At 34.8% G+C, this 72,089-nt stretch overlaps 2 protein-coding genes across 22 annotated transcripts; one reads left to right on the top strand and one right to left on the bottom strand.

Annotated features, from left to right (window-relative positions):
- Positions 1-24,431: 24,431 nt before the first annotated feature.
- LOC107888746 (cleavage and polyadenylation specificity factor subunit 1) lies at positions 24,432-43,546 on the bottom strand. 2 transcript variants are annotated; one of them, XM_016812936.2, is made up of 26 exons: positions 43,013-43,546; positions 42,296-42,442; positions 41,977-42,130; positions 41,233-41,368; positions 40,675-40,820; positions 39,961-40,056; positions 39,762-39,814; positions 38,861-38,992; positions 37,951-38,002; positions 37,725-37,844; positions 37,109-37,243; positions 36,488-36,616; positions 31,559-31,636; positions 31,221-31,361; positions 30,756-30,850; positions 30,008-30,204; positions 29,043-29,830; positions 28,480-28,560; positions 28,322-28,387; positions 28,154-28,231; positions 27,363-27,593; positions 26,819-26,950; positions 26,533-26,709; positions 26,114-26,299; positions 25,330-25,712; positions 24,432-24,898 (listed from the first exon to the last, which is right to left on the bottom strand). In XM_016812936.2, exons 1-26 carry the CDS (start codon positions 43,333-43,335, stop codon positions 24,784-24,786), a joined length of 4,371 nt encoding a protein of 1,456 aa, XP_016668425.2. In that variant the 5' UTR covers positions 43,336-43,546; the 3' UTR covers positions 24,432-24,783. The 2 variants fall into 2 exon arrangements, with proteins under 2 accessions (XP_016668425.2, XP_040933631.1); XM_041077697.1 differs by having other exon boundaries at positions 42,296-42,401; positions 43,013-43,521.
- A 1,510-nt stretch (positions 43,547-45,056) lies between these two features.
- On the top strand, positions 45,057-49,118 carry LOC107889942 (uncharacterized). 20 transcript variants are annotated; one of them, XR_005901754.1, is made up of 7 exons: positions 45,060-45,103; positions 45,201-45,264; positions 45,410-45,598; positions 45,897-45,969; positions 46,415-46,513; positions 46,612-46,676; positions 47,044-47,390. XR_005901754.1 is itself a non-coding variant. In XM_041077698.1 (3 exons), exon 3 carries the CDS (start codon positions 48,174-48,176, stop codon positions 48,957-48,959), a length of 786 nt encoding a protein of 261 aa, XP_040933632.1. In that variant the 5' UTR covers positions 45,061-45,103; positions 45,410-45,598; positions 45,897-48,173; the 3' UTR covers positions 48,960-49,118. The 20 variants fall into 20 exon arrangements, 1 of the variants encoding a protein (XP_040933632.1); XR_005901758.1 differs by adding an exon at positions 46,866-46,945 and having other exon boundaries at positions 45,897-46,748; XR_005901759.1 differs by adding an exon at positions 46,866-46,945 and having other exon boundaries at positions 45,897-46,676.
- Positions 49,119-72,089: the final 22,971 nt, after the last annotated feature.

Genomic DNA, 72,089 nt, shown 5'->3' on the forward strand with positions numbered 1-72,089 from the left:
ATGTATCCTGTAAGACCCCTAACCCGAATCTGATCACCGGATTAAGGCTAAAAGGTATTACCGAACTAAGCATTTAATTATCTCATTCACATTGTAAATAAAGATAAACAGAGATCGAGCTGAAATACCTACTGATATTTAAGTTATACGCCATTTTCGTATGGCCAAAATATTTACAATTTCAAAACATCGTTATCATCAGCCTAACCTATACATGCCATATCGAGCCCAAAATATAACTGTACCAAAAAGATCGATAGTGTGATGAACTGCTGACGATCCCCAAGTCGGTGGACAAAATCAACAATCTATAAAACAGAGAAATAAAGAACAGAGTAAGCTTTCAAAGCTTAGTAAGTTTTAAGCATCACAAACAATTAAAGACTTATCGATAATCGAAACATTCTTTTAAACAGACTTATTCTAAATTCAAATTGCTTCGAATACACATAAACATATACATAGATTTCTCAGCACATATTTTTCTTCTGCTTAAAGTTCATACGATGCTTTTAAATCAAATAATCTCATATATTAACAACATTTGACCGAATAGGTCATTGTTTTACTCGTAGATATAACAATCATTCACACTTAAGTATCATTCTTTAATACTAATAATTCATAAAATCATTGACTGAATGTACATGAGTACTTAAAGTAATTTTAACATATAATTCAATACAAATATACCATGACCGATTAAATCATTCTCATATTCGCAAATATAACCATTAATCATATTTATATATATTCTTCTTTGATGCTAATGATTCACTCCGAAATCAATTCACCGATGAGTAAGTAATACGTACCTGAACATCTTAAATGTACAATACTTACTTGACGATGGTTTACTGTGAACATTCAATATCGTAATCTTATTTAACTTACTGGCATTAAGCCTGTCAAGTCTTACAACTTGAAACCAATTACCAACACAAGCCTGCGGGAATTTAAACCCAGTATAATACCAGCTCGAAGCCTGCGGGACTTTAGCCCGGACATATTTCCAGCACGTAGCCTGCTGACCTTAAGTCCGGTTATAATTCCAGCACATAGCCTATGGACCTTAAGTCCGGATATAATTCTAGCACATAGCCTGCGGACCCTAAGTCCGGATGAACATCACTGAATGTCATGCATACTTATTCGCAAGAAAATTCAATTCACATAACATCTCACAATCATAATTCATTTATTCCATTCGAATAATAGCATAACATGGGCACCATTCATAACTTTTGGCTCAATAACATACATAAGAATATATGTCCATTTTACTTTCCAAGCTTAACTTCTAATGTCTATTCGGCTTTAGGCCTTAAATGTAACACCCCGAATTTGGGCTTAGAAGTATTGGGCCTTGAGTACGGGTCCGTAAGGAGGTTGTATATAGGTATTTAATTGTGCAATGAAATAACACAATTAAATGTCTGCTTTGGTGGTTAATGGCCCTGAGAAGTGTTAGAGAAATATTGGGTTCAAACATGGGCTTTAGCAACAACTTTGGTATTAAGAGAAAAAAAAACCTAGATGCTTGGATGAGGGTTTTTAAATTATTGTGTTAAATAAATGACACAAGGAAGCTTGTAGTCTAGTGGTTGTGGTGTCATTAAGGTTGTATGGGAGCCTGGGTTCAAGCATTGGCTCTTGTAATTTATTTTGTTTTTTTTAAGGGAACCTAAACTTTGGCCTTTAGACCTTATAATTAATTGGAGATAAATTATGACACAAAAAGCCTTGTGGCTTAGTGGCAAGTAGCGTGTGCAGCATCTGAGGGGAGGCATGAGTTCGAATCCCATGGAAAGCAAGGAGCATTTATTTTGCTAACAGGGGGCGACAAGAGTTGGTGTTGAATTTAAACTCTGATGTTAGAGGGATCCCACATCGGGAAGCTAACATAAGAGTGGTTGCGAAGCTGGCTTTAAATAGAGGGAACCATGAGGAGAGTAAAGGTACCTTTCTTGGCTAATCCCTTTCGCTGTATGGCGTGCTCGTTTGGGTTGGGCGTCGGCTAAGAGTGCTTGGAGCTTGGATTAACTCCAGTCGCCAATCAGGTGTGTCTTTCTCGCTACTCTAGCTGTAGGATGGCTACTTCGGGCCGCGATGGGCCGAAAGGGGTCATGTGGGCCTAATGGGCCTACGGGCCCAATTGGATAAGTTGTTTGATTGTGTAGTAAATATTAGACTAGGCTAGGTGAATCTCATATCTGTGGCTAGATTTGGGCTAAAAGGGCCACATGAGCGTGTGGGCCCATTTGGGCCGAGAATAGGCTTTAGGCCTATTCGTATTGTTATCCCTGTTTAGAATACTTTAGTTTACCAAATTACTAAAATGCCCTCAAATTGTAAAATTACCAAAGTACCCTCGATTTATAGAATACTGTTTTACCATCGATTTATAGAATTACCGTTTTACCCTCGATTTATAGAATTACTGTTTTACCCTCGATTTATAGAATTACTGTTTTACCCTCGATTTACAAAATTACTAAAATACCCTTGGTTTACAAAATTACCAAAAAAACCTCAATCAGTAAAATTACCAAAATACCCTAGTCTGTAAAATTGCTAAAATACCCCTGGTTTGTAAAATTACCAAAATACCACTGGTTTGTAAAATTATCGAAATACCCTCAATTTGTAAAATTACCAAAATACCCCTGATTTACAAAGTTACAGAAATACCCTTGACTTTCTAAAAATTATAGAAATACCATTGGTTTACAAAATTACTGAAATACCATTGGTTTGTAGATTTACCAAAACACCCTTGTCGGATGAAATGACTAAAATACCCCAATTAAGTAAAAAGACCGTAAAGCCCCTGTAGGGTAAAGAGACCGTAAAGCTCCTGTAGGGTAAAGTGACCGTAATACCCCTGTATGGTAAAATGACGAATATGCCCTTATGTTCTGTATGACTGATGTGCTTAGGATTTACATATATTGATATTGGATTAGTTAAGTTTGAGTGACAGTTGGTGGTTATCGTAGGCGATTGATTATGGAAACGTTTCAACTTCAACCCGTAACAGGTGTGTACTAACCCTCGTAATAGCTTAGATTAATATTTGCTGAGAAGCCGAAATCCTAAAATACTGGTATTTCGGGAACTTGTAATGTTGCATTTGGGTAGATGCGATAAATACGATAAGATCAGTGTTTGGATCGATGGAACAGGTAAGAACTCAATTTTGTGCACGATGGTAAGTTGGGCCTCAATGGGCTGAAATTGGGCCCAATGGGCTTTCGGACCCATTTGGGTCGAATTGATAGAAAATGGAATTTGGAAAAGTTACACGTTAACACGGTTAGTATTGTTGTAAAATTTGGGTTAAGTAGGCTAAATCAGCATTCGTAGGGCCCATTAGGGGTTTTGGGCCCAAAAGCCCGAATTTGATAAAGTGGGTTAAAGATCATTGTTTAAACACTCTAAAATATTGATAATTGTAATGAACATGGAAAACCCTGATATTTGGTAAAATTACGAAAACACCCTTATAATGTGAAAAATGATTGTTTTGCCCTTGTGGGCAAGTGATTGACTTGGACTGTGTGGTTGACGAATTGATTGTGAATATATGTTGGTGATATGAATGACTTGACTGTGATTGTTTATTCAAATATGGGCATGACATTCTGCATACATGACATGTTGCATTGGGTTCGGTTTTTATATGGATGGAGGAAGTGCAAAAGGGCTTATGCCCCAGTTTATTGAAAAGGGCTTATACCCCAGTTTACCGAAAAGGGCTTATGCCCCAGTTTATTGAAAAGGGCTTATGCCCCAGTTTGCCGAAAAGGGCTTATGCCCCAGTTTATTGAAAAGGGCTTTGCCCCAGTTTACCGAAAAGGGTTTTGCCCCAGTTATTAAAAGAGGCTAGGCCTCCAGATATATGATAAAGCAGCTATGCAGCCAGTGGTGTGTTGGTTGGGTGGGTTAAATCATTCCCCACATGGTGTGTTGGTTGGTATGGGTGGAGAGTAGCGGATGGTGGGTCGAGTAGTCTCCCCAAATGGGCTTGTATACATCCATTGACATTACATGTGATATTGAAATGGGCCTAAGGGCCATACCGTTTACAATAAAGGCTTCGGCCCAATGATATGATTTATGAAAAGGCTTCGGCCCAGTGATATGATTTATGAAAAGGCTTCAGCCCAGTAACCGTTAAATGAAAGGCTTCGGCCCAGTATATGTCAAGACTAAATAGGGCTTTGGCCCAGATTGTACTGATACTGTGTTTTCACTGTTTGTTTGTTATTGGGATTACACACTGAGTTTTCGTAAACTCACCCTGTTTCTAACTGTGCAGGTAATCCCTAAGCTTAGATGGTTTGGAGCTGCGAGGGACTCGGAGATGGCCACACTACTGTTTCTGTTTCTTTTAATTGCAATAAGTAGCCGATTTATTTCTTTATAAGTTTTATCTTATTAATATTATTGTTTGGTTTTGAGTTGTAATAAGGCTATTTTAATTATTTTTCTGGGATTATTTTATTTTTAATTACTTTAATCTGTTTGTTAATAAATGGGCTAGACATAGGACGTGTTTTCAAAATGATAATTGTTTTCAAAATAACACCACGCCACGATTATCCGATTTATCAAAGATTTCAACTTAAATAACAACTCGATTTAACCAAGTGTGGCAATGGTTGTGGGCATGTCTAGGATTGGATCCATTACAAGAGCTTGGTACTTATGCAGCCTTCATGGCTCACCTCCTCTGTTACGGATTCCTACCTGGTGCCCAGCTCCTATTCACTTTGTTAGCTTAACAAAAGTCAGTTTTTAAAGCACTAAAACAAAACATGGGTTTTTAACTTCAATATGGCACATCAGATTCGGCCATAACGTCTGGGCCGGGTTTGGGGTGTTACATTAAACATAAATTATTTGTCACTCAACTATATTCAAATAGAATCAATAGACCGCAGTACAGTTATCATACACATATCAAGACATTATCAATTACATACTAAATGTACCTATTCAAAACTTACCTAGGATATACTTGAACGGTTACGGAAAGGTTACTCAATTACTTTCTCTTTTCCCCTATCCAACTTCAACCCTCTTTGCTCTTGAGCTTAATTCAAAAAAAAATTTAAACTAATCATTATTCGACTATTCAAGCATTACTTCAAAATATATTATATATACATATTCGACTTTCACATATATAGATCATAGTAATCAAAATAAAATACATTATAGGTCATCTTTGAGCTTTCTATTTTCATCAATTTGAACCATTCCTTGGCCAAACATTTCATTCGGCATTAAGATACAAACAAGTTAACATTTTCTTTATACACACCCTCAAGACCACATGCATAATTCATTTATTTTAAAGTACATATCACACAATCGCTTAACTAAAGTTTCATTCATTCACAACATATAAACCCTATTAAGCTCATACCCTGTACATATCAAACTGAATTCAAGTGGAGAAATTATCACAACTAAGACACATTCCAAAAACCAACTTAACCATTTAGCCACATGATGGGGTAGTTACACTCACAATTGTAACCACCTTGCACACATTCGAGACACATAGTAATATACAAAATTGAACAAATAGAAAGGTCAAGTGCGCATGTCTTAATATAAATACCATAGTTCATACTAACTTAGTGACATACGTAAAAATCCATATAACTGAATGTACATGTATTTATGACAAATGTATATATTATGACTGCATTCTTAATATAAGCTTAATATAAACTTTACTATTTATATTCGGCCAACTCAATATATATATGCATCCATGATATACACTTACTCATATACCAAAGACATACTTAACCTTAATGAAACAAAACACATTGCTTAGTCATTTAAAACTAATCACAAACCACATACAACATTTGTCACTTAATAAACATATTTATTTAATCAATACACTTCCATTCATTATCATTTATCACTTTATATAATATTATCAAAATGGATTAATTATACTTTAATATACTATCATAGCCGAACATAATAATTTTACCTATGCATAAACATTACTCACATTCTAGCATTTTAATACAAAACATTTGTTCAAGTCATTAATCAAGTCCAAGTTCAGCTGTTACACATATTAGTACTAGCAATTTAAATTTTTACTAGTTCAAACTTCTCTCATCAACAATTATTCATCAAAACATAGAGACAATAATCTAACCCCTTCATTATCTACCATAGTCGAATGCTCAATTCATCACCCAAATTCAAAATTTTGTCATGGGCTAAGTAAGGAACTTGATAATTAATTTAAAATAACCTAAAATTTCAAAATCTAACGTAATTTACGAACCTTGTCTCAAGCTTAAGATGACCGAATGGTTTGCTCCTTTTTCTTTCTTTAAAATCGGCTAAGAAGAACAAAAATGAACACTTTGTTTTCTTCACCCCCTCTTTTTTTTTCTATTTTTAATTATCATTATTATAAAATATAAAGCCATTTAGTTGCCATTATACTAATAGTTAATACATATATTTTATATTAAATAACATCATGGCCGGCCACTATCTTAAAATGGATAATTTGACATGCAAGTCCATTCTTTTTATATCATGCGCTAATAGACCATTATAATTTAACCTATTACATTTTCAAAATGTCTCACATAAGTCCTATAATAAAAAATTCACATACAAATGATAAAATCACAACATGAAACTTTCACACATACACTTACACATATAATAAGCCTAGACTATAACGGTTAATTATTTTTGTGACTCGATTTTGTGGTCCCAAAACCACTTTCCGACTAGGGTCAAATTAGGGCTGTCACATATCCTATGCTATTTCTATGGTTCGTACGGGGCTTTCGGATGTCGTAACTTTGTCAATACTTTCTCAGATTCAATTATTCAGCTCTCATAGCAATTCAATACATTTCCACAACAATCAAACATATATTATTCAATTGAAATACTTTTATTTGCATATGAACTTATCTCGGAAATGAGAACGACTAAACGAGTCGATTATTCTACAACCTTTCACTTTCCCCGATCTAATTCCGATTTCTTTCGTTCTTGATCTATATAAATGTAGATTTCACTAATTTAATCACATTTATTCACACAAACACATAATTAGGGCATTAAACACTTTAACCCCTAAAATTTCACATCTTAACATTTTAGTCCCTATTTCATAAAATCACAAAATACACATAATTTCACATTTCTCATGCTTAGCCGAATTTTCATATAGTCTCTAGTAGCCCTTAACTTTCACTTATTTCACATTTTAACCCTTCAATTTCTCATTTTCATAAATTAGCCCATAATAATCAAATTCATCTAAAATCCCAATACAGAACATATTAACCCAACACATATCTTTCATTTTTCATCAATTAACAACACAAAACTCATGGATTCATCCATAGCATATCTCAAAATCATCATCAAATTCAAAAATTCAAGTATGGGCTAGCTAGAGTACTAAGCAACAATCACAAAAACATAGAAATCATCAAAAATGGATCAAAAATCACATACCAATTAGCCAAGATAAGTGTCAAATGTTTGAAGGCTTAGAAACCCTATTTTTCTTGCTTCAAATTTGGCTAGATGATGAACATATTAGTTAATTGTAACACTCTAAACCCGGCCTAAAAGTTAGGCTCGAATCTGACGTGCCACATTGAAGTGTATTTCGAAAACCATGTTTTCATTGAAAACTCTTCTTATTTGAAAACTTGAGTAAAATCCCAGTTACGTTAGTTTATTTTATAAAGTGGTACATTGAAAAGTTATTGATTCTATTCCTAAAATTTCTTTTAAGTTGCGGAAGCTAATTTTAAAAGTAACTGATTTACGAAAACATGATGTTAAAAACTAAGTTGCGAAACCATTTCGAGAATGTTGTGGAAATCTAGTGTTGTTTAACTATTATAAATCGAAGTAAATAAAACCCAAATTTTAAAATCCAGAAACTTTAAGAGGCCTTATTACAAAAGTTGAAAACCCAAAACGGAATCTAAAACATAAATAAAGTCCAAAGGTAGTCGTGTGGCCATCTCTGAGTCCCTCGCAGCACCGATCCTCCTAATGTTGGGGATTACCTGCACAATTAATAAACGGGGTGAGTTTATGAAAGCTGAGTGTGTAATCCCCTTACTAGAGTAACAGTCAATATATTGAAACAGAAATAGAAACAGTCTGGGCCAGAGCCCTTTAACAATAACAATACAATCCTGTTCAGGGCATACGTGGGCCAAAGCCCATTACAATATTATTTGGGTCACAGCCCATAACAGAATCAATTGGGCATAGCCCAAACCAATAACAAAACAAGTGGGCCTAAGCCCAATACAGTGACAGATCTCATAAACAGATATGCAACGGTATGAGGATGCATCCCACCTCAATCTAGCCAACACACCACCCGTACCAACCCTACACTTATGTGGGGATAAAATCGGCCCACCCAACCAACACACCAATGTTAGCACCGGTTGTGGCACTAGCCGATATCGCAACAAAGCTGGTAGTATATATGCGGCTCTAAGCCTTCAGTAGCGGTATTATAATTGGCACAAAGCCATCGGTAACTATATTATGTTTGGCACATAGCCATCAGCGGCAGTAATATAATCGGCACATAGCCTTGGGTAAATATGATCGAGACAGAGTCATCAATAAGTATGTTAGGCACAAAGCCACAGGTAAATACGTTTGGCACAAAGCCATAGTCAAGATGGCATAGAGCCATTTTTAGGTTGGCACAGAGCCATAATCAGATAAAGCGGCACCAAGCCGTCCATCGGTCCACAGTCATCTCGTGTGACCCGTGCGACCTTAACAGATCAATACTGGATCCACAGTCGTCTTGTGTGACCCGTGCGACCCTATCAGAACCGTACTTCCTCCATATTAATGTCCCAACCCCATACAATATGTTGTGTATGTCATGCTCAATCATCACACGTGTATGCAGAATGGCCATGCTCAGTAACAGTCATTTAAACATATATTAAAAGCGTATCAGTTTTACAACCATAATCAAGTCAGTTAAAACACAGTCATACAATCACAGTCAAATCAATCAAATTCATAGTCCAAGCTGGTCATTTACCCACAAGGGCAAACAGTCATTTTACCCTATAGGGGTATTTCGATAATTTTACACTACAAGGGTTGTAACGCCCCCACGCCCGAGACCATCGCCGGAGTCGAGTATGAGGTGTTACTAAGCTTAATTTAACATATTTAGAACTTTGGATTATTTATTTCTACATTCACAGCTTTTAAGCTACTTGCATCACAGTCACAAGAAAAATCATATCTCGAGTTACGAAACTCGAAATAAAGATCCGTAAATTTTCTCTAAATCTAGACTCATATACCTATCTACTAATTTTTTTCTAGAATTTTTGGTTGGGCCAATTAGTACAGTTTATTAGTTAAAGTTACCCCTGTTTCAGGACTTGACTGGTCTGACCTCTGTTTACTACGAACCACATTTCTCTCTGTAAAAAATCCATATGACTATGAGGTTTATTTCTCCTGAAACTATACTCAATAAGGATTCTGAGAATATAAAATACACTGCCTAATTATATCTTTAAAATTTATGGTGAATTTCTAAAGTTGGAACAGGGGATTCAGAAACTGCTATGACCCTGTTTCACTAAAATTCAAATATCTTGTAACATATAATTCCTTTACCTGTTTCATTTGTTTCATGTGAAACTAGACATAATAAGCTTAAATTCGATATGTATTTCATCACCAAGTTCAATTTCTATGATTTTTAGTAAATTTTTAAACTCGCATCAGTGTTGCTGCAGTATTCTGTTTATGGCAAATTTCATCCCTTTTATGAGTTTTTATGCACTAAGTATCTTAATAATTTTCCTTAACATCAAATATAATCTAAACTAACTATTTTCATAATTTATCATTATCAAGCATTTCCTCAACCATTCCATCACCATACCATATGATCATTTACACAAAAAAGGTATATTGCTATACATGCCATACTTAAATTTACAAGCCATTACCAAAAGTCTTCCGGATAGTGTGACTGAGCCTTCGACCTATCCCGACTCCTGAGCTGGCTTGTCCAAAACTACAATGAGTAAGAAGGAGGGAGTAAGCATAAATGCTTAGTAAGTTCATATGCAAATAATAAGTAACATAACAAACAGTCATACCAATCAACATTAGCATGTATCACTAAAACACATATCACATTTTTAATCATTTTTCATCATCTTATTACCTTATCGTGGTTGTATCAATACTCAACCCGAGGGTTAAATACATACCTGTCCAAATTATCCATTTCACATCACTTACCAATTCGTCTCTTTACATCTCGAATATTCCTCCATTTGAGTAGAACTTTACCCGTTGAACACATCAGAATATAATTCGGATACATGGATAACTTGCACATAAGTGCCATATATGCAATCAAGCAATCATGTAACCCGCCCATAAGCGAACTCGGACTCAACTCAACGAACTCGGGCGTTCGCATCCATAAGTGAACTCGGACTCAACTCAACGAGTTCGGATGCCTAGTTACATCTCACGAACTTGGACTCAACTCAACAAGTTCGTACATTCGCATCCATAAGTGAACTCGGACTCAACTCAACAAGTTCGGATGCTCAACCATCCTAGTGACATGTCACTTGTATCCTAATCTATTCCTAAGGTTCAAACGGGATTTTTCTCGAACACTTATCCTTGCCGTCTTCCATAGAATGCCGAAATCAATACTCGGTAACAATTATATTTAACAAGTAGCTCACATAATTTACATATTATTTGAAATTAACCACAAAGCATACATTTCATAATGAAATTCAGCATAACACATAATTAACATCAATAACTTAAAAATAACCATTATGCTACATTATTTACACATGAACTTACCTTGGTACCAAAATACAAAGATTTTGCAATTTAGTCCACAATCTTTTCTTTTCCTCGATTGAGGTCGATTCCACGTCTTTCTTGATCTAAAATAACACATTTAGCTTATTTAATACTCACATTATCAAATTAATCCTTAACTCAAATTTTGGCAAAATTACAATTTTACCCCTAAACTTTTGCATATTTACATTTTTGCCCCTAGGCTCGGGATTAAACTTTATTCCTTATTCTTATGTTTTACAACATGCTGATCACTTTTCTCTTCTATGGCAACATCAAATTCTCACTCTAACATGTACTTGTGACTATTAGGTATTTTACCGATTAAGCCATTTTACTCGTTTTTGCTTAAAATCGAGTAGTACAAGTTGTCTAACATAATTTAAAACTTCATATTCTATCATAAAACATCAAAATACACAAATTTCACCTATGGGTATTTTTCCAAATATAAACCCTAGGTTAAATTATTGCTAACATAAGCTTTATCGAGTTACCGGGATCTCAAAAACGTAAAAATCATTAAAAACGGGGCTTGGAATCACTTACTATGGAGCTTGGAAGCTTGAAACAAACCCTAGCTATGGAAAACCCTTGAAATTTCGGCCTAATGAAGAAGATGGACAAAAATTGGCTTTTAATTTTGTTTTTAATTCATTTTAATAACTAAATGACCAAAATGCCCTTACTACTAAACTTTCCAAAAATTCCTTCCATGTCCTAATTTTGTCCATGAACTTAAAATTGGTCAAATTGCTATTTAAGACCTCCTCATTAATATTCCAAAACAATTTCATACTAAAAACTTCTAGAATGCAAGTTTTGCAACTTATTCGATTTAGTCCCTACTTTCAATTTAAGCACTTTAGGCATAGAATTTCATCACGAAATTTTCACACAATCATGCAATCATATCATAAACCTCAAAATAATTATAAAATAATTATTTCTATCTCGGATTTATGTTCACGAAACCACTATTCCGATTAGGCCCTAATTTGGGATATTACAAGGGTATTTTAGTAATTTTACAAACCAAGGGTATTTCATTAATTTTACAATCCGGGGTATTTCGATAATTTTACAAACTGGGGTCTTAACGACCCAATAGAAGGTCCACCGTCACCTCGAGCGACTTAAGTAACCTAAATAGACATAACGGTGCAAGTGGGCCTAAGGCCCATTACTCGGCCCAAGTGGGCCTACACATTCGTGTGGCCCATTTAGCCCAAATTTAGATACGACTATGTGTACACCATAGCCCGGTTCATTAATATTCACTTACCGTAGATTTTATTCGTATGGGCCCACGAGCCTATTGGGCCCACACGGCCCATTTCAGCCTATCGAGGCCCAAAACAACCTAGGTCATGTGCGCGACATGAAAAATCTAGCTACTTCCCGTTTAACAGCGAAATTTACCCACGCAAGCCCACGGGCCCATTGGGCCCATACGACCTATTTTACCCAAAACTATTCACGGTTGTACGAACGACGTAGCCCAGTCCAAAACTTACCACATAACATACATTTTATTCGTGTGGGCCCACACAGCCCAGTCTGGCCCAACGTGGCCCAGAACAGCCTATGCCATGTACGCAACATGACAAGCCAAACCATATTCCACCTAACTGTTGATTTGACACAAGCGGGCCCCACGGGCCTATTCGGCCCATTTTGTGGCCCAAGTGGCCCACTACAGCCCAAGCCCACGAATTCGCTCATGGTGGCCTTCCTCGTCGTACGCCCATGTTCCGTGAGCTCGGTTCACCACACGCGCAATCAGACACTCATGTGACATCATATGCCATATTTTCGGCTTTTCGGCATTTTACTGATCTACAGTTATAGCAGAGTAAACAACACACATATTTTCGACTTTTCAGTCGATTATCAAAACAAGGCATATAGTTACACACATATTTACACCTATTACCGCTTACATAGTACGGATACACATTTGTTTGTGATAAGTGAGCAAATCCTACGACGCTAAACCTTGATTCAATCATAACCCCACGTTAGTCCTTTAATCGTTAGAATTAACACCCTTACATAGCACCTGATTCCAAAATGGTACTGACTGCCTACCTTGAATGGTAACTAATTCCTCTCTTTAACTACCGATCAAAGCCGCCTTCCAAAACTTGACAAAATCTGTATAGCATTACCACCTTGTTAACTAAGACCGTGAATGACAAAGATTAGAAACAAAAGAACAACAACTTACCATTACTTAGGAGTATGCGGCCTCCTAAGGTACACTCTAGGATTTGATTCCCACGAAAAATAGTCACACTCCTATCGGAAATGGTGGATGAAGATAGTGTTAAGAAGGAAACTTATATCGACAAAGAGAGAAAGAGGGAGAAGAGTAGTCGTGAACCCAAACAAAATCAACTACCTTACTCAAGTGTAGAGGGATTCGGCTCTAAACATAAAGACAATCGGCTAGCCAAGAAAAATTGAATGAGTGGTGAGGGAGAGGAGGCAAGTGCTATTCGGCTAAACCACAAAGAAGGAAAACGCAATTGAGAGAAGGAAGAAAAGAAGAGAAGAGACCAAAAGCTATTTGGTCATGCAAAACAAATGAGAGAGGGAAAGGGTGGAGAAGTTCGGTTCAGAAATGAAAGAAAAGAATAGTCACAAACACGTAAGAACAACCCCTATATTCGGCCTTTCAATTCTATACTAAAATGGCAAAGAGGTAGAAAGGTTGCACGAATGATAAACTTCCAGAATATGCACGGCAATACAGAGAAAAAAGGAAAAAAATTGAAAACAAAGAAAACCTGAAATGGCACAAAAGAATCCGGCACTCTGGGGAAAAAAAAGTCCTATGACCGAATTTGCACAATGGGGAGTTCAAATTTTAGCAACCAACCCTTCCCATTTCAAATTCCCTGATTTTCTCCTTGAATTAAGCCACCAACCGAGTTTCAATTACAAACAAACTCCTTCATCCAAATCTTCTTTCCTTGAAACACTCCCCTAAATCACTCAACCTTCAATTCAAATTTCCTTGAAACACTCATGAACAAGTCATCCACAGAGTCTCATTCCAACTCCACCTCCTTCCTTAGCCATCAGTAAAAATAATCTCTATTTGCACAAGCGAGGATTCGAACCTCAGACCACTAGCTCACTTGTAATGCCACTTCCACTAGACCATATTGCTCCTTGTGATATAAATTCATCAAAAATATTGTTGAAGCCTACCCACTAACATCAAGGCTCCTTTAACGGAAAAACATAAATTTTTGCTAAAGCCCAGGTTTGAACCTAAAACTTCTCTAATACTCCTAAACACTCCTAATCACTTAACCACTACAGCAGACAATCAATTGTGATATTTCTTCCACACATAAACTTTTATGTGCAGTCTCCTAGCGGCTCCCACCCACAAGCCCCAATACTTCTAGGCCCAAAAATTCGGGGCGTTACACTAATTTAATGTTTTGTTTTATTTAATGTACATTAATAAACCATTTACCAATTTAACCTTAACTATAACATTAATAATCCACCAACTCATGTCTAACTTTGTCCATGCATTAATCCAAGGGTCCATTTACAATATAAGGACCTCACATTTAATATATCAAAGCAATTTGGCACTTACTCATGTAGCACACAACTTTTGCATTTCCTGCGATTTAGTCCTTTTGTCAAATTGGACACTCAAACGATAAAATTAATTCATGGAATTTTCACACATATCATATAACATATTGTAAACACGAAAAATAATATTAAAATATTTTTTTGACTCAGATTTGTGGTCCCGAAACTACTATTCTGACTAGAGTCTAAACTGGGCTGTTACACTTTCGAACATGCCTTCTAACTTATCCAAAATCCTTTCACAATCTTACAGATATCTAGTTGCTTATATAATGTGTTGGTCACACTTGCCAACATATAACAATGATCTATCTCCTCAGACTCCTCCCAGCATTTTTTAGCCTTAGCTGAAGGGCACTTATTATCAAGAATTGTTCCCAGTTTCCCACAGCTCAGGACAATCATCAGGTTCCTTTTACATTCTTTTTAGTTATTTTTATTTAGTTTATTTTTAGTGAGTATGTTCAATAAGGGAGTAAGTGTCATTTTTGAATTGGAAAATAAAATATTCATTTATTAATATCTTTATATAGGCAAATGCTTGAAAAAGTTTCGCAAGATTACGATATGTATTAAGATGATGCATGCGTCTTATATTAAATCTTGAAAACATTTGTAAGTGATTGCAATGATAATTCCTACACCCATTGAATCAAATCATCGTGGGGTGGTCATGATCAACAAGTGAGAACAAAGATTTCCATCCAATTAGCACATGAACCTAATTCCTTAGGCCTTCACATGTACTAATAATCGTGTAACTTTTGGTCATCTCTCTAACTTAAGTAGAGCTCTGTGGAGAGTTACCTAACTAAAAGTCTTGAGTGTATAACCATTAACTCGACACCTATCGCATCATGCACAACAAATAAGTCACCGTGGGAAAATCTCATCGAGTGGCATGCTGTGAATGGTTTTTCTCTTTGAAGACAAAACTTCTTCCTATATTGTATGACAATACCTACTATAGAGGCCGGTCTAATTATCATAGGAATAGAAGAGAGTTCTACTTACTTTAAGGAAATCTCCTCGGTGAGATCCACATGACAATCTTATCATGGGGTAGTTAAATTGTCATGCCATCATAGAGACCATTGATGGAGGTTGTAGGTCTTGTTTAGGGACCTTTCCCCACTCAATATTTTAAAAACATGTAAGGATTTTAATGTTTAGTTACAATCATGAATGATTAATATATGCATGACAAGTACATGTGGTATTCTTTCCTAATCTATATGGTATGTTTTTTCTCATAAATGCATGAACATACATTTGCAGTCATATAAAATCATCATGCTTATCTCATGAATATAAAAGTATAAAAAATTTAAGTTACTCTAACCAACCAAAGTTTCCATGATTCCATCCTAGAAAAATAAAATTGCAAAATTACAAAAATTCACCCCAAACCATACTTTGGGTCTTCAATTTTGTCACCACAAACTTCTGTTATAGTATCGGTTCATGTTTCTATTATCATCATCTTTTTGTAGTCATTTTCATGTTTTTGTCGCCGCCGACCGCCGACCACCGACAACCTCTTGTTTTCGAACCACCGTCGATCATTTGCCAATTTGGTTGGGTCGAGCTTGTGTCATCTTGATTGGTCTGCATGCATCTTGGTTCTACAGGTTCCACCAGGAAAAATATTACGAAATTCCTATATATGTTTCCAACTCACATATTTTATTCTAAAATAATGAAATTAATCATACGTAGAGATGATAGTCCACGATCTAAAATATATATGCCTGAGATAATAATAAATTACAATTATTTCTAGAAATCACAACTTTGGAAAAATTACTTTATCATCCACAGCAATAAAATAATTGCATATATTCATTCATATGCATTCCCTGAAACATGCATACAATTACAAGAATGTCACATCTTATCAAAAATAATCATACATAAAGAAGAGAGAATTTTGGTCTCAGTTTACACTAAATTACATTTAATCTCTAGGAATCATAAATTTGGAAATTTTACTTTATCTTCCATAGCAATAAATTAATTACATACATTCATTCGCATACATTCCTCAAAACATGCATACAATTACAAGAATGTCACATCTTATCAAATATAATCATACATGAAGAATAGAGAATTTTGGTCTAAGTTTACACTAAATTACATTTATTTTCTAGGAATCACAAATTTAAAAAATTACTTTATCAGCTATAGCAATAAATTAATTACATACATTCATTCGCATACATTCCCCGAAACATGCATACAATTATAAGAATGTCACATCTTATCAAATATACTCATACATGAAGAAGAGAAAGAATTTTTGTCTCAATTTACACTATAAACATAGCACAATCTAGCTCTGATACCAATTGCTAGAAAATTTTGATTTGAAAATAGTTTTCTAGCACTGCGAAAAATAAGAATTTTGAAAACTAACTCAGTTTATGATATTTATAGCAATAAACCCTGGACCAAATTTGTACATGTGTTTTCGAATAAGCAGCTCCTTGTCGTTCTTGACTTTTGACAAAACGATCTTTTTCTGCTATTTTCATATCACGATCTGCTTCGAGTGTGGGCTCGAACAAATCGAATCAAATACAAAATCAGAAATATTTCCTTTACTCAGTGGGAAAGTAAAACTCTCTTAAATAGAAACCAGTAGAATTGTAATTCCCAGAAAATAGAATTTATTCTTAAAATAAATTTCCACTTCTTTCTATCGGAATTGCAATATTGAGAACTTCAAAGAAATTTATGTTTTTCTCTTTCTGTTGGTGTGATTTAAAGCCTACTAGTGTCATCTATTTATAATGAGAGTTGATAAAATCCTGGTTGAAGTGGTAGAATACAAATAATATTATTTTGATAGAAAAAATCTCCAACACCCTATTATTTAGATAGAGGGGCAACAACCCTAGATAGGAATACTAGGGTTTGTCATCTCATGTATACCATAAAAGGGGGGTTGGGCCTCTTCTTTACTAGGTCCAATTATATATGTTTCATGGATTTTAACCCAGCACTTTATAATTTATTTCAACCTAGTACATTTTTTTTATTTCTCAAATTAATTATTATTTTCTCAATTAATTTAAATAAATTAATTTATCAATTAAATAATTTTCTCAACCCAATTCTAATTCCGTTAAAATTGTGACAACTTTACGTAAAAGAATCTATGATAAAATATATTTAATTTTTCTACATTCAATTAGATTCACAATGGCCAATTAATTTAAATTTATTTTTGAACATCAATTATTTAATTAATAGTAAGAATAAGGATTTCCATCCAATTAGCACATGAACCTAACTCCTTAGGCATTCACACAAGTCATGTAACGTTTGGTCATCTTTCTAACTTAACTAGAGCTCCGTGGGGAGTTACTTAACTAGGAAATCTTGATTGTATAACCATCAACTCAACACATACCACTTCATGCACAACAAATAAGACATCGTGGGACAATCTCATCAAGTGGCATGCTGTGACTAGTTTTTCTCTTTGAAGACAAAACTTCTTGCTATATCATAGGACAATACCTACCACAAAGGTTGGTCCAATTATTATAGGAATAGAAGAGAGTTCTACTTACTTTAAGGAAATCTCCTCAGTGAAAATCCACATGACAGTCCTATCGTAGCGTGGTTAAATTATCATGACATCATAAAAGACCATTGATGGAAGTCGTAGGTCTTATTTAGGGACCTTCTCTCACTCAATATTTTAAAAACATGCAAGGTTTTTAATACCCGGTTTCAATCATGAACGATTAATATATGCATGAAAAGTACATGGGGCATTCTTTCCTAATCTATTTGGCATGCATATCTCATATATGCATGAGATAAGCATGAATATATAAGTATAAAAATTAAATTACTCTAACCAGCCAAAGTTTCCATGATTCCATCCTAGAAAAATAAAATTGTAAAATTACAAAAATTCACCCCCAAACCATACTTTGAGTCTTCAATTTTGTCACTACGAACTTCTGCAGCGGTATTGGTTCATGTTTCCATCATTGTCGTCTTTCTGCAACTCTTTTCGTGTTGTCATTGCCGCCAATCAGCATCGAACCACTGATAGCGTCCTGTTGTCAAACCATCGTCGTCACTTGCCGATTTGGTTGGGTCATGTTTGCGTCTTCTCGATCTACATGCATCTTGGTTCTCTAGGTTCCACCGGGAAAAATATTACAAAATTCCTATATTTATTTTTGACTCACATATTTTATTCTAAAATAATTAAAATTAATCCTACATGGAGATGATAGTCCACGATCTAAAATATACATACTCGAGAAAATAATAAATTGCATTTATTTTCTAGGAATCACAGCTTTGGAAAAATTACTTTATCATCCATAGCAATAAAATAATTACATACATTCATTCGCAAACATTCCCCTAAGCAAGCATAAAATTACAAGAATGTCACATCTTACCAAATAGAATCATACATGAAGAAAAGAGAGAATTATGGTCTCAATTTACACTATAAACATTACATAATCTAACTCTGATATCAATTGTTGGGAAAAAAAACTAGTTTAAAAATGGTTTTCTAGCATTGCGGAAAATAAAAATTTTGAAAACCGACCCAATTTGTGATATTTATAGCAATAAACCTTGGACTGAATTTTTACCTATATTTTCAGATAGGCGGATCCTTATCATTCTTGGCTTTTGACCAAATGATTTTTTCCACTATTCTCATATAACAATCTACTTTGAGTGTGAGCTCGAACAAATTGAATCAAATACAAAATCAGAAACATTTCCTTTACTTAGTGGGAAAGTAAAACTCTCTTAAATAGAAACTAGTAGAATTGTAATTCCCAGAATATATAATTTATTCTTAAAATAAATTTCCACTACTTTTTGTTGGAATAGCAATACTGAAAACTTCACAGAAACTTGTATTTTTTTCTTTCTACTGGTGTGATTTGAAGCCTATCAATGCCATCTATTTATAGTAAGAGTTGTAAAATCCTAGTTGAAATGGTAGAATACAAATAATATTATCTTTATAGAAAAATCCTCCAACTCCTTATTATTTAGGGAGAAAGGCAACAACCCTAGATAGGAATACTAGGGTTTGTCATCCCATGTATTCCATATAAGGGGAGTTGGGTCAATTATATGTACTTCTTAGACTTTAACGCAACACTTTATCATTTATTTCAACCTAGTACATATCTTTTTTCTATTTCTCAAATTAAATATTATTTGCTCAATTAATTTAAATAAATTAATTTCTTAATTAAATAATTTTCTCAACTCAATTCTAATTTCGTTAAAATCATGACAACTTTATCATAAAAGAATTTATGAGAAAATATATTTAATTTTTTTAATTCAATTGGATTCACAATGACCAAATAAATTTAAATTTATTTTTGAACTTAAATTATTTAATTAACTAATAATAATTCGAAAAATCATAAATTAATTCTCAGGTCATTTTCATACTTAGTGAGAAAACCACATTCATTTCCAAATGTAATCCATTTCTGTAACTTTATCATTTCTATCTATTTTTGTTTATTTGATTTATCTTGCAATTCATTTTTGGTTTCAACTAGCTAGCGAATGGACCAATTAGACATATGCAATTGAGGCTCAAATGATTTATAATTAAGTTCTGATTTTTCACCTATTAATTATAAATTCATCTAGTCACGAAGTCATTCCACTATAATATCATGACTGAGCTCTCTCTAACAGCATACCATTACGAAAATAACTTAATCAATGCTCATCCAATGACCTTATCATAAGTGCTTATGCACAAAATTTACATACCAATCTAAATATTTATGTACATACCAAATACTTACCTTATCTCATTATTGTTGTTCAGCCCTTAGTAAAAAATTTCTTATGTTCATTTATGCATTGATTTAACCTTTCTAACATATTCTTTTTTCAAACCAATCTAAATATTTATGTACATAGCCAAACCCAAAATAAATTTACAAAATTTCTTAATTCACTCTAAGTATTTATGTATAGAGTCATAATACAATTGATAACCAGATAAATGAACTACCACCTCAAAATCTCAATCATGATGCAATACTTTCAAACCATAAATCTCAAGCTTCTCAATCAAGTTTTGAACCTACACGCTTAAACAACTAACGTGTATGTTGGATAAGTTCAGTAAATGATACTTATCCTATCCCATGATTAATGTTAAGCCCTTAGTAAAATTTTCTTATGTTCATTTATGCATTGATTTAGCCTTTCTAACATATTCATTTTTCATTGCCAAATTATAAAGGTTCAACTTATACAATGAATCATTAGGTAATCACTCACATATAAGACTCTTATTGTGTGCTTAATCAAACATATGATTACTTTTAATTAGAGTTCACTTAACACTCACACATATGTGTAAGAGAAAAATTTTCCGTTATTTATAAATTGTAAAGTTATTTTTATAATATTTAAATATTTTTTAAAAAAATTATATTTTATTTTTAATTTATAATATAATTTTAATATTTTAATTTTACAATATCATTTTTATTTATAAAATTATTGAAGTAATTTAATTTATGACATTATTTATAATTTTTGGAGTAATTTATAATTTATAACGTAAATTATTGAATTATTTTATAATATCATTTTTAATTATTATTTATAAATTATAATTCAAATTATGATGTAAAACTTAATTAAAAATTTAAAGAAAATTTTAAAGTTGAAGCTGAATTAGGGAGGATGGGTAAACTCAAACTCTAAAATAAAAAATTGTTTAAAAATTTTATTTGAATTGGTTTAAGATTACATCGAAATTAAAAAATCCATTTTTATAAAATCGATTTTTCTTTTTATTTTTATCAGTTTTTCAACTAATTGAATGATTGAAGGATGAGAGATAAGAAAATATGAAAATCAAATTTCAGAAAATTTAATTTTCCTATACATTGCAAAAATGTGTACTAGTTTGGAAATTTTCTCCAGTTTAAAATAATTTATTTTGTTTTATATTCAAAAATTAATTTTTTTATTAAAAAAAATCTCTTTTTTTTTTCAGCACCAAGCATTTCAGGCATTAATTACATAAAACTTCCTACTACGAAAGGAAATAACCGTAGTATATATCCAAAATTTAGTCATGAAAGAAATTTTTAAAAAATAATTTTCATGAATAATTGGTCTCCACTACCACTAGATTGTTTGTATTATATAATAATAGTCAACTCATAATCAATTACATCCAATAAGTTTGGTTGTCTTTCACCGGCAACAAATGTTGTGAATTATAATCCCCACTTGTCATGGCGCTTACCTTAGCGACTATTTTCCTTTTCTTGTTCTTTTCTTTTTTCGCTTTTTGAGAGAAAATTAGCTTTAAAACAATTTGGTTACCACCACATATATTTTCTAGGGACATTCACATTTGACAATATGCCTTTCTTCCCACTTCAAAACCCAAATTAAAGCTATAAAGATAGGAAATCCGACCATAAGGACTTCAAATCTAGTTGGTGGTGGGTCTAAACCTATATACCCACTTTTTAGCGTTTAAATTTTATTATTAATCCATGTAGTACATATAAGTTGTGAATTTAGTCTTTATATTTTTATTTAGTCATTTTCAATCTTTATACTTTTAGAATTTTAAAATTTTAATTCTAAGTAAATAGTAGCTATTAAATTTATTAAGTTCTAGTATTTTTAAATTTTGATGTGGCAAATATATTATCACATGTGTAATGTCATGCTTATTATTTCCATATATTACTCACAAAAAAATACCAGTTAATAGATTGAATAACTATCGTTTGCATCAAGAATAAAATTTCGAAATTCGAAAAATATAGTGACTAAAAATGATCTAATTAGAGAACACGGACTAAATCTATAACTTTATACATAATATATGACTAATAGCATAATTTAACCAAATAAATTTTAACTGCAACCATTTAATTAAAATTAAGTTTAAAAATTTAAAAATTACAAAAAATTACAAAAAATTAAAATAAATTAATTCAAAAAATAAAAAAACTAAAATTCATCAAACTTTAATTTATACAAAGTACATTATGTAATAACATAAAAAATATGGAATCCTATCTAATGATCATGAGAATGGAGTGTTGGATATTTGACTCCCACCCAACCGAGGAGTCAGTCCGGGTCAGACCATGGCTATCTATTCTATTAATAGGACCCATTCCAAGACTTCTATTAATTAATTGAGCCGAGTCTTGTATATTGATTGGACCATATTATAGGTTTGCATTATTACTTGTCCTACAATATTGCTTTTGACTAATGCTATCGATGGAGAAATCAAACCAATAAACATATGTGAGACCCAGAAACCTCTTCTTTTATGATAATGGTTTATGCATTATGACGTAAATGGACCTTTTTTTTCTTTCTAAATGTTATGGAATTCAACTTTAAGAGATATATTTTTTATAAAAGGTAGAGTACGAATTATCCAGGATTAAATTCAAGATCAAATTTCAATTGAACTTGTGTTGTACTCAAGATTGTTTTTTGAATGCTTTGAATTAAGAAATAAGGAGAGAGAATGGTTTAATTTTGAGATATTGGATGTAAAATTATATTAAAATGATGTTAATAAACGTATCTAAAAGTCCTTGAAACCCTTTTACATAAATAAACATAATATTAATCTTTTAAATTAAATCCTATGAGAAGAATTCATTTGAATCATTGTATTTTTTAGTATGTTTTGTACTTGTCATACATGTAAATTTTTAAACCAATCTAATTTATCTATCATTTTGATCTACAATATATATATTAAAATTTATTAAACAGTAAAAAATTGTTATAAAATAAATAGTTAGAAATTTTAATTTATGTCAAATTTAACATGCATTATTTATATGAATAGAATATTAAATATAACAGTTAAATTGTTAAAATATTAATCGTACAAAAATATTTGAAAAAAATGTAAATTAAAAAAAATTATATTATGTAAATTGATTTCTCGCCTATAGATATTTCATTAAAATGTAAAAAAGAAATTCACATACAACAAAGTAGAAGGGCATATTGATTGCCTAGCCCTATTCAAAGCATCGGGTCGCCGATGGATATGAAATGAAGGAGCATTGTTCCACTTTAGCAGGACATTCCTTAAAAGAAAAATGCACTCATAGACCATACCCGTACACTTCAGAAACATCTGTTGACACTTAAAGAATAACATGATGAACCATGTCATGTGCACGTGTGTTGCATCATTGTACCAACACGTTATTCACCCACACACGTGTAACGATACAGTAAACCTAAATTCATTTTTTTATGGTCATGAAGTGATTGAATTATCTGCTTAACCCAACGGTAATGGAGGTTCAACACTAGTAAATCACTGGATTATGATATAGTGTAATGTGCTTAATCACCAGTGGCTTAAATTTAATTTATGAACGTACATACTAATAATGAGAAGATTGAAGTGGAAGTGCCAGGTTAGTTCATCTTACAGCCGGTATTGATTCTACTGGACAAAGGTAGGGTACAAGTTGGGTGCATGCTCATTATAAAACTGGGGACCGAGGTGGGGCTGTTGGATTATAATTGGGTTTTGACTTAAAACATCTAAATGAAAAAAACGATGTTTTACCCTATACATACACTTCTTTTTCAAAACTTCATCATAAATTGGTAGGCTGTCCATTCAGTATTTTACCCTTTTTTTTTCTGTCTTCATAATAACATTTACCTACATTCATAATTGTTGTTGTAACATAACTCTATTATGTCAAACAATAATAAGCCATTGCTGGAGCCACAGTTCGAAAATAAATTCAGATAGCTGATGACGTTCTACCAAACATGATTGAACAACTGGGCACAAGCAAAGTGCAAATTCACCTGGAATGTTAAAAGAAAACAGGTGCAGACATTCATTTAATCAGCTACACAAGTTCAAAAGCAATCAGCAGTTTACAGCCGCAGTGGCTTCTAACAAAAGATTACAGAAATTTACTGCGCTGCTATTATAGTCCTGTTTACTAGCTCCAAGATACAAGATTCTACACCATACAGATAAAACACAATCCACTATACGACATTTGTTTTCCTTTCTCAATATCATATGAACTAAAGACACCAAACCTGATCTGAATAAGCTTTTAAATGCTGTCACTCATCCTACAACAGGTATGCTCCTCATGAATTGTTCCATACAAATCAAATATTTTCCATAACCTACCTGCCTTGATATCTGCTGCTTTACAAGAAGCTTGTTCCCAAAGTAAGATCATTTAAATTAGACAAAATTTGGGAACGGGTTGTTCCAATCTGATGAGCAATTTCAAGTTGTTCCTCCAATGGAAGCATTTCATAACTGCAAAACAATTTCAAAATGTGCAGCCGTCATGATACTATACGGTTCCCATTGATCACATACACTAAATGACCTATTGATTTAAATAATTCTAGCCAACGGTATTATCAGCATTTCTCACCTCACAAATTTGCATGGGATATTAGTTTAAACAAAGAAAGCAAATGATATATTTTCACGAGGAAATTTTTCTCTTGGGCTTTAGTGGAGTAATACATTCTAATACATGGTCAGGCATGCCCACCAAAAACTTGAAAATGCAAATGTTATGCTTGGAGAAGAAGGAAAGTCATAATGTCATTAATTCTTATGTAACCATGAACCACGAGCAGTACAACATTGGGTAGAACTAAAAGAAATGCAAGTTCTGGCACTCAATTTGATATTATAAGATGAAAATTCTTTCAGAGACAAAAAAAGATGTTACTTACTGGCAAAGCAGTTCACAATCAACTATGCTATCAGGCCCAGGCCTATGAGCCTTTCCATTTGAACGAAAATGGCGAAAAGATCTTGGGTTTAAACCAGCTACATGTGGAACAGCATCAACAAGCTTTTTCTGTAAAGACTGCAACCTACGAAATGTAAGTTCATCAAGAGGAGCTATACAGCCAATGCTGCCATCCAGAGTACCAAATAACAAAGCAAATCGATTGGTTTTATCAGAGCCAGCAGTGGCACTAGTTCGACCAGAAGTAGAAAGCATCTGGAGCCGCAAGAACTTAGTTACATGGGCACCAACATGGAATTCAGCCCTTGAAAGAAGCTTCTGTCCCCTCCAACTTTCAGACATCTTTGGTGCATAATAAAATACCTGAATGGCAGACAGTAGCATCAAAATTGTCAAAATTGATAACAAACAATCAAACTAAATGAGAAATGAACATAGTTCAACAAATAGTTCAAACGGTGTAGATCCTAATGGCAAATGATGAAGCAAACTTCAGCTGGATGAATTAAGGCCTTTAGTGAAAGAAATAGAAGGGCAGTGTCTACAAGATGCCTATGAATGTTAAATTGTTAATAGCCGAGTATTCAAAATAACCACTTTCTTCTCAAGTTGTATCATCCATGATTTCTTTGTGTCCCTAGCTACGCCTATGTCTGGGGAATGGTACAGTAAAATTTCATGATACCAAATACATGTTATAAATGGAAAAAACACCATATACACAAATTTAAATACAAAATGGCAGAAAAGATGGATGCGATAACCTGAATATTCTTTTGATCATCAGAAACCATAAGACTTAAGGTACTTCCATCAATCAAAAATTCTGTTGCAAAACAATCAAGGGAGCCAAAATCCTTGGCCAATAGGCTAAGTTGAGCACCCTGTTCCCTCCAACTAAGGAAATATATGCTCTTGTGAACATCACCAAGTAGAATGAAATTCTTGACCTGCAGTTCATTGTAGGTATTTACCAAAAAATTCATTAAAATAATAAATAAATAAAATGCAAAAGGGCCACTAAGAACTATTTGCAGTCAACAGAGAGTTCAAAACATCATCTATAGAAGGTAAAATAAAATAGATCACATCATATCAGATGGAATAAAATAAAGTCAGACTGGTATTCAAGACCCTAGACCTAGAGCATGTCATTAAGATTGTCAAGGTAAGTAACACTTACAATATTTAAGCTCACAACATATAATGGTGGAGCATCATAAAATGCAATGCCATTCAACTCACTACCAGTCCAAATATGTAGAATAATTTTAGGACCAGAAGCTATCAAGAGATGACCTTGAAGGGAGGCTAAAGCAGATATAGCACCTTTTAGTTCCTTTGAATAGACCTCTGAAACCTATAAAATATAAAAATCAATTCATAAGTTGAAATCAGATATGAAGCAAATATAGAATAGATTTGGATTAAACATTTTGGACATGAACAATTAGAGAATCAGAAAATACCAGATTCTGATTATTATCAGTGCTCCTTCCAATAGAAAACAAAAGCACACGTCCTCGTGCTGCAACATCCTCTCCTTGAACGTAAGCAGTCCCAATAGCCAAAAGGGTTTCATTCTCTTTTGTGGTGGTATTCTGCAATAAAGCACTGTCTAAATACAGCTTTTTCCCCTAAACAGAAAAAAGAATGCCCATCCCCAGAAAGACATGACTATAACATAAATGATCCAATTCGAAAGTATCCAGGCCAGATTCCATCAAATATATTAATTACCATTCAACCCAATACTTACAGAGTTGCCCCCTCACATTTTGTAAAGATTAAATTAAGCTATGAAATGTGACCCAATACTTACAGAGTTGTCCCCTCATATTTTGTAAAGATTAAATTAAGCTATGAAGTGTGATACATCAAGCATGATCTCTATAAAAGACTAACACAAAGACATGCATTCTATCATCCTTCAAATCAGCCCTCTTCCAGAACCATGAAAGCACATAAGCCAAGACTAAAACAACCAGAACAACAAAAGAAAAAAGAACTTACAAACAAAGTGACCACTCTCACAGTTAGAGCATTTTCAGAACTCTGCATTGGAATAGTTGCCTTAGTTTCCCAAGGACCGCCAGATTTTTCAGGTTCCAAAATCCGAACCTCAAACTCCTCCACAGTATAAGTTCGGTGCAATTCATCAGAACTTAAATTAAGATTGTCCATCTGATGGCCAGCTTCTTGATCAACCAATGATGATAGCACTTGATTAACTGGCTTATGAACCTGCAATTATAGTGATCAGTACAGAACTTTGGGAAACAGTCCCAACCCCCTCCACCCTCCTAGATCCACCATACTTCTTGTAACTTACGCATAGGAATAAGGCAGCAACTTCATAGCAAAACTTGAATTATGTATGCAGTGGATGAGGCTATGCAAATTCTTCCCAACTAAAATTCCATTGAATGCAAGTATATCCTCTGATAAAATGCTTAATTATTGTAGCTACTTTAAGAAGAAATTGAGAAACCAACAGCTACCAATCTTCTAAAATGTTAATAAATCTAAACAATTCAGCAGGAATTAACTACAAACCAGCAGCCTAGCATTAACAACATGCATGCCTGTTTGCAGAATTCAATAGCAGAAAGTTTGTGAGAATGAATTGTTCTCAATATTTGAAGTTCATTTTCAAACCATTAGAAGCCAGAAAAGACAGCCAGCATGGGTCCCCAGCCATATGTAGGCTACATTACCTTGTAAAGGTTTATATAGCAACAGGCATTGTAGATATTAATATCATACCAAAAATAAATAGTAGAGAAAAGAAAGAATATGCTTACAGGAACTGAAACTATAAGTGGGTACAGATTCCTCTCAGCAAAGTAAGTAACTTGATGTGGAGTGCCCCTCAGTGGAATCTAACTCAGAGAGGAAGTTTCTATTAAGTACACGGACAAAAAAATAAATTATGTGAATAATTTCTACCGGTAAGATAGGTTAGAAATCACCTTTTGCACAGGCCAATAGTTGTCATAGTTCGATGTAGATGGCATTTGGCAGATCTTCAGAATACCCTAGGATTAAAGATACCAAAAAGAATTTTCTGTTTTAGCCATTATGCAAAAGTTTATTGTTTAAAAATATAAAGGCTGAAGTAAAATCTAACCTGTGATGTAACATATATGAACCCATGATTACAGTTTACATTATGAAGAACAGTGAAAGCTACAATAGATCCATCACATATCTGAAAAACAAAGAAACGATATGAGAAGAGCACACACATCCTTACATAATATGATGAAACAATTAAAGATGTAATTCTGTCAAAAGTTGACAGTATTCAATTAAAGATTTCATTCATTATTTATAGGCACCTACATAAAATATCTAGCAGAATCCTTCCTAAACTGGGCAAAATTTAAATGGCATTGAGACTTTATCCATAAAAACTAAATTTGAGAAAGAAGATTTAAGTCAATATAGCAAATGAGAAAAACATAGATTCTCAAATAGGCCGAGAGTTTCTAACTATAATGTTACAATGGTGCAGTAGACAAGAAGAAAATAATTATCATGTATACTCGGTCCAAATTTTATCAGTTATTTTATCAATTTGCAACTATTAAAATCACATTAAAGTTTGTGCAAAAATTTATAGAAAACTGTATCTAACTTTAGACCATTAAATTATTTATATCCTATTGCAGGAGAAACTTGATTTCAGACCTGTGGATGAATGCGAAGGCGTTGCCTAAACACCATAAACCAAGCTGGTCTTAACCCAGAGAGGAAAAACCCTTGATAACCACTAATGTTCTTAAAAATTGTAATCCTTTGGGATAATGTTCCATTTGATGTCTCCTCCCTTGTGTATGCATCCAAGGAAACACGAATAAATCTCAAATTCCTAAGCCTAGAAGCATTGACATTGCTCAAGCCAACAGAATTTTGTGCAGAAGCTGAACCTTCAACTTTTGAAGCATTATCTGGACCTTCAAACAGGTAAGCATGATAGCAAAGAATTGTTCCATCTGTTAATATACCAAAAATAAATGGGCGACTGTGATTTCCAGACCACCTCTGCATGGCCAACTCAACAACCTTCAAGTTGTGTACATTTTCCTTCCTGCTTTGTCCAGCCAATTCTTCAGAACTTTTGTTAATAGGTTTCTCAGAATCTTCAGAAGATTCCTCTGAATAGGCATCAACAAGGTGGGCTCTTCCAGATGCGAATTTTTCAACAGAGAAAACAGAATTGAAATTAGGCACATCAAATATTTCAAGAGCACCATTCTCATAGCAAATGACACAATATATATCCCCTTGATCATGTGGCCCTCCGTCAGCACTGTCAATGGACTCCCCAATGCCAGTGGAAAGCCATGCATCACTACTTGCTTTGCGGAGCCATGGCTCTGGACCTTTATCATGATACAATGAACAAGCAGATACCCTTTTCTTTGAGCCTTCAAAGGCAGCTGGACTGTTTATAGAAACAGTGCACATGGCAGGATCTGTAATTCAAAGTTAAACATAAAAACATTAAGAAATCCAGTAACAGAAGCAACAGGATGCCACATTGCTGCATGGTTTTGTAATACAGTAAAGACAAGTTATGAAGGTTCATGGAAAGTAAAGAGAGATGCAAGTTAACAAACACATGCATAAATATCATCTACGACAAACCATACCTCCAATAAGGAGCAAAATGTTTCCATCAGTCATTCTTAGCAACACATACGGATCCGCAATAGAAACAGACATAACCGTAGAATTATCAGAACCAGAGCTAGTTTCAGAGTTTGCCAATGGAATACTCAGTTCTTGAGTCATAAAAGAACCATCCAGAATTCGAGCACCACGTTCAAAAACCTGGATAACTCGACGCCTAGAAGAACATGATGAGAGAAGTATTTAGAATTTTGTATGTGAATGTAAGCACCTCTAAACATGAGAGTGCCAACAAATCCTGATCTTCAAAGTAACACATCCACAAGTCATACAAGCCCAATGATATTTAACTTGTAAATACTATAGTTAGAAGCATGGTATCTAATATTACATGGCTAAATGGACATCGAAAGCAAAAAAGAAACGAAATTTTCTAAGACAGGTTTCAAACTTGTCAAGCAAGAAAACTCTTCAAGTTATTCTAAGCAAGATATTGTTGAATAACAACAATGTCATTTCACCTGAGATTCGTAAAAACTCCCAAGAGTTTAGGTTCAAGTGAAAAAATAATTAGGATCAATAAACTGTATAGTGAGTATGCAAACCAGCTAAATGAAACTGTGGCATTGAAATGATAAAAGCAGACAGCGTTTACTGGTATAAATAAAAATAGAACACCAGAAAGGAAACTGTTCTTCTTGAAAATCTAACCACAAACCAAGACAAAATATTTTCACGAAAATATATAGAGCATGTTAGTGTTGTCACCTTCCAAACAAATTTCCTGCAGCAATTGTTCTACCTTGAACATAATAGTCTACACTTTCAGTCACTTCTGTCAAAAGATCAGCAGTTTCAAGAACCTGATCACCATAGTGAGTTAAGCAGTGGTCAACATAGAAAGTCAAATGTACAATTTGAAAGTTAGTAGTAGCCATTCTCTCCCTTTTTGTTAAGCAAAAACAGCAATTTCAAACATTGAGATTTGAAAGACATCTTTTATCTGAACCCATCTCTTTAAGCTTCTTACAAAATGTTACTTTATTAGCAAAACTAAAGTGAACCTGATAAAGAATTAAAGTGATAAATCATTTCTTATTCTCAGGTGTTCTGATGCTAATAAAAGAAATTGGAATAGACAGATAATTAATACATTATCTGTCATAGAGAAAGCAAGCAAAGAGAAAAGGCAATAAAACAAAAGGTCTTCTAAGGTTAGGCATGAGATTATACCATAGTTCGTGCCTCCAGACTTATAATCAAATATGCATGATATTCATCATCATCGTCAGCTAGTTTAGAAGAATCAGCATTGTGATCGCGAGTGCTCTTGTGGTAAACAGTCCAAATTCCTTTACAACCAGTTAGTTCAACCTGCAGATGCAAAAGTGTGCATGTAATGATGCATGCATAGAGTTTCACAGATGATGGTTCTAGCACTAAGAAGTGATGTTTACAACTGAAAATGCAATAGATTAACAGTAGCAACCAGAAAATGGTTTACATGGATTATATCAACATTTAAAAATTTTAACAGGTGAAATTCAGTCAAAGCTGGAGTAGGAATGAACCTCAGTAATCATTTCTGGACGAATCGACTGCCGAAGAACGCAGAGGGCACCATTCTTTCCATGGCCAGAACAGCATACCTGAAAGATTAGCCAAGAACAGACTTCAGGCACAACATAACTGCAAATCATTTGGAGGAAAAAATGCAAACAGAGGATAAGAAAATGAAATAACTGCTAAAATCCCTTCCTAAAAATCCCTCCGGTTTAGTCCTCCTCCCATGGGTGACGTCAATGAAACTCTGTCTGAAACTGAGACTTCACAAATAACTCAGAATGTCAATCAGGGAATCACTCAAGGTGAACTTAATTCCTCCCTTATAATCACCAATCATCGGCTAGATGGGAAAAACTTCTTGCAATGGTCTCAATCGGTCCTTATGGTGATTCGTGGTCGCGGCAAATTAGGATACATCAATGGAGAAATTCCACGACCAACCACAGCTGACCCGACCTATGCCACTTGGGAACTCAACAACTCGACTGTAATGGCTTGGCTAATTAATTAGATGGAAGACCATATAAGCCGCACCTATCTCTTTTTCAAATCTGCAAAAGACATGTGGGATGCAATCAAAGAAAACTACTCGGATCTTGGAAACGCCTCCCAAGTATTTGAGATCAAGCTTAAGTTAAAGGATATCCGACAAGGGACACTCGAAGTAACTCACTACTACAACAATCTGAAAACTTTGTGGCAGGAACTGGATATGTACTATGAGGCAGATTGGGGTGAAGGCTTGGAACACACCAAGTTTGACTCATCTCAACAATGAACGTCTTGATGAGTTTCTAGCAAGACGAAACCGTGAGTTAGATGAGGTCCGTGGCCGAATTCTGGGCAGATCACTTCTCCCAACCGTCGATGAAGCATTTGCAGAAGTTAGAAGAGAAGAAAAGCGCCGTCTTGTCATGATGGGAGACTCAAAGGAACCTAAACATGTGACAACTCTTGGCAACCGGTCTACTGAGACCTCTGCCCTCATCTCCAGAGGTCCACAGCCACAAAAACCACGTGCTGGAAATGATTCTGGATCAATTAGGCCATGGTGTAACCATTGCAACCGTGTTGGTCATACAAAGGAAAAGTGCTTCAAACTCCATGGCTATCCTGAAAAAAAACAGAAGGATAATAAGACTGCCCTGTTATCCTCCACTGCTGCAGATGATGTTCTCGATGTTCGCCTAACCAAAACCCAACTTGAGACTCTCCATAAAATACTTGGTACTTCCACTGCTCATGGATCTCTAGCCACCCAAGGTACTGCCCTCAATATTGCCTTTGAATCTAATAATCAATCCTCTTGGATACTCGATTCGGGTGCCTCCGATCACATGACAGTTAACTCCACATTGTTTCACACCTACACCCCTTGTCATGACAAGTCCCGAATCCGCATAGCTGATGGTTCTTACTCACCTATGGCTGGAGTAGGAGAAGTACAAATAACAGAGAATTTTTCTCTCGATAAAGTCCTACATGTCCCAAACTTGTCCTGTAATTTACTTTCAATCAGTAAACTTACTAAGGATGAAAAACTTCTTGCTAAATTTTCTGCAATTGGTTGTGTGATACAGGAACAAAAATCGGGGAGGATCATTGGCACTGCTAAAGTTGATGATGGACTATATGTTTGGAATAAAGACAGCACACAAGGAGGATTGGCTCTATCCACTTCAAAAGAGGACATGATTATGTTATAGCACCGTAGGTTAGGGCATCCAAACTTTTTGTATTTGAAGAAACATCTTCCGCTGTTATTTCGAAATAAAAGTATTAATTCCTTGAATTGTGAAATTTGCCAATTATCCAAACATACCCGTGTGCCATACCCATTAAAACCATATATCCAGTCCCAACCATTTTCATTAATCCACAGTGACCTATGGAGAGCCAACCGAGTGAAAAAAATTACAGGGGCTAGGTGGTTTATAACATTCATTGATGATCACACTAGGGTATGTTGGGTCTATCTCCTCAAAGAAAAATCTAAAACACCCAAAGTATTCCAAAATTTTCACGCAATGGTTCGAACCCAGTTCAACTCTACCATACACTCTCCACACTGACAATGGGAGAGAATACTTTAACTCTGTCCTAAGCCCATACCTTTCTAACCAAGGCATCATACACCAAAGCTCTTGTCCTGCCACTCCTCAACAAAACGGGATCTCCAAGAGAAAAAATCGACATCTCCTTGCTGTGGCTCGAGCCATAATGTTCACCATGAATGTTCCAAAATACTTTTGGGGAGAGGCTATCCTCACTGCCTGCTATCTCGTAAACCGAATGCCATCAAAGGTCTTCAATTTCCAAAGACCTCTAAATACCCTTCTAAAGTCCTTTCCTCTATTCCGTGCTCCTAATCTTCCAACCAAAATATTCAGTTGCAAAGTTTTTTTCCATAACCATCAACCAAATCAATCCAAACTTGATCCTCGAGCCCACACCAGCATCTTCATTGGATATTCCCCCACACAAAAAGGCTATAAGTGTTACCAACCTTGCGCCGAATGTTTGTCTCTCGGGATGTTACCTTCTTTGAAAATGAACCATACTTTGCAGCATCTCATCTTCAGAGGGAGACTTCCAATGAAGATGAGACCTTTAATACTCTCCTCATTATACATCACGATCCTACAACTACTATCACAAACAAGCCTAACAACCAAGGTGCTATGGTAATCCCAGATTTAGAGACTATTTCCCCTGTGCAGCAAGAAATTAGCCCGATCCTTCCCAATAACAATACCACCACCGAAGTACAACAGCCCCCTGATCAAGGAAAACAGCAAAAACAGGTTCCCGAAAGACAGGTTTACTCTCGACGAAATTGTTCTCCTAAAACTGATACAACAGTTCCAATTGCATCCCCAACCGAGGACTGTTCTGAAACAGAAGTCTCACCTCCGTCACCATCCATCTATCTTCCAATTGCAGTTCAAAAGGGCACAAGGAGCTGCACTCAACACCCTATCTCTCGGTTTGTATCCTATGGAAATTTATCTAAGTCTTACAAAGCTTTTGTGACTAATGTTAATTCTGTAAAAACTCCAAAAAATATAGAAGAGGCTCTTGAATCAGCTGAGTGGAGACAAGCTGTGATGGAAGAAATGAAAGCCCTCAAAAACAATGAAACATGGGAAGTCTCGGATCTACCAAAGGGAAAAAAACAGTAGGATGCAAATGGATCTTCACTACGAAATTTAAACCCGATGGCCATATTGACCGATACAAGGCTCGACTTATGGCTAAAGGCTTCACTCAAACTTATGGTCTTGACTATGACGAGACGTTTGCACCGGTTGCCAAGCTAAACACCATTCGAGTCCTCCTATCTCTTGCTGCCAACCTTGATTGGCACTTGACTCAATTGGATGTAAAAAATGCTTTCCTCAACAGAGAATTAAGTGAGGAAGTGTACATGGATTTCCCACCCGGGTTTGAAGAAAGCAAGGGCCAAGTGTGTAAGTTGAAAAATGGGCTGAAACAATCTCCACAGGCGTGGTTCAGCCGATTTGCAAAAGCTATGACCAGCAGAAATTACATTCAAGGGCAGGCAACCACACCATGTTCTACAAGCACTCAGAAAAGGGAAAATGCTGCATCCTCATCGTTTATGTGGACGATATAATATTAACAGGAGATGACTCAAGTGAAATTGTGAGGTTGAAAGAATTCCTTGGTACAAAGTTCGAGCTTAAAGACTTGGGGAATCTTAAATACTTTCTTGGTATAGAGGTAGCAAGGTCCCAAACAGGTATTTCCATCTCCCAAAGGAAATATGTTCTTGATCTACTGTCAGAAGTTGGTTTGATGGGCTGCAAACCAGCCCAAACTCCTATGGAATTTAACCTTAAATTGGGAACTGATGAGGATGGAGAAGAAATCGATAGGGGGAGATATCAACGACTAGTACGAAGACTCATCTACCTGTCTCACACCCGTCCAGACATAGCCTTCAGTGTAAGTGTTATCAGTCAGTACATGCATGCCCCGAGGGAGAAGCACCTGGAAGCTGCATATAGAATATTAAGGTATCTGAAAGGGACTCCTGGTAAAGGCCTGCATTTCAAGAAAACTGCCAACTAGAAAGTGAAAGTCTACACTGATACAGACTGGGCAGGTTTTGTTAACGATATACGCTCTACAAGTGGCTATTGTAGTTATGTTTGGGGTAACCTCGTGACGTGGAGAAGCAAAAAACAGTCTGTTGTAGCACGCAGCAATGCAGAGGCAGAGTATCGAGCACTATCTCATGGTATATGCGAAGGAGTTTGGATACAAAGACTTATGAGGGAACTAAAAGTGCCTTACACCAGGCCTATGAAGATGTACTGTGACAACCAGGCAGCTGTCAGCATAGCACATAATCCTGTGCATCACGATCGCACCAAACATGTGGAAATAGATTGCCACTTTATAAAAGAAAAAATATACTCAGGAGAAGTGTGCATCACCTAGCTACCTACTAGACAACAAGTTGCAAACGTATTAACTAAAAGTTTGAACAGAAACATGTTTGAAGAACTTATTGGCAAGCTGGGTTTGAAAAACATCTACACTCCAGCTTGAGGAGGAGTGTTGGAATTCCTAAGATTAAGGACAGAAAACTTACCTTATTACTAGGACTTTCCTTGTAAATAGAAACTAATCTTAGTCACTGATTCTTAGGAAGTTACTATTTTTTAGGATTGTTTTCCTTGTTTGTGTTAATTCCTCTCTTTATAGGTGTAAACTAATTAGCAAAATGAATAACAATCTTTTTCTAAGTCTCTTCAATAGCCAATACATAAATAGGCAAATTTTAGGTAGCCACACCTTCATAAAAGCGGTGCCAAATTCAAATCAGAACCCCAAACCCAAACCCCCATCCATATGCATTAGTCAAAACTGAGTAGATAATAAGTGTCTAACTCGCTAAAACTAACCAGTTCATAGTTACTTTGTTTGGCTATTCCCGTTGCATTTGCATCAGCATTAACCCTCAAGCCATATGAGAAGTCCTTCAAAGGGCCAACATTTATTAACGAGTCCCTCACTGCAAACAAGAAAGCTTTCTGCACACATGGAGAAAGAGAAACATAATAGGGTGTAAAAGTTGAGAAATAATAACCATATCCATTACAATAATGAGCCATGCAGAATATAATACATGAAATAAATGCAAATGATAACAGAAACATTCTTCTCTTGATGCTAATTGCAGTACAAATTTTACCTAGTAAGACACCATTAGTACAAATAATTTCCCAAACCTACTAAACAAAGAAATTGCAGAACTACAACTTTAACGCAGCAACTGTCAAAATTAGAAATCGTGAAAAGCACAGGAGCTGGTTCCAAAGGAATGAAGCAATTGTCCAGTTTATTTTAACTGCAAAACTACAAATCAGCCTAAGCTTTTTATTACTAGTTGATTATTTGGTTGCAAATCCCAAAAGAGTTTGATTTCCTTTGATTTCCGTCCCCCTTATTTTAAGAATTTCTTCCTAAGATGAAGCTTAAAAGCATCAACAAACGGCCCTGTATTAATTATAGAGGTACACCACCTGTGCTGATTCACTGTTATTTGGGGTTGAACCATACAAGGAAAGCTCTTCACTGCCGACTGCATCTTGCAAAGCATCAGAGGATGACCTTCGCAATCGCTTGGCCAAAGGCACATCACCTTCAATATCTCCAACCTAGAAGAATAGAGAACCAGAAAGAAATCTTTATGGCATTGCAACAGAAAACAATTTAATGAAGAGCAATTTTAGAATGAACTATGAAACTATGCCGAAATGACGCCAAGATATTCCTGGAATGTGAGATAACAGCCCTTCAGTGTGGGATTATCAACCAACTAATAGTGTCTAAAAGGTCAAGTGTGCATAGAAGATACTGAAAACAGCATGGGTATGTTGCACAATCCAGAAACAACACTACCTCAAAATTATTTAATTTAGTTTATAAATTACTGAATGATGCCATGATATTCCTGGAATATGAGATAACAGCCCTTCAGTGTTGGAATATCAACAAACTAATAGTGCCTAAAAAGTCAAGTGTGAATAGAAGATATTGAAAATAGCTTGGATGTTGCATAATCCAAAAACAATTATACCTCAAAATAATTTAATTTTAGCATACAAATTACAGAATAGAAGCTGATAACAAACACACCTCTTCCTTCAAGCCAGATGGCAAGGTTGATGCTCCCAATCCACTGCTGAATTGCACAAGTAAACTATCTCCTAATCGACTACCCAAAAAGACCAATGAATTCCCAATAGTTGTAATGTCCTAAATGAATTAAAGCAAAATTCCCAACATAACTAGTCAATGACAGGAAAAAAATGGAAATAAATATATTTCGGCATGAGCATGAAAATTTTAGCGATAAACTAACCGAAGTAAGTACTGAAGCCTTAGACTTGGAGAGGTCAAGTCTCTGCACAACCCTTCAAAGGAGAAAAGAAACAATTAAAAAACAAGATCTGTAGCAGCTTCACTAATTTCATGACTACAAAGTAAAAAAAAAAAAAAAACCTAAGCAAATCGAACTATGATGCTTGGACTCTCCATTTTTCTTGGGGTACCCATGTCTGACACATGGATATTGGGACATGACCCCCAAGGATCTTCCAAATACATGGAAAACCTTGGAAAAGTCTGACAATACCCATGTCGTATACATACACGTATCCAATAGTCACACCGAGTCTGAGTATACAACAAAGAATAACCTCAAGCACTCTTCAAGAATCATATGTTTTCTTAGCTTAATTGGTCAATGGCTTAGTAGAGAAAAATTATATTACTTATTAAACAAAACTAATTTTAATTTGTTAGTTTATTTATAAACTAATGATGTAAAGTAATGAAGGAATTTGAGTCATGAATAAAGATTTCAAAGAGGAAAACCCATCTTCTAGAACAAAATATAACAAATTAATAAAACTTAAGAAAGCAACTGTATCATATATCTGATATCAATAAGGGCGTGCTTGCAGCAGAACTTCTGCCTCAACCTAACTCTTCTGAATAATAGGACCTCATTACTGCCACTTATATGCAAATTTTATTTCCTATTTCAAGCAAAAGATCATAACATTTTGACTATCAGCCAACAGAATCCAATACTCGTTAAAATTATTCCCTTACCATCACCTTGATGAAGATTGCTATGCAATATCATTACTGTCTACCAATTCAATTATTTATGCCATCAGAACAAAAAAAGACTTGAGTTCTAGTTCTGCAGCTTAAAGGAAACCAACATAAAAGAGAAAAATGACAACCAAATGAAGAACACTTACCTCCCATCATAAACAAGGGTCAGCAATAGTAGTTCTCCAGTCTTTGCTGAAAGCAAAGCTACATCATTAAGTAACCAAGTTGCATTAGCAGCATCAAGTTCTACGTTGAAACTTGATCTTGGAAGTTCTTGACTAAAATAAAAAACAAAACACAATCAGTGTGAGAGGATAGGACTTCAGAGAAAAAAAAGGGGGGGGGGAATCGAAAGCAAAATTTCAGAAGACTGGTTAACAAATATTAGATGCTTAACACATTTAACCATTATCTCAAAAGCCACTTTAACAAAATAGACCACCGTGAAAAAGAAAAAGTGAGATACCAATCAATTAATGTGAAGATCAGTTGTTACTGTCAAAACCAACAGGCAACTTCTGAAACGCACAAATGATTCAAACAGCTATTCAAGATTGATCAGATAAGCATATATAACACAGTGCCGACCATTTTCACACAGGAATGAAGAATGCCCTACGGCACTAATTTGTAATCCACCACCTTTCGCACAGAAATAAGTGATACTGACAAGATACCAGAACAAGCTATCATCCTTTGACAATAATGACTCCACACACACACTACCACTTTCACATTGTTGTAAAAGCATATTGAAAGTTGCAACAGTTGAGGTTGACAATAGAGATGTCAAGATTAAATTCCAAGAATTCTTCAATTATGGTTTTTATTTCATGTAAGGCTTAGAACTTATTCAAGTTATGATCACATTTAAGCTCTTAATTAAGAAAGATTCTTTTGGGACTACATGCAGGGCCTGAATTAGAATGGAGATCCCATTTTCTTCAATTAGATTTTCGTCAAGCTGTAGGTGCAGGTATGTAGCAGGATCAGGTCAATAAACACTTGTGTATGTGTGTGTCAGAGGGAGAGAGAGAGAGAGATGACCTGTTATCAACAGAAGCAGCATAACTGTTCAAAGCAAGTGCGCATGATGCTGACTGCAGAAACAGACTTGCAAGTTATGGGATTCTTAAGGATAAACTAGAAAAAGTAGATGATACACATCACTAAATCAAAATTTAAACAGAAAGCAATCTTACAAAAAAATGCTAGACCAGCTCATGCCTAGACAATGGAAGTCTACCTGACTATGATAATGAATCATATTTGCACTAAGCACAAGAACGCCTCCAATTGGTGATGGAACAGCAAGTAGCTTATAAGCATCATGAGGAAGATTCTGAAATAAAGACATTCCAATAAGGTTGGCTTTTGGAAGGACTACCCACAAACCTCCAGCTCATCAAAAAATACAATGTTTCTGAATTTTACACTTAATTTGCTAGAAAATATTAGCATAGAAAAGCTGAAATAATGCTTTTGTAGTATTCATTGGTAATTTTTAATAGATCATGTGGTTGACACAAAAATTTTCACGTTGCAAGGAATTAAGCATCAAATCACCATTTTTCAAATAAAAGCCACAGAATAGGTAGTCAATCAAAAGCACAAACTTCTATATTCAGCACATATCCAGCAGCCACAACCTTTCATTGGAAGAGAGGAAGGAAGAAATTGAATTATCTTAGTCAAATTTCATTTCTAGCTTAGCGCATGTTGCTTTAACCCTTCATTTTTTTTTAAGTAACTGTATCTCACACTCATGTCCAACACATGGATATGGAGACATGGCCTCCTAGGATCCTCCAAATTCATGGAAAAACTTGGAAATCCCTAATTATACCGATGTAGGACACATATCCCTAACCAACACTCACACCCAAATCGAAGTAATGTATATATCAAAAGCATTTCTATTAATAGCTATAAAACATAACTAATCATGTTGAGAACATACAGCTGCTGACCATATGAGGGGATGCTGCTTCAATGTTGTGCTGATACTAAGAGCAGAAATCATACAAGTATGGTGCTTCCAAGAGACTCGTCCAGCCCAAGTAAGTTCCCTCTCATGAAGTATAACCATGACTGGCTCAATATAACCTAGATTATTTTTTAAATATAAGAAAATATTGAAGAGTAGCTCAAATAAATTTAGAAAAAGAAAGAAAAAGCAACAGTGTCAACGTCTAAATGGATATCAGCCGTAATTAACATGATTCAAAAGTTTTTCAACTGTGACATTATGAGTAATAAAATGAAGTCTAGCAAGTTTTCCAAGTAATTCAATTTCAAGTAGCCAAAATAAGAGTGACAGTCTAATAAAGACCCCAAAGTCATTAAATTTAACTAGAATCTAACAAGGAGAAAGAGGTTCACATAACCAGCTAAAAAATTCGAGACTGCTAGAAGATTTTCTACAAATTGAAACCAAATATAGGTACACTAACTTGCTAAAGAGCAAATACTTCCAATAAAATCTTAAAATCAATAAGAGATAGTTGCTCAACCTTACCATGCACAAATATGAAGTCTTTTATGTGCTTCATATCCAAATCTCGCAAATTAATAATGTAAGATGATTCAACACGGGCAGAAACTGTGGCTCCAGATCCAAAAGCATCATCCTCACCAACAAATCCAGAACCAGCCTGAAAAATAAAGTTTCCATATCAAAAATAGAAGAAAACTGCTGAGGCCTTCTTAAGAATGCTTATGACCTTTTAACATCAGCCACCACAAGGACCCTCCCATTTCTTGAGAACTTCAACTTTAGTATACTGGTTTTTGTGATTTTGGATGTATAAATAAGTGTGAGATTTCCAACAATTAACCTTTGTTCAGAATTTACCAAGAACATGAATCTTTTAACAAGAACCTTTTTTTTTCAAAAAATGAAATACTAGATTTCCAACAATTCAAATGTTATTCTTCTTCTGTATTATGGAAATAGTTCTTAGCTAAAGCATTAGAAGGAGAACTAATACTCCTCGTCCACAGAAATAGGAGTTTAAATATATGCAACTTCAAGAATATTGGGTAAGTAGGAATTACTATTCTCAAGCAGCTGTCAAACAAACAGCAGAACTTTTGTAGTCTAACTGAAAAATACACACCTAGAAAACATAGGTAACAATTACAGTGAGACACACTACCATTTTCTCCCTACAGGCCTATGCATGAAAAGGTTTTTCATAGTGCCATTAGATATAGAGAAGTGAACTATGAAATAGTCAAAAGAACAGGAAGCAAAAGAGACCTGAGCAGCTTTAAGTATTATCATTTGCAAACCATAAACAAGAACACCGCTACATCTGCCTTGAGGATCAGCCTTTACCAAAGGGCCTCTTGCAAATGATTCTCTCCCTCTTTTCAAATGAAACCACTCTGGGCCCTCAAAACAGTGCATTGAGCTGGAAAAGAAATCACCATCAATGAGTAAGTGTCAGGCTTCAAAAATTGGGGAACAGGCTATATATTGGACAAATAGCTCTACCATAAGAATCAAAACTAGGAGGACAACAAAGAATCCACAAATCAGAATGGTATGAATAACATTTTCCATGATATATCCTTACCTTGTTTGAAGACTATGGGTTGAATCATCAAACTCCAGGACCGCAATTTTGGCATCTTGAAATGTTAAGATAATTGAATCTCTTCTCCTAGAGACATCACCACCTCCTATTGATAGAACCGCCATAGATTCAACATTACCATGCAATCTGCGGTAGAATTTTTTAACACCCAAAAAAAACATAAAAACATCCCAAAGAGAAGTCCAGAAAGTCAGAAAGCACACAAGACCTTACAAACAACACAAGGGAAGAAGGGAAAATTTTTCAGGCTGCATTTTGGTTGGCATTTTCATCACTTGATATAACCAACACAAAAGTAAAACCATGTTGATTCAAAATGAATACCATATGACTAACAAGTAACACCAATACAAATATAACGGTTCCATATAGAAGTAAAACCATATGCGTTTTTACTCTCCATGAAATTCAATTTTTAATTTTCTTATTCCCGTTTATAAAAATTTGCTTTTTTTTTTTTTACATTCTAATGCGTGTTTGGCTTTTAGCTTCGGAAAGCAAAAGATATGGAAGCAAAATATGAACCAAACACCAAGAAATCCCGCTAGTTATCCAATTCATTTCCGATACTCACTGAGCAAACTGCCACATAAATTCAAAAACATAAAAAGTACTACGAAGTCAAAGTAAAGGCCAAAACTAAACATAAAGGATATGCGTGCATTTTTAAAAGGCCTTATGGTTTCGAAGCCAAACCTATAACTGCAAACGAGCTCGAGTGAAACGGCAGAGACCCCATCCATAATGCCACCGCGCTTGACTTCCGTGGAATTTCTGGCTTCTCTGGTGCCCTCTTCTTGAACCCTGACTACATAGAGTTCGAGAACATTAGCAGCAGTGACGATAAGGTTAGGAACGGGACCAATGCCGCGCCTAGAGGACCAGTCGGATTCAAGATCTTCGATGTGGTTGAGAGGAATTTGGGGCGTAAAATCGGCACGGCAGTTGGTGACGAAGCCGGAGGCGCAGTTCTCGATACCGGTGGGCCAGTGCATCATCTTGTAGGCCGCGTAGCTCATTGTGGAAGCCGAGGGGAGTTTTAGGGTTTCTGGATTTCAGAGAAAGAGCCAAGTTGGGAGGGGGGTATCTAGCCGTTTAGAAGTTTAGGCAGCAAGACTGAGAACAGAAGAGCCAAAGTTTGAGCTCCAAAGTCTTAAACCCTTCGGTTTATTTTCGGTTCAGCTTCTCATCTGGGTCTGGGTTTGGACCAAAATATAGCGAGAAATAAAAAAAACCATAACTCATAAGAAGAAAATGAAATATAATTTTATTTTTAAATTAGTTTGCCTTTGGTGTTATAGGCTCCGTTTGATTTAAGGAACCAAAGTCTTTTTCTTCTTGCTTTTTTTTCTTGAAAAACAAAAAAAATAAGAAAATGTATTTAGTTAAAGTCAAAAAATAAATCTTTAAAAATGTAAAAGAATTAACTAAACCCATTGATTAAATTTACACTAAATTAAGTTTTTATCATTAATTAAAATAATCAATTAAATTTCTCCATTAACAATTTTTGTTATTAACCATGACCGTTAAAATAAATTAACAGACTAAACAGATAATAACACGTGATAGTTTCTAGTTTAATCTAATATTTTTCCCATAAAAATAATTAAAAATTATGAAAATTGATATAAATTTATAAATATTATAAAATTATTACAAAACTAGTTTTCTTTCCCATGGGAAGCATGAATTTACTTAGTGTATAAATTAATTATAATTCTTAGAGTTATGAAAATCTATCACTATTTAAGTTTAATAATAAATTATTTAATAAATAAATTTAAATAATTTGATATATGCATATGCTAATATTGATTATAATAATAAAACAATCAATACACCTTTAATTAATAATAATGTAAATTAATACTTTTATATATAAATGTACAGATTTAATGTATTTAAATTAAAAGATATATGTAATAGATTCATACTTTTATATATAAAATATCTACACATACTACAATTTAAGTGCATATACTAATATTTATTTAAATTTAAATTTAGCTTTTTTAATAAAAATAGTAAAAATTTATGGGGTAAAATAGTGAAGAAATTGACACCATGTTTGGTTCAATGTAATGGCTATGCCATTACAACCCTATTCCGTGGGCCTACCTTAAACACCTGTTTGGTTTAATGGAATTCCCTATTACGGGTTTATTCCATTACGGGCCTATGCAGTAAAATTGTCTGATTTCTATTCTGTATCCTCACCACCGATTACTGATTCGGTGTTTAAGGGGACCATCACCACAAAAACTCTCCTCACTTTGCCCTCTCCCATTTTCTCACCTGAAACGCTCCCCACTTACTCCCTCCGTTCATTCCATCTTCCTCTCTTCTAATTTTTCTGCCCTCTTCTTTCTGCTTTCTTTTTCTTTCTCTCAATAGAGTTTTTCTTTTCCTCTCTTCCATTTTTTTTTAATCTGTAAAATTCCATCGATTGTTGGAAAGAGCAAGAGGGTTCTTAGAGGGGGAATTGAAATCTAAATCGAAAATCGAAAATGTTGAGTGTAAACCGAGTGATAAACCAGGCATGAGCTTCGATTTCAAATTGTCGATACCTCCTAAGTCATGACCCAAAGATTTCCCCTTCACCTCTTCAACATTTCGCTTCAAAATCATCTATTCGCTTCTTCGATATTTACAAGGCAATTCCTCCATCTCCCCCTTTTTAACTCTAAAATATTTGATTTTTTAAGCTATAGTTCTTTTTAACTTTTTTGGCTTATGTGTGCAGCTTGCAAGCAAGGAAAAAATCGAGAAAGAACGAGCAAGACTGTAAGTTTAAGCTTTGTTTGTTTATTGAAATTTTGTTACGTGCTCTTTTTTCCATGAAATTTAATATAAATAATTATTTTAATTTGATTTAGGGCAGTGCTAATGAATTGAATAGAGGATATTTTGATGATATTTCTGAGCTAAAACAACACGGTGGTAAGGTATTAACTGATTTGTTCTTTTATATACATATAGGCTATATCATTTGCAAATTTGTTCAAATTAGTTGAATTGCAACTGATTTTTGAGTAAAATTAATGTTACTTTCTATAAACATTTTAATTGTTAGTTTTTCTTTTCTTGCAGATTGCACTGGCAAATAAGATTCTAATTCCTGGAATTGCAGCAAGGAAGTTTCCTGCCATGGATGTTATATATTCTGATGGTAGAAAATCAAAGCTGCCAATTGTTTTTGATGCAAGTAGCGTTGATGCTAGCAAGTTGGTTGTCCCTGAAGCATCTTTAGACTGTCTATCATTTAGAGCAAACTCTCAAGTATAGTTTCTTTTTTCTATGTTTGTTTTGGATTAAATTTATGTATTTCTTAATAATGTTATAAGTCTTCTATTTTTATCATGATAAGAGAATGTTGAATAGATAGTGCATTGCTTTAAAATTGTGATAAAGAGGCATATCAGTGACTCCATGGCAATGGAGGGGTTAGCACTAAATTGCAATCATGAAAACAACAAAAACATGAGAAACAAAAGATGTTTTTGGTTGCTAACTTTTCTTTTCTCTTGTTTCTGGTTATTGTTATTGATGATGCATTTTAACTCCTTTTCCTTGTTAGGCTATGGTCGATTCTTGAAGCAAGCCTTTTTATGACGCCCTTTAGTGAGTCCAAGAGCGTGCAGCTATATGAGGTTCTATATTTTTGCTATTTAACTTTTCATTCCTTTTTGGCATATGCGGTGAATCAACGATTCTCAATTTTCTATTGCTAGAAAGAACTTATAGTTACATGCATCTGTAGTCAATAATAATAACAAACAAATAAAACAGCGAACAAGAATAGAAGATAACTATGCTAGTATGACTTATGAGTTATGACCGTCCTAGTAGAGCTTATAGCTCATCAGATCAGCCTATAATTAATATTGCAGTTGTCCTTTTATTTACTGTATTTGAATGGAAATTCTTGGCAGCTGATTTTATATAAGTTATTTGTTAAAATAATCGTGTTTGAAAATTATTATGTGTTGCTAAATGATAATATATTTGTTGTTATCAAGTATCTTTTATAGACTCTTGATTCTTATGCTTGAATCCCATTAAACGACTGCTTCTTCGATTTATGAGGAAATCTAGTTATGGAGCGAATGATGCTCTTCAGAGGCATATTGTTTATTCATTTGGTGATCATTATTACTTCAGAAAGGAACTTAAGATTCTGAACCTTCTAACTGGGTAATCAAAAGTTTCTTATATCCTAATCAATAACATAACTAATATTCATACAGTTCTGTTTTATTAGTCTGAGAAGATGCTTTTTCACTTGTTTGAAGGTAAATTTTCTAGCTTGACAAATTTGGTAGAATAAGATGGCAGGGCTTTGGTTTGGCAAAGCAAGGTGAGTTGTCATCGCTTTTTTATTGCACGAAAGTTATTCCGGAGGAAAAATTGGTAGCCTGGCATTTTTTAGGTACTGTATTATCTTAATGGGTTAATCTCTATTTTTGCATTCAAGGGATACTAGTGTCAAATGAAAATAATGATGTGATTTGTTGGAAACATGGTCCTGTTTGCTATTTTCTTTTAGATTTCTGCAACCAAGCAAAGCCTTAGGTTTTCCATTTTGGGTGAGCGAGTGGAAAAGTAAAGAAGTATCCTTATGCTAGTGTCAGTTTTATTTCAACTTCACTTTCTTGTATTCTAGTTTTGTGTCAGACTTGACTTAAGTTATATGCCTATCAATATCCCATTGATATTCCTTGCAGATACTTTTGGCTTGCCTGGAGTAGCTTAGTTCTTACACTGAAAGCCTGTTGCTCAACAGGATGAACAAGTTCACAGTTTTGAGAGACCTCAATTTTGTTGCAAAAAACCCTGGTGTTGAGTTTTTCAAAGGTACTGTTGTAGTATAATAATCTTCCTATTACTGATGATGTGTAGAGTTGAATGAATTTTGTATTATTTTCTTCAACAATTAGAATAAATTGTATTTATCTATTCGATATCGAACCGGTTGGCAAAGCTGTTGAGGGAGTATTGTTATGGAGCATTAGGATTTTATAATGTAAAGTAATTTTATAATGTAATCATTAATGCAAAACTTTCTCATTAACATCGCCTTTTCTAATTTTATAATGTAGATAAACAAATATTTTTTGTTTCTTTTAGTTGAAAAAAGAAAAATAAAAAGATGCTATTTTTCTTCTAGATGCTTCGTGACTTTTTTCTTTTATTTGTAATAAAAATTTTGTGTTTAATACAATCAATTAATTTTAGATTATAACACAGGTAAAAAGTTTTATATAAAAATTATGTAAGTAACAAATGAAACTTTAGTTGAAATTATAAAATTGAGATAAATTCAAAAGTAATGCATTCAAATAATAGTGTACTATTTTAAAATATAGTAAATTGTTATGAAATATTTATGTGGATGTCATTATCAACCCCATAAGTTATAAAACTCTTCCTATACCCCATAAGTTATGAGACTTTTCCTATACCCTATTAATATGGGAGATAAAAGGTCATGATCCTTTACATGCCCTATAATAATTAGAGAGTTACTTTTAACCCCTATATATATGGGGCTCATGTACTCATGAAATATATATAAAAAAAAAGAAGATACACTCTCTTTTACATTCTCTCTACACTCTTTCTTCTATCACATTTTAGTTTATTCTTTCTTTATTATTTCACAACACGTTATCAGCACGAGTCTCTAATACAAGAAATCAAGGCCAACAAATTTTTCCTTAAAGATTGCCGAAGGACGCTTAGGTGAAGTAAGGGTAACAAGTTGATCTATTTCATTTGCATGTGTTATTTCATTTGCATATTAACATGCTTTATTTTACATTATTGACTTGTATATTTTGTCTTATAGTTTATAATGTCAAATCGTACAAAACTCGAATTTGTGGCTTTGGACATCACTGGAAATAACTATTTATCATGGGTACTAGATGCTGAAATTCACTTAGATGCAAAGGGTCTTGGTGAGACTATTAAGGAGGGAAATGAAGAAAGTACACAAGATAAGGCCAATGCCATGATTTTCCTTCGCCATCACCTCCATGAAGGTCTAAAGGCCGAATATTTGACTGTTAAGGACCCTCAAATTCTTTGGGCCAATCTAAAGGAAAGATATGACCACCAGAAAACTGTGATTTTGCCTAAAGCTCGTTATGAATGGCTGAATTTAAGATTGCAAGACTTTAAGTCCGTTAGTGATTATAACTCGGCCATGTACAGAATCACTTCACAATTGAATTTATGTGGAGAGAAGATTACTAATGCAGAAATGTTAGAAAAAACATACTCAACTTTCCATGCAAATAATGTTGTCCTGCAGACACAATATCATGAAAAAGGCTTCCAGAAATATTCTGAATCAAGTTCTTGTCTCCTAGTGGCGGAGCAAAACAACGAGCTGCTAATGAAAAACCATGAATTACGTCTAACTGGCTCTGTTCCATTCCCTGAAGCGAATGTGAGTTTACACAATAGGCAAGAATTAAAAGAAACACACCATGCAAATAGTAGTGTGCATGGCCGTGGTCGTGGCCGAGGGAGTGGCCGCGGACATAGATATGGATATGGTCGAGGTGGTCGTTTTAAAAATTCATATTCTTACCAGAAGTGGGATCGAAAAAATGGTAACAGGAAAGAGAAATAAAAAGGTGAAAATGTGACTAATGTATGCTATCGTTGTGGAGGAAAAGGACATTGGTCTCGTGTGTGTCACACACAAAAGCATCTAGTTGATCTTTATCAGCAATCCATAAAACAGAAGGGAAAGAAAGTAGAAACCAATCTTGTGTATAAATATGGCGAAGGTGATTTTGATGATGGCAATACAACCCACTTTGAAGTGGCTGATTTTCTTTCTACCCATGAAGGAAATTATTAAGGCCACAAATTTCGATAAATAATAAAATAAACCTTTACTACTCTATGTTTCATTTAGCAACTTTAATAATGATGTTATGACCTTTACTAGTGCTATGTTTTATGTGATAATTTTGTTTTATAGACTTTTTAGTAATTTGAACTTTGAATACCTGTTTTCACCATTATGTGTGACATTTTATGGTCATTTTGTTTCTTTGAAGAACATTATCTCGCAAAGGCAATCAGTTATGAATGGTGAAAATATATGTCTAGCAGACAGTGCAACTACTCACACCATATTGAAAGACAAGAGATATTTTTCTCATTTAATAATGAAAGAAGAAAGTGTGAGCACTATATCTGGTAGTACAACTATTATAGAAGGCTCCGGAAGAGCAATTATTTTATTACGAAGGGGAACAAAAATTGAAATTATTAATGCATTATACTCCCCTAAGTCTCAAAGAAATTTATTGAGTTTTAAAGATATTCGCCAAAATGGATATCATATTGAGACTTTAAACGAAGGAAATTGTGAATTCCTTCAAATTACGAGTATTGCTCAAGGCAAAAAACAAATTATTGAGAAATTGCCTGCATTCTTTACTGGTTTGTACTATACAAAGATCAGTTCTATAGAAACACATGCTATAGTAAACTAGAAGTTAACTAATGACTTTGTTCTTTGGCATGATCTGTTAGGCCATCCCGGTTCAATAATGATGCGAAAAATAATTGAAAATTCATGTGGACATTCATTGAAGAGCCAGCAGATTCTTTAAAACATTACATGTGCTGCATGTTCACTGGGGAAATTAATAATCCGACCATCACCAGCTAAGATAAATAACAAACCACTTACTTTTCTTGAGGGAATTCAAGGGGATATATGTGGGCCTATACATCCCCCATGTGGACCATTTAGGTACTTTATGGTTTTAATCGATGCATCGAGTAGATGGTCTCATGTATCTTTGTTATCCACTCGCAACCTGGCGTTTGCAAGATTGCTTGCTCAATTGATTCGATTACGAGCCCATTTACCAGATTTTCCTATTAAGACCATCCGTCTTGATAATGCTAGTGAATTTACTTCTTAGTCTTTTAATAACTATTGCATGTCCATTGGAATAAGTGTTGAACATCCTGTAGCTCATGTTCACACACAAAATGGTCTAGCAGAATCTTTAATAAAAACGACTTCAATTGATAGCAAGACCATTACTTATGAAGTCAAAACTCCCAATCACTGCTTGGGGCATGCAATTTTACATGCAGCTGCATTAATTCGCATCAGGCCAACAAGTTATCATAAGGTCTCCCCCTTACAAATAGTTCATGGTCAAGAACCAAATATTTCCTATCTAAGAACATTTGGATGTGCCGTATATGTTCCAATTGCTCCACCACATAGAACTAAGATGGGACCTCAAAGAAGGTTGGGTATATATGTTGGATTTGAATCCCTATCCATAATTAAATATCTAGAACCATCTACAGGGAATCTATTTATGGCTCGTTTTGCAGATTGTCATTCTGACGAGTCAATTTTTCCAACATTAGGGGGAGAAATCAAACAGCTAGATAAGAAAATTAGTTGGAAAGAGTTGTCATTAGCTCATCTTGATCCTCGAACTAAGCAATGCGATTTAGAAGTTCAAAAGATTATTCATTTACAAAGTTTAGCTAATGAATTGCCAGACGCATTTTCTGACCCAAAGAAAGTGACTAAGTCACATATACCAGCTGTGAATGCTCCAATAAAACTTGATGTCCCAGAAGGAAAAAATCTAGTTACTACTGAGTTTAATACACGCCTGAAGCGTGGTAGACCAATTGGTTCCAAAGATAAGAATCCTCGAAAAAAGAAAGGAGCGAAGATTAATAATGGCGAAATCAAAGAAAAAATGATTATACCGGGATCTCCTGAAGAGACTATAGACATGACTGAAAGAATAGTTTTAGAAGAAAATCAGGTACCTGACAATGAAGAGATCTCTATTAATTATGTCATGTCCGATATAAAATGGAACCAAAATCAAATCGACGTTGATGATATTTTTGCATGCAATGTAGCACTAGATGTTATAAATAATAAAGATGATTATGAACCAAAATCGATTGAGGAATGTAAACAAAGAGATGATTGGCCAAAATGGAAAGAAGCAATTGAAAATGAATTGAAATCGCTAGCGAAAAGAGAAGTGTTTGGACCTGTAGTCCGTATACCTACAAGTGTGAAACCAGTGGGATATAAATGGGTTTTTGTGCGTAAAAGAAATGAAAAGAGTGAAATTGTAAGGTATAAAGCACGTTTAGTTGCACAAGGATTCTCACAAAGACCTGGAATTGATTATGAGGAGACATATTCTCCTGTGGTAGATGTAACTACATTTAGATTTTTGATAAGTCTGGCTATAAGAGAAGGGCTTAATTTACGCCTAATGGATGTAGTAACAGCTTATTTGTATGGCCCACTGGATACTAACATTTATATGAAACTCCTTGAAGGATTTAAACTGCCTGAAGTAGTGAGTTCAGGTTCTAGAGAACATTATTCGATCAAATTGCACAAATCCCTTTATGGATTGAAACAATCCAAACGCATATGGTATAATCGCCTAAGCGAGTATTTGTTGAAAGAAGGATACAAGAATGATCTAATTTGCCCATGCATTTTCATTAAGAAGTTTGGATTTGGATATGTAATTATTGCAGTATATGTTGATGATTTGAATATCTTTGGAACTCCTGAAGAGATCCAAAAGACTGTTGAATGCTTGAAGAAAGAATTTGAAATGAAAGACCTTGGAAGAACAAAATTTTGTTTGGGGTTACAAATTGAGCACCTAAAAGAAGGAATCCTTGTGCATCAATCAACGTATATTAAAAAGGTGCTAAAGAGATTTTATATGGATAAGGCACATCCAATAACTACCCCGATGGTTGTAAGATCACTTGATCCAAGTAAAGACCCTTTCCGTCCTCGGGAAGATAGTGAAGATTTTCTTGGTCCTGAAGTGTCATACCTCAGTGCAATTGGGGCATTAATGTATCTTGCTAGCCATACCCGACCTGATATATCTTTTTCTATAAATTTGCTAGCAAGATTGAGCTCATGCCCAACTCGGAGACATTGGACTGGAGTAAAACAGATATTTCATTATCTCCAAGGCACAAAGAATATGGATTTATTTTTCCCTAATAAATCAAAGACAGAGTTGATTGGTTTTGCAGAGGCAAGATTTATGTCAGATCCTCATAATAGAAAATCACAAACTGGATATGTTTTTACATATGGAGGTACTGCAATCTCTTGGCGCTCAATGAAGCAAACAAATGCAGCAACCTCGTCTAATCATGCAGAAATCTTAGCAATCCATGAAGCAAGTCGTGAATGTGTATGGCTAAGATCTATAATCCAGCATATAAGGAATAATTGTGGTTTATCATATGGAAAAGAAGCTACAACTGTCTTGTTTGAAGACAACACAGTATGCATTGATCAGTTCAATAGTGGATACATCAAAGGTGACAGAACAAAACACATTGCACTAAAATTCTTCTTCACTCATGACCTCCAGAAGATTAAGGAGATAAAAGTTAAGCAGATCAGTTCAAGTGAGAATTTAGCAAATCTATTCACTAAGGCTCTTCCTACATCGGTGTTTCAAAAGCTTGTTTACTACATTGGAATGCGTCACATTCGAGATCTCAAGTGATGTAGCCATTAGGGGGAATTAATACGCCCTGTACTCTTTTTCCCTTAACCTTGGTTTTATCCCACTGGGTTTTCCAGGTAAGGTTTTTAATGAGGCAGCATATCAAGCGTATAATTATGTACTCTTTTTCCTTCACTAAGTTTTTGTCTACTGGGTTTTTCGGTGTAAGGTTTTAACGAGGCATAATTAGATAATGAACATCCAAGGGGGAGTGTTATGAAATATTTATGTGGATGTCATTATCAACCCCATAAGTTATAAAACTCTTCCTATACCCCATAAGTTATGAGACTTTTTCTATACCCCATTAATATGGGAGATAAAAGGCCATGACCCTTTACATGCCCTATAATAATTAGAAAGTTACTTTTAACCCCTATATATATGGGGCTCATGTACTCATGAAATATATATAAAAAAAGAAGATACACTCTCTCTTTTACATTCTCTCTACACTCTTTCTTCTATCACATTTTAGTTTATTCTTTCTTTATTATTTCACAACATAAATAATTTTTTTAAATGTTTTAATATAATTAAATATAAAAATAAAAAAACATTTTAGTATAATTTAAATATAAAAATAATTATATTAAGAATGTTATTAAGTTATATTTAATAATAATTATATTAAAATATGATTAAATTATTTATTTTTATTTTTATCAAATTATATTATATTTAATAAGAATCTAATTAAAATTTAATATCCATATCTAAAAAAATTCTGCTAAGAGTATTATGGTCATTTTAGTTTTTTTCTTTATGCTATTACATATCTATTCCATTCAACTAAACACAATAATACTATTACAGTTCTATTCCATTACATTCAACCAAACAATTGAATTACTGATTACAGGCCTATTCCATTACAGCTCTATTCCATTACGGCCCTATTCCATTCCAGTGAACCAAACGTGGGTAAAATAGTGAAAAAATTGATACTTATTTATAGGGTAGGTGTGAGCATGAGAGTGTCCTCTAACTAAAGTGGAATTAAAATTATTTTTAATGAAAATAGTAAAAAAGTGAGCTACGAGAGTCTTCTCTAGTCAATGTGAGATTAAAATTAACTTTTATAGTGAAAAAATTGTCACTTACTTTTTAATGAAAATAGTAAATAAATTTATAGGGTAAGTATGAGCATCGGAACAAAATTAATTTTAAATGGAAATAGTAAAGAAGTGAGTTATAGAATATTCTCTAGTCAATATAGGAATAAAATTAACTTCTTTAAATGAAAATAGTGAAAAAAATGAGCTATGAAAATATTTTCTTAAATGGTGAAAATTTATCACTTAATTATAAGGTTAATGTAAGATATGAGAGTGATTTCTAGTTAATATGGGATTAAAATTAACTTTGTAATGAAAATAATAAAGAAATTGACACTTATTTATAGAATAAATGCGAGCATTGGAGTGTTCTAAAATTAATTTTATAATAAATAAGTAAGCTATGAGAGTATTTTCTAGTCAATGGGATTAAAATTAACTTTTTATATGATTAAAATTAATTTTTAATGAAAATAGTAAAGAAGTGAGTTATGGAGTATTCTTTAATGGATGGGAGATTAAAAAAATAGCGAAGAAGTGAGTTGTGGAGTATTCTCTAATCAATGTGGGATTAAAATTAACTTTTTAATGAAAATAGCAAAGAAGTGAGCTATGAGAGTATATCTAGTCAATAAACTTAGGCCTAGTTTACTATTACTTTTGAGAAGTGCTTTTAAAAAGTGTTGTGAAAAAGTGATTTTGAGAAATAAAATGTTCATAATGTTTATTTCAGATATGGTGTTATACAGTAACACATATGCATTTAAGTAATGTTCAAATTAGTTAATATTATGATATTTTAGTAAGAATATAAAAAATAATTTTATTATAATTTGTTGTTAATATTTTAATATATGAAATATAAATTTTATATGTTTTTAACCAATTAATATCAATTAATTAAAAGTTTAATTCGAATATATAAACTATATTTTAAATATTAAAATATAACTAATAAAAATTTAAATTATATAATATTATCCTTTGTTTCTAAAAGCGCTTTTTCCAAAAGCAAAAGCTAAAAAAAAAAAGTGGTTTTGCTTTTGGGTTCAAAAGCGCTTTTAAAAAACACTTCTAATTCTAAAAGTTGTTTGTTTAGAATTGTTTATTGTTCTAAAAATGCTTTTAAAAAGTAATGCTAAACTGAGTCTTATTTATAAGGTTAATATGAGATATGAGGGTGTTCTCTATTCGATGTAAAATTAAAAATAACTATTTAAAAAATAGTAAAGAATTTGAAATTTATTTATAAGGTAAATTTGAGCATGTGAGTGCTCTCTAACCAATGTGGGATTAAAATTAACTTTTTTAGGGATTAAATGTAACATCCCTAACCTAAATTTGTTGCCGGAACAGGGTTATGGAGTATCACCGGAGATCACAAATCAAACAAACAGAAATTTCAAACATTTCATAACACGTATAATTATGTACATAATTTGACCAAATAAGCCAACAATCTTCCAAGCAATTTGCATCAGTTCATACCACTTAGCTTACTTACCATAACATACCAAAATTTCTCAATTTGTACAAATTATACCTGCAACATCCCGAATTAGGGTCTAGTCGGAACAGTGGTTTCGAGACCACAAATTCGAAGTAGAAATAATTATTTTATGATTATTAGGAGGTCTATGATATGATTGCATGCTTGTGTGAAAAATTTCATGAAGAAATTTCATTAATAAAGTGTCCAATTTGAAGTTAGGGACTAAATTGAATAAGTTGCAAAATATGTGTTCTAGAAGCTTCAAGCATGAAATTGCATTGGATTATATAAATTAGAAGGTCTTAAATATCAATTTAACCAATTTTTATAATTTTGGACAAAATTGGGCATGAATAAGAGAAATTGGAAAAAAATACCTTAAGGGCATTTTTGTCTTTTGGTAAAAAAGAATAAAAAGGGAAAAATCAAGTCAAAATTGTGTCCATCTTCCTCCTTGTGTGCCGAAATTTGCAAGGGTTCCATAGCTAGGGTTTTCAACTTTTCAAGCTTGATTGTAAGTACTCCTTAGCCTCATTTTTTTATGTTCTTTGCATTTTTGAAGTCCTTAAAGCATGATCTATCCATTTCTAGCCATATTTTGAGCTAAGGTTCATGTATGAAATTTGACCCATGTGTGACATGTTTGTATTTTGATGTTTAATGGAAGAATATAAAAGCATGATGGTTTGGATAGGTGATATGTTGACATTACAAAGGCATGAATTAATAATGTTTATGAGTAATTGAGTGACTAAATATACTATGTTGCATGCCATCAAAGATGAGTGAGTGAATGAGCATTTAATGGTGACAAATGGCTTGGAAAATAGCTTCAAAGTTATCCACACGAGTAGACACACGGGCGTGTATCTAGGCCGTGTGTAACACACGGTCTGCCTCATGGGCGTGTGACTCTATCGTGTGTCCTCTACACTCTAATTAATGCAAAATCGAATGCTCAATAGTAAACACACAGTCGTGTGTCTCAGCCATGTGGAGGACACTGCCTTAGGATATGGGCGTGTGCCCAAGCCATGTGAAATTTGCACTTAATTTCGAGAATTTAATTCGCCACACGGCTTAAGCACACGGGCGTGTGACTTGGCCATTTAACCTTATTTTGGTTGATGACGTCATAGTCAAAAAGTTACACGGGCTAAAAACACGGGCGTGTCCCAAGACATACTGGCGTGTGTGACCACACGGCCTACCCACACGGACGTGTGACTCTCTAAAATAAGAAAATTTTCTAAAGTTCTAGGTTTAGTCCCGAGCCACTTCCGATGTATGCTTCGGGCTCGTAGGCCTTTTATAAGGGACAATTTGCATGTGATTGAAAATTTTTAAATTTGGATGAAATTTTATGGATCGGCATTGTATGATTGTTTACGTTTAAGTCTGGTAATGGCTCAAACCCAGTCCCAGCGTTGGATACGGGTAAGGGGTGTTACATTTAGTGGTATTAGAGCTACGGATTTGATTTCTCAGACTAACGTAGCATGTGTACAAGTTTAGCTGTACATGTCATATATATTATGATAGTGTGATGACTCCTGACTATTTTAAAATGTGTTTTCATATAGTAAAAGGATCCCGACAGAGTAATGGCGGATGATGTTCAACGTAATGTGCCTGCACCCGCTGAAAGGGCAACGCCGTCTGATAGTAGACCCCCTTCAGTTAGTCGAGGAGAAGGAGGTAGTGAAGTCTTTCTCCATATGATGGATGCCCGGTACACGGAGTTTGTTCGAACGAACCCGAATGCTCAACCCCCTCCACCCCACCTATTCCTCAACCTATCCCCGTAGCACCCAAGGTATGGACTTCGTGAGACTGAATAGACCTTTAGTTGATAAGATTAGGAAACAAGGAGCTGAAGAGTTCCAAGCTAGTAAAGAGGATGACCCTGAGAGGGTAGAGTTCTGGCTCGAGAATACTATTAGGGTGTTTGATGAGTTATCATGCACACTTGAGGAATGCATGAAGTGTGTTGTGTCCCTCCTGAGAGACTCAGCTTATCAGTGGTGGAACACTCTTGTGTTAGTGGTACCAAGCGAGAGAGTTAACTAGGAATTCTTTCAAAAAGAATTCCGTAAGAAGTACATTAGCCAAAGATTTATTGATCAAAAAATGTAGGAATTCCTCGAGTTAAAATAGGGTCGAATGACGGTAACAGAATATGAGTGTGAATTTGTAAGACTGAACAAATACGCTCGAGATTGTATATCGACTGAGGCTATCATGTGCAAAAGATTTGAAGATGGATTAAATGAAGACATCCGGTTGTTGGTGGGTGTTCTTGAACTGAGAGAATTTGTTGTGCTCGTAGAAAGAGCTTGTAAAGCTGAGGAATTGGCTAAAGAGAAGAGAAAAGATGAGTTAGAGTCTCAAGATTTGAAGAAGAGACAGATGAGTAAATCATTTTAGTCCTTAACTAAGAACTTGAGAGAGTTTAATACTCGATTGTGTGTTTCAGCTGGGTTTTCAATCAAGAACCATGGAAAACAATATACCGGTCATAAGACTCAAACTACTTCGACAGCGAGTGTGGGCAACCCTTGACCTAATAGACCTGAGTGTCAACATTGTGGCAGACATCACCTCAGTGAATGTTGGATGAATAGCCGGGCATGTTTCAAGTGCGGTTCACATGATCATTTTATCAAGGATTGTCTTGATACAGTTGAAAAGGAAAAATTTCAGAGTGCAAAATCGGGTAATTCTACTTCTAGAGGGAGACCACAGAAGAATCCGGGAAATGGAACGAGTAGTAAGAGTGTACCTAGGGAACCAGCTGTGAGATCCGAGGGTAGAGCACCTGCGAGGATTACGCCATTCGAGCTAGCAAAGAGGCTTCATCCCCTGATGTGATTACGAGTACTTTTTTCGCTATGATACTTATGTTGTTGTTTTGATTGATCCCGGATCTACCCATTCGTATGTATATGTGAAATTGGTGTCTAGCATGAATATACCCGTTGAGTCTACAGAATCCGTGATAAAAGTGTCAAACCCTGTAGGCAAGCATGTGATAGTTGACAAAGTATGTAAGAATTGTCCTTTAATGATTAGAGGTTATTGTTTTCAAGCTAATCTCATGCTTTTTCCGTTTAATAAATTTGATATAATACTTGGTATGGATTGGTTGACCATGCATGATGTAGTAGTAAACTGTGGAAGGAAAATTATTGAATTGAAATGTGAAAGTGGTGACATTCTTCGGGTTGAATTAGATGAATCGGATAGCTTGCCTGTAGTGTGGTGGCATTCTTCGGGTTGAATTAGATGAATCGGATAGCTTGCCTGTAGTGATTTCTTCTATGACTGCTGAAAGGGGTTTGAAAAAAGGTATAAAGCTTATCTTGCCTTTATGTTGAATACGAAAGAGTTTGAGTTGAAAATTGAGTCAGTGCCGGTAGCCTGCGAATATCCAGATGTGTTTCCGGAAGAGTTGCCCATATTGCCTCCAATTAGGAAAGTTGAGTTTGGCATTGAATTAGTTTCGTGTACTGCACCTATTTCGATTACTCCGTATAGGATGGCTCAGACAGAGCTAAAGGAGTTAAAAGTCTAGTTACAATAGTAACGGATAAAGGTTTCACGAGACCCAGTTATTCTCCGTGGGGCGCACCGGTGCTATTTGTGAAAAAGAAAGATGGTTTAATGAGATTGTACATTGACTACTGACAGCTCAATAAGGCAACCATAAAGAACAAGTACCCCTTACCTAGAATCGATGACTTGTTTGACCAATTGAAAGGAGCCACAGTATTTTCAAAGATAGACTTGAGGTCCGGTTACTACCAGTTGAGAGTTAAAGATTCGGACATACCAAAGACTATATTTCGGACGAGATATAGTCACTATGAATTTTTGGTTATGCCTTTTGGTTTAAAGAATGCTCCCTCGGTATTTATGGATCTAATGAACTGTATTTTCTAACCATACTTAGATAAATTTGTGGTTGTTTTTATTGACAATATACTAATTTATTCTCGTGATGAGGCCGAGCATGACGAACATTTAAGAATGATTTTGCAAACTTTGAGAGACAACCAATTGTATGCTAAGTTTAGTAAAAGCAAGTTTTGGCTTCGAGCAGTCGGATTCTTGGGACATATTGTTTCGGGTGATGGCATTCGAGTAGATTCAAGTAAGATTTCGACTATTGTTGAATGGAAACTGTCGAGGAATGTGTCAGAGGTTAGAATCTTCTTAGGCTTAGTCGGTTATTACAGATGGTTTGTTAAAGAATTTTTCATGATTGTTACTCTGATGATGAGATTGTTAGAGAAAGATGTTAAGTTCGAATGGACAAAAAAATGGCAACAGAGTTTTGAGAAACTAAATGTATTGTTGACCGAGGCTCCAATTTTAGTACAACCTGAATTGGGAAAAGAATTTGTGGTTTAAGTGATGCATCTTTAAATGGATTGGGTTGTGTGCTTATGCAAGAAGGCAATGTGATAGCTTATGCCTCGAGGTAGTTGAAACCGCATGAGAAGAATTATCCAACACACGATTTGGAATTGGCTGCCATTGTGTTTATGTTGAATATTTGGAGACATAATTTGTATGGTGAGAAATGTCATGTGTATACTGACCATAAAAGTCTAAAGTACTTGATGACTCAAAAGGACTTGAAGTTATGACAACTGAGATGGTTAGAATTGATAAAACATTATGAGCTAGTGATTGATTATCACCCAGGAAAGGCGAACGTGGTTGCCGATGCCTTGAGTAGGAAATCCTTGTTTGTATTGAGGGCTATAAACACTCAGTTCCTTGTTAGATGATGGTTCGATTCTAGCTGAGTTAAGAGCTAGACCAATGTTTCTTCAAGAGATTTACGAAGCTCAGCAAAGTGACGAAAATTTGCAAGCTAAAAGAGTCCAATGTGAAACGGGTATGGAATCAAATTTTAGGATTAGTTCCGATGGTTGCTTAATGTTCCGAGATAGGATTTGTATTCCTAAGAATACTGAATTGATTCAGAAGATTTTGGTTGAGGCCCATAGTGGTCGTTTGTCTATGCATCCGGGTAGTGCGAAAATGTACAATGATTTGAAGAAATTAATTAGTGGCTGAGTAGGAAAAGAGATATTTCTAAGTTCGTTTCGAGATGCCTGATTTGTCAACAAGTGAAAACTAAACACCAAGTACCTTCAGGCTTACTTCAGCCTGTGATGGTCACCGAGTAGAAATGAGACCGTATTACTATGGATTTCATGACGGGCTTGCCTTTGACACCAAGAAAGAAAAATGTTGTATGGGTTGTTGTTGATCGATTGATAAAGTCAGCTCATTTTATACCGGCACGTATCGAGTATTCACTTGACAAGCTAGCCGAGTTGTATATTTCAGAAATAGTGAGGTTGCAAGGAGTGCCTTTTATCAATTATATTGGATAGAGATCTGAGGTTCACTTCGCGATTTTGGAAGAAGTTGTAGGAGACTTTAGGTATAAAATTGAATTTTAATACCGCTTTCTATCTGCAGACCGATGGTCAGTCTGAGCGAGTAATTCAAATTCTTGAAGATATGCTGCGGTGTTATGTTCTTGAGTTCCAAGGTAATTGGGAAAAGTATTTATCGTTGGTAGAATTTGCCTACATAATAGTTTTCAGTCTAGTTTGAAAATGGTGCCATATGAGGCATTGTGTGGGCGTAAGTGTCGAATACCTTTGTATTAGACCAAACTCAGAGAGAATCAGATTCACGAAGTTAATTTAGTCAGAGAAACCGAAGAAAAAGTAAAGGTAATACATGATTGTTTGAAAGCCGCTTCGGATAGATAGAAATCGTATGCGGATTTGAAACGGAAAGAGATTAAGTTTTAGGTCGATGATAATGTATTTTTGAAAGTGTCTCCATGGAAAAAGGTTTTGAGATTTGGTAGGAAAGGCAAATTAAGTCTACGTTTTATTAGACCGAATGAGATCACCGAGAGAATAGGGCCGGTTGCCTATCGGTTAGCCTTACCATCTGAATTGGAAAAGATTCATGATGTGTTCCATGTGTCTATGTTGCGTCGATACCGATCTGATCCTTCGCATGTAATTTCACAGAAAGAGGTCGAGATCTAACCGGATATGACTTATGGCAAAGAACCAATTAAGATTTTGGCCCAGGAAGTCAAACAATTGAGAAACAAAAGTATTACCCTTGTAAAAGTTTTATGGCAAAGACATGGGGTTGAAGAGGCTACATGTGAGACCGAGGAAAACATGAGAAACCAATACCCAAACCTTTTCACCGGTAAGATTTTAGAGGACGAAAATCCCTAAGGAGGAAGAATTGTAACATCCTGAATTAGGGCCTAGTCAGAATAGTGGTTTCAAGACCACAAATTCGAAGTAGAAATACTTATTTTATGATTATTAGGAGGTCTATGATATGATTACATGCTTGTGTGAAAAATTTCATGAAGAAATTTCATTGATAAAATGTCCAATTTGAAGTTAGGGACTAAATTAAATAAGTTGCAAAATATGTGTTCTAGAAACTTCAAGCATGAAATTGCATTAGATTATAAATTAGAAGGTCTTAAATAGCAATTTAACCCATTTCTATAATTTTGGACAAAAATGGGCATGAATAGGAGAAATTGGAAAGAAATGCCTTAAGGGCATTTTTGTCTTTTGGTAAATAAAAGAATAAAATGGGAAAAATCAAGTCAAAATTTTGTCCATCTTCCTCCTTATGTGCCGAAATTTGCAAGGGTTCCATAGCTAGGGTTTTCAACTTTTCAAGCTTTATTGTAAGTGCTCCTTAGCCCCATTTTTGATGTTCTTTGCATTTTTGAAGTCCTTGAAGCATGATCTATCCATTTCTAGCCATATTTTGAGCTAGGGTTCATGTATGAAATTTGACCCATGTGTGACGTGTTTGTATTTTGATGTTTAATGGAAGAATATGAAAGTATAATGGTTTGGATAAGTGAAATGTTGACATTACAAATGCATGAATTAATCATGTTTATGGGTAATTGAGTGACTAAATATACTATGTTACTTGCCATAAAAGATGAGTGAGTGAATGAACATTTAAGGGTGACAAATGGCTTGGAAAATAGCCTCAAAGTTGTCCACACGGGTAGACACACGGGCGTGTGTCTAGACCGTGCGTGACACACGGTCCGCCCATGGGCGTGTGACCCTGCCGTGTGTCCCCTGCACCCTAATTAATCAAAACAGAATGCTCAGTAGTAAACACACGGGCAGAGACACGGCCGTGTGTCTCAGCCGTGTGGACGACATGGCCTTAGGATATTGGCGTGTGCCCAAGCCGTGTGAAGTCTGCACTTAATTTCGAGAATTTAATTCGCCACAAGGCCTAAGCACACGGGCATGTGACTTGGCCGTGTGACCTTATTTTGGTTGATGATGTCATAGTCAGAGTGTTACACGGGCTGAAGACACGGGCATGTCCCAAGCCACACGGGCGTATGTGACCACATGGCCTACCCACACGGGTGTGTGACTCTCCAAAATAGGAAAATTTTCTAAGTTTTCTCAAAGTTTTCTAAAGTTCTCAGTTTAGTCCCAAGCCGCTTCCGATGTATGTTTTAGGCCTCGTAGGCCTTTTATAAAGGACAATTTGCATGTGATTGAAAATTTTTAAATTTGGATGAAATTTTATGGATTAGCATTTTATGTTTGTTTACGTTTAAGTCCGGTAATGCCTCAAACCTAGTCCCGGCGTTGGATACAGGTAAAGGGTGTTACAATACCATTCTGAACTAGCATCAATATACATATATGCCTTCCACAACAAAGCACCAATTCACATCAAACTATATGACATATCTAATATGCACATTCAAGAACTATTTCACTTTTCATAATTCAACCCTAATTCATACCACATATCAACCATATTAAGACAACTTATACACATCTAAAATATACCAAACACAAGCAAAATAAGTGGTCATAATCACTACAAAACATATAGGCCAATATTAGCGAAAATAACCTATACACTCCATTATAACCAAAAAATAACCTATACATGCCATTATAACCAAACTCAAACCAACCAAAAGTACTGAGTAAGCCAATGGATAGTGTGATATAGCTTTGACAAGCTTCCAACCTGAACGAGCTTCTGATTCACTATAAAACACGAAAAATAACATAGAGTAAGCATTTAAGCTTATTAAGTTCGTATAACATAGAATTTAACTTACCATTTAGTTACAAATTAGGTAAGTAAACATAGCGTATCCTAACTCAATTTGGCCAAATGCCTAAGCACATATTCACCAACATGTTAGCCATGTAAAACACATATAATAGCCAATAAACATGGCTGAGCATAACCACTAAGCAAGTTTCATATACATGTATCATCCATTTCATGTTTCAATATATCATGTAATATCATTTCCATGTATTTCATGTATATACCTGTAATAGTTCGTATCGAACTCATATTGTCTTGTAATAGAACATTGCCCTTTAAACTATTTAGAATATCGTTGGATACTTGGGATAGCTCATACATAGTGTGATAAACTGTAATCTGTCAATTCCTGTACATGTATGCTCTCACGAGCTGTGAATCGATAAGCTTTCACGAGTTGTGAATCGGTAAGCTCATATGAGCTGTGGTGTGTCTGCAACACATGCAGGACTTCAACCAAATCGATAACCCTAATTATATGTCATTTGTATCCTACGAATTCCTAAGGTTCAAATGGGACTCGGTAATCATCGTACATCCCCGAATATGTGATCCGTATTTATTCATGGCAATTATACAAATCACATACATATAATTCAATTAAAACATATAAGTACTCAATTTAATTTCATGGACTTACCTCGACGAGTATACGTAGATACGGAGGCGATTAATTTGAGATTTTCTCTTTGTCTTGATCTAACTCCGTACGAGGTCTGGCTGGATCTATATGGATAAATTTAACTCAATTCAATATATTTCATATTCAATTCAGTCTAACACATATTTTTGAAAAATTATCATTTTACCCATATACTTTTAATTTCTTTTCAATTTAGTCCCTAGGCTCGAAAAATGGAATTCATGCAATTTAACCCTTGCCCAAACCTAGAAAATTTTTATACATATTAGTAGCAGCCTATATATTTTATAAATTCACAAATTTACGATGAATTTATCATATTTTTCAATTTAGCCCCTAATTAATAATTTCATCAAAAATTCCTTTACAAAAGTTGTTTATCTAACAATAACCATTCATTTTTTTATCATCAAACTTCAAAATTCATGAACATGCATCAACAGAAAAACCCTAATGTGTTAACAGTTTCACAAATTAGTCCTTAAGCTATCTAGATTAAGCTACAACGATCCCGAAAATGTAGAAATCATAAAAAAAGGGACAAAAATGCATACCTAATTGAAGAAACAAAGGTGGCCGAATGAAGCTTCATCCATGGCTTCCTTTTGTTTGAATATTCGGTTGAAGAGAGGAAAATAAAGATGAAAGCTTTAATTTGTTTTATTTATTTTATCATTAATTTACTTATTTACTATTTTACCATTAAAAACATTCATATTTACACTAAATTCCAAGCCAACAGCCTCCACTATCTCATTAATGGGCTAAATACCATATAAGGACCTCCACTTTAAAGTTCTATAGCTATTTAATACCTTTAGCTATTAGAACTCAACTTTGCACTTTACGCGATTTAGTCATTTTTATCAAATTAAATATGTAAACGATAAAATTTCTTAACGAAATTTTTATATGGTACTTCTATCATGCTGTAGGTAATAAAATAATAATAAAATAAATTTTTTGACTTCGGATTTGTGGTCCCGAAACTACTGTTCCGATTTCACTGAAAACGAGTTGTTACATTAAAAATAATTTTGAAGGAAATAGTAAATAAGTGAACTATGAGAATATTTTCTAATCAATGAGATATTAAAATTAAAATTTTTAAATAAATTAGGGTTTTTTTACATAAATAATATAAAAAATAAATAATTACCCAAATGGAATAGGTTAAAAATTAAATACGAAAACAGGCAAAATACACTGTGCCTACTGATGTTGCCTGACAAACCGGTAGCACCACCCATACTTTCCCCCCATCATTCGGCCATCATTACTTAAAGAAAAAAAAGAAGAAGTAGCCATTATGTCATGCGGCACCAGTATGTTTTTTTGGAAAAATACTTGAAAAATATGTGTATATCAATGAATAAAAAATATTTTTAAATAGTATAATCAGTGTATCAAGCATCACAGGTGAAAAAAAAAACAAAATAAAGTTAAAAAAATAGCCCTAGAAAAAGAAGAAGAGCTAAAACTCAAAATCCACATGCAAAACTGTTTATTTCATCTCTTATAAGAAAATAAAAAAGGAAAACTAAAAACTTTGGGTCTTCACTTTTTGTTGTCGAGAAGTTTTGCTTCTCTTCTCTAATTTTCAAATGTTGAGAAAACTAAACATTCTCAAACATTGAGAAAAATAAAATGTTTTCAAAAATACAAAGAAGAAGGTAGATAAAAATATAGAATAGTACAATTAGAAAGAGGCTTTTAAAACTTTAAAACTAAAAGTTGTTTGTTTTTACTTTGATCAAAAAATTAAAAGTAGTTTCAATTCTCTAAAAGATGAGGGGTCAATTTTATTAAATTAAAGGTGTTTTGCAATCTGATTTGCTTATGTTTTTGAGCCAATTAATGTAGGAATTTCCTTGGAAATAAATGTAATTCCGAGTATTAAATTTTATTTGTATTTGGTTTGGTATTTCCGTAATTATTATTATTGGAGGTAATAATTTTATTCCTATCAAGAGATCATATTTAAGTTGATTCAGTATTTTCATAATTATTGTCACTTTTTTTGCTGAGTCCCTTCCACGTGCCCTCTACGTCATGGTATTTACTTGGAAAAAGGGAAAGAAAATGGGTAAGTTCAAAAGAACTTAGTAAGCTCTAAAAAAATACTCAACCCTTTCCAATTATGTTTCATAAATGGAATGAACATATAAATAAATAATGATAAGCCAACAAACTTTACGCAAAAACAACTAGGTATATACCCTTTTACATACAACAATGGCAGATAGTATCGTGTGGCGGACACTATCGTCTGGCGAACACGGTCGCAACTACTTTCCTAGAGAACAATTTCATTAACACCAACTGATACTTTACCTTGATGGACACAAATGCTACCAACTCATACCACTATCATCCCAGACATATTGGTTGACAGATATTATACACCACTGAGTATAACTCCCGCTTAATATGCCATACGCCAAGCACATAACAGACTAACGGATATGCTCCATCCAAATCACATTAACAAGATTATGACATAACACTTATCATGCAATATTACCATGCAATGCAACTACATAATCAAATATTCCTTTTTGGCGGTCACATTCCTCACTTCAAATATACATAACATGCATTACATGCAACAAGTCTAGATTCACATTGTCATAACATGCACCTCGTGCAACATATCAGTGTTCACATTTTTTTACTCTTTTTCACACTCTTCCTTGTGCTAGCCTCAGATCTTATATTTACGCTTCAGAATCGATATGTCAATCCTTGTTATTTTTAACACATGCATGTTCCCCTGCAAAGTTATGGTGTTCTGTCATGGTTAACAATTAACATGCCCTTCCAATGGCAAAACCCATACCTCCAGACTGGTTAACAAATAACATGCCTTACTAGTGACTCGACATATTCGCCATTCTGGTTAGCAACTAACATGCCCTATCATTTATCTCTTATCTGTCAGTCTGGTTAGCAACTAACATGCCTTACCAGTGGCCTATCTCATCTGTCATTCTTATTAGCAGCTGACATGCCCTACTAGTGGCCCATATCACTTTTTTGGATATCGAGCTTGCGTACCAAGGAATTTGTGTTTGTTTCTTATCACTTACATGCATATGTAAGTGGTTACATGCAACAACTTACTACGTTTCAAAGAAGACGATTTTACCATATTCATAGCTTTTAACTATGAGAACCCAAGAACTAACAGTATACAATGACACGAAAGAGACTGACAAAAGACTCACACAAGCTGGATACTCACACAAATTGGAGACTCAAAGAAGGTTTCAAAGAAGCTAGTTATAGCACAAAGTCTTCCACTACACTCTACAGCCTTCTCTTACTTCTCGGACACTTACAGGTTCTTCTCCGTTAAAGAACTCCCCATTTCTCAGGACACAAGAGAAAAAAATAAAACAAAAGGGAAACTCCCCATTTCACCAGCCATACTGTTATTTATAGCCCAAACAACCCTCATTATAACCCTACACGTAGCTAACAATTCAGAGTTAATTCAATACCCCTTGGTCGCCAACATATCAATCTATAGGAAATCCCTATAGTAAACATCTTTTCACTCTAGTTGATTTCCAACTAGATCTTAATAAGGAACAAACTAAGACTGAATAGTATACCCACGTGCCACAAGTAAGCATGGTAAACTATTTCACAATTGCGGTCTTACCCATCACGCTCATAAAGAAAATTGTAGGGTCTATGATCCAGCAATCCACCAATGGTGAATTCTACACGCCAATGAAATAAACCACTAGACGGATATTGACAGAAGGGTCTACCAACACAAAGTTGTCTAAGAGAATCTGCCGATTGGAGGGTTTTCCACACTGACCATGCAAAGACATATAAACCAATAGACCACACTTCACCAAAAGATAAATCTTCAACCAAGTCTTTACAGACTTACCTGTTTAGCCAAACAATGTATCAATCATGGCGTGACAACCAGCACTAACTTAACCTGGTAGATAGGGCGCATTTTGCCTTCTCAAACTCAAACTTAGCCAATAATCTGCCCACACAATCTGCCAACTAGGACCCCACCGAGCGAGGTGTTACAGACTAGGCCGGTATTAAAGCCTATAGTATCAATACAATAGGGAATGTATCGATACTTACTACAAGGTATCAATACATTGGGGAGGGTATCGTTACTCAGGTAATGTAACACCCCAAACCCGGCCTAGACGTTATGGCCGAATCTGGTGCGTCACATCAAACCATTTTTCAAATTTGATATTTCTGATGAAAATCCATTACTGAATCTAAATTTATTATTAAACCAAAGTTCCCATCAAAACGTTTACCAATTTGTTTGCCTTTGGTTTATTACCTCATTTAAAAATTGCGGAAGCATTTTGAAAACTTTGTTGTTGGAAGCTCGTATTGTTTAGAAAAGTCATGCCATTTTGAAATCTCGAGTTTTCCTAGACTAGCAGTTTAGTATAAGAAATCACAATCCAAATTAAAACTTAAAACCCACCAACGGCCTTATTACATAAAAAAAACCCAAAACAAAATCTAATTGCAATTAAAAGAAACAGAAACAGTAGTATGGCCATCTCCGAGCCCCTCACTACTCCGATCCGTCTAAGGCTGGAAATTACCTGAAAGGTTAATAAACGAGGTGAGTTTACGGAAACTCAGTGTGTAATCCCAATAACAAACAAACAGTGAATAACACGGTATCAGTACAAACTAGGCCAAAACTCTATTCAGTTTCGACATATACTAGGCCGAAGCCTTTCGTTGAACGGTTACTGGGCAGAAGCCTTTTCATAAATCATATCACCGGGGCCGAAGCCTTTACTGTAAATGGTATGGCCCATAGGCCTATTTCAATATCACATGACATACCAATGAATGTATGCAAGCCCATTTGGGGAGACTACTCAACCCACCATCCGCTACTCTCCACCCGTACCAACCAAGCTCTCCACGTGGGGAATAACTCAACCCACCCAACCAAACTCTCCATTGGCAGCATAGCTGCTTTATCATATAACTGGAGGCCTAGCCTCTTTTAATAACTGGGGTAAAGCCCTTTTTGCACTTCCTCCATTTCTATAAAACCCAAACCATGCATATAATGAGTATATCATAGCATATCATGTTCATATCATAACATATCATGTGCATATCATGTCCTATCATGTATAACAATATCTCATGCATCATATTCATAATCAAATCCGTCAACCACACAGTCCAAGTCAGTCCCTTGCTCACAAGGGCAAAGCAATCATTTAACACCCTAGGGGCAAAATGGTAATTTTACCCCACAAAGTTATCTCAGTAATTCTACCCTACAGGGGTATTTCGGTATTTCTACCCTATAAGGGTATTTCGATAATTCTACCCTACAGGGGTATTTCGGTAATTCTACCCTACAAGGGTGCTTTGGTAATTTTGTAAATCGAGGGTAAAATGGTAACTCTGTAAATCAGAAGTACTTTGGTAATTTTACAAGTCGAGGGTATTTCAGTAATTTTATAGGTCGAGGGTATTCGGTAATTTCACAAATCAAGGGTATTTTGGTAATTTTACAAACTAGGGGTATTTTGGTAATTTTATAAACTAGGGGTATTTTGGTAATTTTATAAACCAAAGGTATTTTGGTAATTTTACAAGTCAAGGGTATTTTGGTAATTTTACAAACTAGGGGTATTTTGATAATTTGGTAAACTAAAGTATTCTAAACAGGGATAATAATACGAATGGGCCTAAAGCCCATTCTTGGCCCAAATGGGCCTACAAGCTCGTGTGGCCCTTTTAGCCCAAATTTATCCACAGATATGGGATTCACCTAGCTTAATCTAATATTTACTACACAATCAAACAACTTATCCAATTGGGCCTATAAGCCCATTGGGCCCACATGGCCCCTTTCGGCCCATCGCGGCCCGAAGTAGCCATCCTACAGCTAGAGTAGTGAGAAATACACACCTGATAGGAGACTAGAGTTAATCCGCGTTCTGAGCACTCTTAACCGACGCCCAACCCAAACGAGCACGCCATAAAGTGAAAGGGATCAGCCAAGAAAGGTACCTTTACTCTCCTCATGGTTCTCTTTATTTAAAGCCAGCTTCGCATCCACTCTTATGTTAGCTTCCCGATGTGGGATCCCTCCATCATCAGAGTTTAAATTCAACACCAACTCTTGCCGCCCCCCATTAGCAAAATCAATGCTCTTTGATTGCCATGAGTTTCGAACCCTGGACCTCCTTGCCAACTCTATGACGCCACCTTCCTGCCTCTTATGTGGCGCTACTTTGCCACTAGACCATGAGGCTTTTTTGTGGCACAATTTCTCCAACAATATTCTTAAGGCCTACCTACTACACCCAGGGTTTCATTCACCTTAAACCAAAATTTTTGCTAGAGTCCAGGTTTGAACTTAAGACTTCTTCAACACTTCTCAGCACACTTAACCACTAAAACAACCCTTCATTAACGAAATTTACATGCACAACAAAATATTATAAGCTACCTTCAACCGCTCCCATACTCAAGACCCAAACTTCTAGGCCCAAATTCAGGGTGTTACAGGTAATTTTTTGTTTTAATTTTCAAAACATCGATCTTTAAAAAGATATCGAATACCAGGCAAGAATCAATAATTTTGTGAAAGATACCGATATTTTGTTAATGAATCTGGGCCAGGCTGGGCCTAGGCCAAAAAAAGCTTACCCAGGACCTTACTCGTTTAGAAAACGGGTCTCGCTTTTTTGTTCAAGCTCATATTTTGGGTTTATAGTTTTGTCTAACCCTCCCAATTTTTGGGCGAGCCTTCAGGCATGGTCAAGTGGCCTGGCCTATGGATAACTTGAGTAAAAACACCAAAAAAAAATATAAACCATACTGGCTGGGAGGTGGTGCATCTATCGGTATAGTATTTGGGGTTGGAGTTGATAATGATGAACCTGATACATGTATTCTTGATAGTAGCCTTATGTGGGGTTATTTTGGCTTTCTATGATGAATTTGTCTATTATTTTCCTTCTCATACAATAGATGACTTACCGTGAAATTTAAAGCATGTCATGCAATTGAAGAGGTTGCCAAATTTGGTTAGACAATTGGTTCACACATAGGTATGAAATCGTACCTAAGTTCCCAGATATAGATATATTTGGCATGAAATTTAGGCCAATCTTCATTAGTTCTCCCTCACAAGTTGATATTGTGAAGTTCATTGAACTTTTTATACATTCCTCTTAGTATCTACTCTAGGGATAATTTTTTTCGCTATCTTTTTTCGAGAACCGCCTAAAATTCTAACTAAAAAAATGAAATGATTTTTCATTATCTCAATTGAAGTAATGAGCCTCCCAATATTGGGAGGCTCATTACTTCAATTAGTCCCCGTGTTCCTCGAATGGATCTCTTAATTGTTGAGAGGGTTGCCCAAAAGCAGTATATAAGGCGTACCCAGTAAAACTTACAAGTAAACCAGATATAGAGATGGCGACTAAGGTTGCTGTTTCCATTATTATATAATTTCAAGATCACAATGGGTCTATGATAAGATTGTTTATTTACAGCGGAATGATATACAAAGTCAACAGATCTCACTGAATACAAAATAAGATTTATGGCTACACAAACTGTTGAGGGTAGTTCTAGATCTGGTCCAAGACGAACTGTTGTAGGGGATTTTTTGAAACCATTGAATTCGGAATATGGTAAGGTAGCCCCTGGATGGGGAACGACTCCTTTGATGGGTGTCGCAATGGCTTTATTTGCGATATTCTTATCTATTATTTTGGAGATTTATAATTCTTCCGTTTTACTGGATGGAATTTCAATGAAT

The sequence above is a fragment of the Gossypium hirsutum genome, chromosome A09 (genome assembly GCF_007990345.1).
Source record: "Gossypium hirsutum isolate 1008001.06 chromosome A09, Gossypium_hirsutum_v2.1, whole genome shotgun sequence".
Taxonomy (NCBI): Eukaryota; Viridiplantae; Streptophyta; class Magnoliopsida; order Malvales; family Malvaceae; genus Gossypium; species Gossypium hirsutum.

Bases quoted from the DNA above. Each gene is read 5' to 3' on its own strand.
- LOC107888746 (XM_016812936.2), bottom strand. From the start codon at position 43,335: ATGAGCTACGCGGCCTACAAGATGATGCACTGGCCCACCGGTATCGAG. The intron at 42,131-42,295 runs GTAAGGATATAT...TTTCTTTTCCAG, and splicing joins ACCCATAGTCTTCAAACAAG to CTCAATGCACTGTTTTGAGG. The intron at 40,057-40,674 runs GTATGTTCTCAA...TCTTTATTTCAG, and splicing joins CCCTCATATGGTCAGCAGCT to AATCTTCCTCATGATGCTTA.
- LOC107889942 (XM_041077698.1), top strand. From the start codon at position 48,174: ATGTCAAATCGTACAAAACTCGAATTTGTGGCTTTGGACATCACTGGA.